We start from the raw sequence: 72,089 nt of genomic DNA, 5'->3' as shown, positions 1-72,089 counted from the left end.
TGATCGCAGCTCTATATAATCCTCACACGTCTGTTCTTCATGTGATCGCGGCTCTATATAATCCTCACGTCTGTTCTTCATGTGATCGCGGCTCTATATAATCCTCACGTCTCTTCTTCATGTGATCGCGGCTCTATATAATCCTCACGTCTGTTCTTCATGTGATCGCGGCTCTATATAATCCTCACACGTCTGTTCTTCATGTGATCGCGGCTCTATATAATCCTCACACGTCTGTTCTTCATGTGATCGCGGCTCTATATAATCCTCACGTCTGTTCTTCATGTGATCGCGGCTCTATATAATCCTCACACGTCTGTTCTTCATGTGATCGTGGCTCTATAAAATCCTCACACATCTGTTCTTCATGTGATCGCAGCTCTATATAATCCTCACGTCTGTTCTTCATGTGATCGCGGCTCTATATAATCCTCACACGTCTTTTCTTCATGTGATCGCGGCTCTATATAATCCTCACACGTCTCTTCTTCATGTGATCGCGGCTCTATATAATCCTCACACGTCTGTTATTCATGTGATCGCGGCTCTATATAATCCTCACACGTCCGTCCTTCATGTGATCGCGGCTCTATATAATCCTCACGTCTGTCCTTCATGTGATCGCGGCTCTATATAATCCTCACACGTCTGTTCTTCATGTGATCGCGGCTCTATATAATACTCACGTCTGTCCTTCATGTGATCGCGGCTCTATATAATCATCACACGTCTGTTCTTCATGTGATCGCGGCTCTATATAATCCTCACGTCTGTTCTTCATGTGATCGCGGCTCTATATAATCCTCAAGTCTGTTCTTCATGTGATCGCGGCTCTATATAATCCTCACACGTCTGTTCTTCATGTGATCGCGGCTCTATATAATCCTCACGTCTGTTCTTCATGTGATCGCGGCTCTATATAATCCTCATGCGTCTCTTCTTCATGTGATCGTGGCTCTATATAATCCTCATGCGTCTCTTCTTCATGTGATCGCGGCTCTATATAATCCTCACGTCTGTTCTTCATGTGATCGCGGCTCTATATAATCCTCACACGTCTGTTCTTCATGTGATCGTGGCTCTATATAATCCTCATGCGTCTCTTCTTCATGTGATCGCGGCTCTATATAATCCTCACACGTCTGTTCTTCATGTGATCGCAGCTCTATATAATCCTCACACGTCTGTTCTTCATGTGATCGCGGCTCTATATAATCCTCACACGTCTGTTCTTCATGTGATCGCGGCTCTATATAATCCTCACACGTCTGTTCTTCATGTGATCGTGGCTCTATATAATCCTCACGTCTGTCCTTCATGTGATCGCGGCTCTATATAATCCTCACACGTCTCTTCTTCATGTGATCGCGGCTCTATATAATCCTCACACGTCTCTTCATGTTATCGCGGCTCTATATAATCCTCACGCGTCTCTTCTTCATGTTATCGCGGCTCTATATAATCCTCACGTCTGTTCATATGATCGCGGCTCTATATAATCCTCACATGTCCCTTCTTCATGTGATCGCGGCTCTATATAATCCTCACGTCTGTTCTTCATGTGATCGCGGCTCTATATAATCCTCACACGTCTGTTCTTCATGTGATCGCGGCTCTATATAATCCTCACACGTCTGTTCTTCATGTTATCGCGGCTCTATATAATCCTCATGCGTCTCTTCTTCATGTGATCGCGGCTCTATATAATCCTCACACGTCTGTTCTTCATGTGATCGCGGCTCTATATAATCCTCACACGTCTGTTCTTCATGTGATCGTGGCTCTATATAATCCTCACACGTCTGTTCTTCATGTGATCGCGGCTCTATATAATCCTCACGTCTGTTCTTCATGTGATCGCGGCTCTATATAATCCTCACACGTCTGTCCTTCATGTGATCGCGGCTCTATATAATCCTCACACGTCTGTTCTTCATGTGATCACGGCTCTATATAATCCTCACACGTCTGTTCTTCATGTGATCGCGGCTCTATATAATCCTCACACGTCTGTTCTTCATGTGATCGCGGCTCTATATAATCCTCACGTCTGTTCTTCATGTGATCGCGGCTCTATATAATCCTCACACGTCTGTTCTTCATGTGATCGTGGCTCTATAAAATCCTCACACATCTGTTCTTCATGTGATCGCAGCTCTATATAATCCTCACGTCTGTTCTTCATGTGATCGCGGCTCTATATAATCCTCACACGTCTTTTCTTCATGTGATCGCGGCTCTATATAATCCTCACACGTCTCTTCTTCATGTGATCGCGGCTCTATATAATCCTCACACGTCTGTTATTCATGTGATCGAGGCACTATATAATCCTCACACGTCTGTCCTTCATGTGATCGCGGCTCTATATAATCCTCACGTCTGTCCTTCATGTGATCGCGGCTCTATATAATCCTCACACGTCTGTTCTTCATGTGATCGCGGCTCTATATAATACTCACGTCTGTCCTTCATGTGATCGCGGATCTATATAATCATCACACGTCTGTTCTTCATGTGATCGCGGCTCTATATAATCCTCACGTCTGTTCTTCATGTGATCGCGGCTCTATATAATCCTCAAGTCTGTTCTTCATGTGATCGCGGCTCTATATAATCCTCATAGTCTGTTCTTCATGTGATCGCGGCTCTATATAATCCTCACGTCTGTTCTTCATGTGATCGCGGCTCTATATAATCCTCATGCGTCTCTTCTTCATGTGATCGTGGCTCTATATAATCCTCATGCGTCTCTTCTTCATGTGATCGCGGCTCTATATAATCCTCACGTCTGTTCTTCATGTGATCGCGGCTCTATATAATCCTCACACGTCTGTTCTTCATGTGATCGTGGCTCTATATAATCCTCATGCGTCTCTTCTTCATGTGATCGCGGCTCTATATAATCCTCACACGTCTGTTCTTCATGTGATCGCGTCTCTATATAATCCTCACACGTCTGTTCTTCATGTGATCGCAGCTCTATCTAATCCTCACACGTCTGTTCTTCATGTGATCGCGGCTCTATATAATCCTCACACGTCTGTTCTTCATGTGATCGCGGCTCTATATAATCCTCACACGTCTGTTCTTCATGTGATCGTGGCTCTATATAATCCTCACGTCTGTCCTTCATGTGATCGCGGCTCTATATAATCCTCACACGTCTCTTCTTCATGTGATCGCGGCTCTATATAATCCTCACACGTCTCTTCATGTTATCGCGGCTCTATATAATCCTCACGCGTCTCTTCTTCATGTTATCGCGGCTCTATATAATCCTCACGTCTGTTCATATGATCGCGGCTCTATATAATCCTCACATGTCCCTTCTTCATGTGATCGCGGCTCTATATAATCCTCACGTCTGTTCTTCATGTGATCGCGGCTCTATATAATCCTCACACGTCTGTTCTTCATGTGATCGCGGCTCTATATAATCCTCACACGTCTGTTCTTCATGTTATCGCGGCTCTATATAATCCTCATGCGTCTCTTCTTCATGTGATCGCGGCTCTATATAATCCTCACACGTCTGTTCTTCATGTGATCGCGGCTCTATATAATCCTCACACGTCTGTTCTTCATGTGATCGTGGCTCTATATAATCCTCATACGTCTGTTCTTCATGTGATCGCGGCTCTATATAATCCTCACGTCTGTTCTTCATGTGATCGCGGCTCTATATAATCCTCACACGTCTGTCCTTCATGTGATCGCGGCTCTATATAATCCTCACACGTCTGTTCTTCATGTGATCGCGGCTCTATATAATCCTCACACGTCTCTTCTTCATGTGATCGTGGCTCTATATAATCCTCACGTCTGTTCTTCATGTGCTCTCGGCTCTATATAATCCTCACACGTCTGTTCTTCATGTGATCGTGGCTCTATATAATCCTCACACGTATGTTCTTCATGTGATCGCGGCTCTATATAATCCTCACGTCTGTTCTTCATGTGATCGCGGCTCTATATAATTCTCACACATCTCTCCTTCATGTGATCGCGGCTCTATATAATCCTCAAGTCTGTTCTTCATGTGATCGCGGCTCTATATAATCCTCACACGTCTGTTCTTCATGTGATCGCGGCTCTATATAATCCTCACGTCTGTTCTTCATGTGATCGCGGCTCTATATAATCCTCACGTCTGTTCTTCATGTGATCGCGGCTCTATATAATCCTCACGTCTGTTCTTCATGTGATCGCGGCTCTATATAATCCTCACACGTCTTTTCTTCATGTGATCGCGGCTCTATATAATCCTCACACGTCTCTTCTTCATGTGATCGTGGCTCTATATAATCCTCACACGTCTGTTCTTCATGTGATCGCGGCTCTATATAATCCTCACACGTCTGTTATTCATGTGATCGCGGCTCTATATAATCCTCACACGTCTGTCCTTCATGTGATCGCGGCTCTATATAATCCTCACGTCTGTCCTTCATGTGATCGCGGCTCTATATAATCCTCACACGTCTGTTCTTCATGTGATCGCGGCTCTATATAATCCTCACGTCTGTCCTTCATGTGATCGCGGCTCTATATAATCCTCACATGTCTGTTCTTCATGTGATCGCGGCTCTATATAATCCTCACGTCTGTTCTTCATGTGATCGCGGCTCTATATAATCCTCAAGTCTGTTCTTCATGTGATCGCGGCTCCATATAATCCTCACACGTCTGTTCTTCATGTGATCGCGGCTCTATATAATCCTCACGTCTGTTCTTCATGTGATCGCGGCTCTATATAATCCTCATGCGTCTCTTCTTCATGTGATCGTGGCTCTATATAATCCTCATGCGTCTCTTCTTCATGTGATCGCGGCTCTATATAATCCTCACGTCTGTTCTTCATGTGATCGCGGCTCTATATAATCCTCACACGTCTGTTCTTCATGTGATCGTGGCTCTATATAATCCTCATGCGTCTCTTCTTCATGTGATCGAGGCTCTATATAATCCTCACGTCTGTTCTTCATGTGATCGCGGCTCTATATAATCCTCACACGTCTCTTCTTCATGTGATCGCGGCTCTATATAATCCTCACACGTCTGTTTTTCATGTGATCGTGGCTCTATATAATCCTCACGTCTGTCCTTCATGTGATCGCGGCTCTATATAATCCTCACACGTCTCTTCTTCATGTGATCGCGGCTCTATATAATCCTCACACGTCTCTTCATGTTATCGCGGCTCTATATAATCCTCACGCGTCTCTTCTTCATGTTATCGCGGCTCTATATAATCCTCACGTCTGTTCATGTGATCGCGGCTCTATATAATCCTCACATGTCCCTTCTTCATGTGATCGCGGCTCTATATAATCCTCACGTCTGTTCTTCATGTGATCGCGGCTCTATATAATCCTCACACGTCTGTTCTTCATGTGATCGCGGCTCTATATAATCCTCACACGTCTGTTCTTCATGTGATCGTGGCTCTATATAATCCTCACACGTCTGTTCTTCATGTGATCGCGGCTCTATATAATCCTCACGTCTGTTCTTCATGTGATCGCGGCTCTATATAATCCTCACACGTCTGTCCTTCATGTGATCGCGGCTCTATATAATCCTCACACGTCTGTTCTTCATGTGATCGCGGCTCTATATAATCCTCACACGTCTCTTCTTCATGTGATCGTGGCTCTATATAATCCTCACGTCTGTTCTTCATGTGATCGCGGCTCTATATAATCCTCACACGTCTGTTCTTCACGTGATCGTGGCTCTATATAATCCTCACACGTCTCTTCATGTGATCGCGGCTCTATATAATCCTCACGTCTGTTCTTCATGTGATCGCGGCTCTATATAATCCACACACGTCTCTCCTTCATGTGATCGCAGCTCTATATAATCCTCAAGTCTGTTCTTCATGTGATCGCGGCTCTATATAATCCTCACACGTCTGTTCTTCATGTGATCGCGGCTCTATATAATCCTCACGTCTGTTCTTCATGTGATCGCGGCTCTTTATAATCCTCACGTCTGTTCTTCATGTGATCGCGGCTCTATATAATCCTTACATGTCTCTTCTTCATGTGATCGCGGCTCTATATAATCGTCACACGTCTCTTCTTCATGTGATCGCGGCTCTATATAATCCTCACACGTCTCTTCATGTTATCGCGGCTCTATATAATCCTCACGCGTCTCTTCTTCATGTTATCGCGGCTCTATATAATCCTCACACGTCTGTTCTTCATGTGATTGTGGCTCTATATAATCCTCACACGTCTGTTCTTCATGTGATCGCGGCTCTATATAATCCTCACACGTCTCTTCTTCATGTGATCGTGGCTCTATATAATCCTCATGCGTCTCTTCTTCATGTGATCGCGGCTTTATATAATCCTCACATGTCTCTTCTTCATGTGATCGCGGCTCTATATAATCCTCACAAGTCTCTTCGTCATGTGATCGTGGCTCTATATAATCCTCACACGTCTCTTCTTCATGTGATCGCGGCTCTATATAATCCTCACGTCTGTTCTTCATGTGATCGCGGCTCTATATAATCCTCACACGTCTGTTCTTCATGTGATCGCGGCTCTATATAATCCTCACACGTCTGTCCTTCATGTGATCGCGGCTCTATATAATCCTCACGTCTCTTCTTCATGTGATCGTGGCTCTATATAATCCTCACACGTCTCTTCTTCATGTGATCGCGGCTCTATATAATCCTCACACGTCTCATCTTCATGTGATCGCGGCTCTATATAATCCTCACATGTCTCTTCTTCATGTGATCGCGGCTCTATATAATCCTCACGTCTGTTCTTCATGTGATCGCGGCTCTATATAATCCTCACACGTCTGTTCTTCATGTTATCGCGGCTCTATATAATCCTCATGCGTCTCTTCTTCATGTGATCGCGGCTCTATATAATCCTCACACGTCTGTTCTTCATGTGATCGCGGCTCTATATAATCCTCACACGTCTGTTCTTCATGTGATCGTGGCTCTATATAATCCTCACACGTCTGTTCTTCATGTGATCGCGGCTCTATATAATCCTCACGTCTGTTCTTCATGTGATCGCGGCTCTATATAATCCTCACACGTCTGTCCTTTATGTGATCGCGGCTCTATATAATCCTCACACGTCTGTTCTTCATGTGATCGCGGCTCTATATAATCCTCACACGTCTCTTCTTCATGTGATCGTGGCTCTATATAATCCTCATGTCTGTTCTTCATGTGATCTCGTCTCTATATAATCCTCACACGTCTGTTCTTCATGTGATCGTGGCTCTATATAATCCTCACACGTATGTTCTTCATGTGATCGCGGCTCTATATAATCCTCACGTCTGTTCTTCATGTGATCGCGGCTCTATATAATTCTCACACATCTCTCCTTCATGTGATCGCGGCTCTATATAATCCTCAAATCTGTTCTTCATGTGATCGCGGCTCTATATAATCCTCACACGTCTGTTCTTCATGTGATCGCGGCTCTATATAATCCTCACGTCTGTTCTTCATGTGATCGCGGCTCTATATAATCCTCACGTCTGTTCTTCATGTGATCGCGGCTCTATATAATCCTCACGTCTGTTCTTCATGTGATCGCGGCTCTATATAATCCTCACGTCTGTCCTTCATGTGATCGCGGCTCTATATAATCCTCACACGTCTCTTCTTCATGTGATCGCGGCTCTATATAATCCTCACGTCTGTTCTTCATGTGATCGCGGCTCTATATAATCCTCACACGTCTGTTTTTCATGTGATCGTGGCTCTATATAATCCTCACGTCTGTCCTTCATGTGATCGCGGCTCTATATAATCCTCACACGTCTCTTCTTCATGTGATCGCGGCTCTATATAATCCTCACACGTCTCTTCATGTTATCGCGGCTCTATATAATCCTCACATGTCTCTTCATGTTATCGCGGCTCTATATAATCCTCACACGTCTGTTTTTCATGTGATCGTGGCTCTATATAATCCTCACGTCTGTCCTTCATGTGATCGCGGCTCTATATAATCCTCACACGTCTCTTCTTCATGTGATCGCGGCTCTATATAATCCTCACACGTCTCTTCATGTGATCGCGGCTCTATATAATCCTCACACGTCTCTTCATGTTATCGCGGCTCTATATAATCCTCACACGTCTCTTCATGTTATCGCGGCTCTATATAATCCTCACACGTCTCTTCATGTTATCGCGGCTCTATATAATCCTCACGTCTGTTCTTCATGTGATCGTGGCTCTATATAATCCTCACGCGTCTCTTCTTCATGTTATCGCGGCTCTATATAATCCTCACGTCTGTTCATGTGATCGCGGCTCTATATAATCCTCACATGTCCCTTCTTCATGTGATCGCGGCTCTATATAATCCTCACGTCTGTTCTTCATGTGATCGCGGCTCTATATAATCCTCACACGTCTGTTCTTCATGTGATCGCGGCTCTATATAATCCTCACACGTCTGTTCTTCATGTGATCGTGGCTCTATATAATCCTCACACGTCTGTTCTTCATGTGATCGCGGCTCTATATAATCCTCACGTCTGTTCTTCATGTGATCGCGGCTCTATATAATCCTCACACGTCTGTCCTTCATGTGATCGCGGCTCTATATAATCCTCACACGTCAGTTCTTCATGTGATCGCGGCTCTATATAATCCTCACACGTCTGTTCTTCACGTGATCGTGGCTCTATATAATCCTCACACGTCTCTTCATGTGATCGCGGCTCTATATAATCCTCACGTCTGTTCTTCATGTGATCGCGGCTCTATATAATCCTCACACGTCTCTCCTTCATGTGTTTATAGTTTTTAAGGTTGAAGGGAGACTCTAAGTCTATCTAGTTCAACCCGTAGCCTAACATGTTGATCCAGAGGAAGGCAAAAAAACCCCAATGTGTCAAATAAGCTCCAATGGGGAAAAAAATTCCTTCCTGACTCCACATACGGCAATCAGACTAGTTCCCTGGATCAATACCCTGTCATAAAATCTAATATACATAACTGGTAATATTAAATTTTTCAAGAAATGCGTTCAGGCTCTGCTTAAATTTTACTAGTGAATCCCTCATTACAACATCATACGGCAGAGAGCTCCATAGTCTCACTGCTCGTACAGTAAAGAATCCTCGTCTGTGATTATGATTAAACATTCTTTCCTCAAGACGTAGCGGATGCCCCCGTGTTCCAGTCGCAGGCCTAGGTGTAAAGAGATCTTTGGAAAGGTCTCTGTACTGTCCCCTCATATATTTATACATTGTGATTAGATCCCCCTAAGCCTTTGTTTTTCCTAACTAACTAACCCCAAGTTTAATAACCTGTCTTGGTGTTGCAGCCCACCCATTCCTCTAATAATCTAGGTCGCTCTTCTATCTACCTGTAAGATTATGCTATTTATAACCTTCTATACTTTTGCTAACAAGAAATGCATCCATTCCTCTCTTAAATTCATTCAGTGAGTTGGCCATCACCACTTCCTCAGGAAGAGAGTTCCAGAGCCTCACTGCTCTTACCGTGAAGAACCCTCTTCTATGCTGATGTAGGAATTTTCTTTCCTCCAATCGAAAAGAATTCCCCCTTGTTCTTGTCATAGTCCTTGGTACAAACAGATCATGGGAGAGATCTCTAAATGGCCCTCTGATATATTTGTACATATTTATTAGGTCTCCCCTAAGTCTTCTCTTTTCTAGAGTAAATAGACCTAATTTTGATAACCTTTCCGTGTATTGTAATGCACCCATTCCATTTATTATTTTAGTAGCCCGCCTCTGAACCCTTTCAAGTTCAGTAATGTCTTTCTTCAGCACCGGCGCCCAAAATTGCACACAATACTCCAAGTGTGGTCTGACTAGTGATTTGTACAGAGGGAGAATGATGTTTTCATCTCGTGCCCCCAGACCTCTTCTAATGCATCCCATCACCCTATTTGCTTTGGTGGCTGTGATCGCAGCTCTATATAACCCTCAAGTCTGTTCTTCATGTGATCGCGGCTCTATATAATCCTCACGTCTGTTCTTCATGTGATCGCGGCTCTATATAATCCTCACACGTCTGTTCTTCATGTGATCGCGGCTCTATATAATCCTCACGTCTGTTCTTCATGTGATCGCGGCTCTTTATAATCCTCACGTCTGTTCTTCATGTGATCGCGGCTCTATATAATCCTTACATGTCTCTTCTTCATGTGATCGCGGCTCTATATAATCGTCACACGTCTCTTCTTCATGTGATCGCGGCTCTATATAATCCTCACACGTCTCTTCATGTTATCGCGGCTCTATATAATCCTCACGCGTCTCTTCTTCATGTTATCGCGGCTCTATATAATCCTCACACGTCTGTTCTTCATGTGATTGTGGCTCTATATAATCCTCACACGTCTGTTCTTCATGTGATCGCGGCTATATATAATCCTCATGCGTCTCTTCTTCATGTGATCGCGGCTTTATATAATCCTCACATGTCTCTTCTTCATGTGATCGCGGCTCTATATAATCCTCACACGTCTCTTCTTCATGTGATCGTGGCTCTATATAATCCTCACACGTCTCTTCTTCATGTGATCGCGGCTCTATATAATCCTCACGTCTGTTCTTCATGTGATCGCGGCTCTATATAATCCTCACGTCTGTTCTTCATGTGATCGCGGCTCTATATAATCCTCACACGTCTGCTCTTCATGTGATCGCGGCTCTATATAATCCTCACACGTCTGTTCTTCATGTTATCGCGGCTCTATATAATCCTCATGCGTCTCTTCTTCATGTGATCGCGGCTCTATATAATCCTCACACGTCTGTTCTTCATGTGATCGCGGCTCTATATAATCCTCACACGTCTGTTCTTCATGTGATCGTGGCTCTATATAATCCTCACACGTCTGTTCTTCATGTGATCGCGGCTCTATATAATCCTCACGTCTGTTCTTCATGTGATCGCGGCTCTATATAATCCTCACACGTCTGTCCTTCATGTGATCGCGGCTCTATATAATCCTCACACGTCTGTTCTTCATGTGATCGCGGCTCTATATAATCCTCACACGTCTCTTCTTCATGTGATCGTGGCTCTATATAATCCTCACGTCTGTTCTTCATGTGATCTCGGCTCTATATAATCCTCACACGTCTGTTCTTCATGTGATCGTGGCTCTATATAATCCTCACACGTATGTTCTTCATGTGATCGCGGCTCTATATAATCCTCAAGTCTGTTCTTCATGTGATCGCGGCTCTATATAATTCTCACACATCTCTCCTTCATGTGATCGCGGCTCTATATAATCCTCAAGTCTGTTCTTCATGTGATCGCGGCTCTATATAATCCTCACACGTCTGTTCTTCATGTGATCGCGGCTCTATATAATCCTCACGTCTGTTCTTCATGTGATCGCGGCTCTATATAATCCTCACGTCTGTTCTTCATGTGATCGCGGCTGTATATAATCCTCACGTCTGTTCTTCATGTGATCGCGGCTCTATATAATCCTCACGTCTGTCCTTCATGTGATCGCGGCTCTATATAATCCTCACACGTCTCTTCTTCATGTGATCGCGGCTCTATATAATCCTCACGTCTGTTCTTCATGTGATCGCGGCTCTATATAATCCTCACACGTCTGTTTTTCATGTGATCGTGGCTCTATATAATCCTCACGTCTGTCCTTCATGTGATCGCGGCTCTATATAATCCTCACACGTCTCTTCATGTTATCGCGGCTCTATATAATCCTCACACGTCTCTTCATGTTATCGCGGCTCTATATAATCCTCACGTCTGTTCATGTGATCGTGGCTCTATATAATCCTCACATGTCCCTTCTTCATGTGATTGCGGCTCTATATAATCCTCACGTCTGTTCTTCATGTGATCGCGGCTCTATATAATCCTCACACGTCTGTCCTTCATGTGATCGTGGCTCTATATAATCCTCACACGTCTGTTCTTCATGTGATCGCGGCTCTATATAATCCTCACGTCTCTTCTTCATGTGATCGCGGCTCTATATAATCCTCACACGTCTCTTCATGTTATCGCGGCTCTATATAATCCTCACACGTCTCTTCATGTTATCGCGGCTCTATATAATCCTCACGTCTGTTCATGTGATCGTGGCTCTATATAATCCTCACATGTCCCTTCTTCATGTGATTGCGGCTCTATATAATCCTCACGTCTGTTCTTCATGTGATCGCGGCTCTATATAATCCTCACACGTCTGTCCTTCATGTGATCGTGGCTCTATATAATCCTCACACGTCTGTTCTTCATGTGATCGCGGCTCTATATAATCCTCACACGTCTCTTCTTCATGTGATCGTGGCTCTATATAATCCTCACGTCTGTTCTTCATGTGATCGCGGCTCTATATAATCCTCACACGTCTGTTCTTCACGTGATCGTGGCTCTATATAATCCTCACACGTCTCTTCATGTGATCGCGGCTCTATATAATCCTCACGTCTGTTCTTCATGTGATCGCGGCTCTATATAATCCTCACACGTCTCTCCTTCATGTGATCGCAGCTCTATATAATCCTCAAGTCTGTTCTTCATGTGATCGCGGCTCTATATAATCCTCACACGTCTGTTCTTCATGTGATCGCGGCTCTATATAATCCTCACGTCTGTTCTTCATGTGATCGCGGCTCTTTATAATCCTCACGTCTGTTCTTCATGTGATCGCGGCTCTATATAATCCTTACATGTCTCTTCTTCATGTGATCGCGGCTCTATATAATCGTCACACGTCTCTTCTTCATGTGATCGCGGCTCTATATAATCCTCACACGTCTCTTCATGTTATCGCGGCTCTATATAATCCTCACGCGTCTGTTCTTCATGTGATTGTGACTCTATATAATCCTCACACGTCTGTTCTTCATGTGATCGCGGCTATATATAATCCTCATGCGTCTCTACTTCATGTGATCGCGGCTTTATATAATCCTCACATGTCTCTTCTTCATGTGATCGCGGCTCTATATAATCCTCACACGTCTCTTCTTCATGTGATCGTGGCTCTATATAATCCTCACACGTCTCTTCTTCATGTGATCGCGGCTCTATATAATCCTCACGTCTGTTCTTCATGTGATCGCGGCTCTATATAATCCTCACGTCTGTTCTTCATGTGATCGCGGCTCTATATAATCCTCACACGTCTGCTCTTCATGTGATCGCGGCTCTATATAATCCTCACACGTCTGTTCTTCATGTGATCGTGGCTCTATATAATCCTCACACGTCTGTTCTTCATGTGATCGCGGCTCTATATAATCCTCACGTCTGTTCTTCATGTGATCGCGGCTCTATATAATCCTCACACGTCTGTCCTTCATGTGATCGTGGCTCTATATAATCCTCACACGTCTATTCTTCATGTGATCGCGGCTCTATATAATCCTCACACGTCTCTTCTTCATATGATCGTGGCTCTATATAATCCTCACGTCTGTTCTTCATGTGATCGCGGCTCTATATAATCCTAACACGTCTGTTCTTCACGTGATCGTGGCTCTATATAATCCTCACACGTCTCTTCATGTGATCGCGGCTCTATATAATCCTCACGTCTGTTCTTCATGTGATCGCGGCTCTATATAATCCTCACACGTCTCTCCTTCATGTGATCGCAGCTCTATATAATCCTCAAGTCTGTTCTTCATGTGATCGCGGCTCTATATAATCCTCACACGTCTGTTCTTCATGTGATCGCGGCTCTATATAATCCTCACGTCTGTTCTTCATGTGATCGCGGCTCTTTATAATCCTCACGTCTGTTCTTCATGTGATCGCGGCTCTATATAATCCTTACATGTCTCTTCTTCATGTGATCGCGGCTCTATATAATCGTCACACGTCTCTTCTTCATGTGATCGCGGCTCTATATAATCCTCACACGTCTCTTCATGTTATCGCGGCTCTATATAATCCTCACGCGTCTCTTCTTCATGTTATCGCGGCTCTATATAATCCTCACACGTCTGTTCTTCATGTGATTGTGGCTCTATATAATCCTCACACGTCTGTTCTTCATGTGATCGCGGCTATATATAATCCTCATGCGTCTCTACTTCATGTGATCGCGGCTTTATATAATCCTCACATGTCTCTTCTTCATGTGATCGCGGCTCTATATAATCCTCACACGTCTCTTCTTCATGTGATCGTGGCTCTATATAATCCTCACACGTCTCTTCTTCATGTGATCGCGGCTCTATATAATCCTCACGTCTGTTCTTCATGTGATCGCGGCTCTATATAATCCTCACGTCTGTTCTTCATGTGATCGCGGCTCTATATAATCCTCACACGTCTGCTCTTCATGTGATCGCGGCTCTATATAATCCTCACACGTCTGTTCTTCATGTTATCGCGGCTCTATATAATCCTCCTGCGTCTCTTCTTCATGTGATCGCGGCTCTATATAATCCTCACACGTCTCTTCTTCATGTGATCGCGGCTCTATATAATCCTCACACGTCTCTTCATGTTATCGCGGCTCTATATAATCCTCACACGTCTCTTCATGTTATCGCGGCTCTATATAATCCTCACGTCTGTTCATGTGATCGTGGCTCTATATAATCCTCACATGTCCCTTCTTCATGTGATCGCGGCTCTATATAATCCTCACGTCTGTTCTTCATGTGATCGCGGCTCTATATAATCCTCACACGTCTGTCCTTCATGTGATCGTGGCTCTATATAATCCTCACACGTCTGTTCTTCATGTGATCGCGGCTCTATATAATCCTCACACGTCTCTTCTTCATGTGATCGTGGCTCTATATAATCCTCACGTCTGTTCTTCATGTGATCGCGGCTCTATATAATCCTCACACGTCTGTTCTTCATGTGATCGCGGCTCTATATAATCCTCACGTCTGTTCTTCATGTGATCGCGGCTCTATATAATCCTCACGTCTGTTCTTCATGTGATCGCGGCTGTATATAATCCTCACGTCTGTTCTTCATGTGATCGCGGCTCTATATAATCCTCACGTCTGTCCTTCATGTGATCGCGGCTCTATATAATCCTCACACGTCTCTTCTTCATGTGATCGCGGCTCTATATAATCCTCACGTCTGTTCTTCATGTGATCGCGGCTCTATATAATCCTCACACGTCTGTTTTTCATGTGATCGTGGCTCTATATAATCCTCACGTCTGTCCTTCATGTGATCGCGGCTCTATATAATCCTCACACGTCTCTTCTTCATGTGATCGCGGCTCTATATAATCCTCACACGTCTCTTCATGTTATCGCGGCTCTATATAATCCTCACACGTCTCTTCATGTTATCGCGGCTCTATATAATCCTCACGTCTGTTCATGTGATCGTGGCTCTATATAATCCTCACATGTCCCTTCTTCATGTGATTGCGGCTCTATATAATCCTCACGTCTGTTCTTCATGTGATCGCGGCTCTATATAATCCTCACACGTCTGTCCTTCATGTGATCGTGGCTCTATATAATCCTCACACGTCTGTTCTTCATGTGATCGCGGCTCTATATAATCCTCACACGTCTCTTCTTCATGTGATCGTGGCTCTATATAATCCTCACGTCTGTTCTTCATGTGATCGCGGCTCTATATAATCCTCACACGTCTGTTCTTCACGTGATCGTGGCTCTATATAATCCTCACACGTCTCTTCATGTGATCGCGGCTCTATATAATCCTCACGTCTGTTCTTCATGTGATCGCGGCTCTATATAATCCTCACACGTCTCTCCTTCATGTGATCGCAGCTCTATATAATCCTCAAGTCTGTTCTTCATGTGATCGCGGCTCTATATAATCCTCACACGTCTGTTCTTCATGTGATCGCGGCTCTATATAATCCTCACGTCTGTTCTTCATGTGATCGCGGCTCTTTATAATCCTCACGTCTGTTCTTCATGTGATCGCGGCTCTATATAATCCTTACATGTCTCTTCTTCATGTGATCGCGGCTCTATATAATCGTCACACGTCTCTTCTTCATGTGATCGCGGCTCTATATAATCCTCACACGTCTCTTCATGTTATCGCGGCTCTATATAATCCTCACGCGTCTGTTCTTCATGTGATTGTGGCTCTATATAATCCTCACACGTCTGTTCTTCATGTGATCGCGGCTATATATAATCCTCATGCGTCTCTACTTCATGTGATCGCGGCTTTATATAATCCTCACATGTCTCTTCTTCATGTGATCGCGGCTCTATATAATCCTCACACGTCTCTTCTTCATGTGATCGTGGCTCTATATAATCCTCACACGTCTCTTCTTCATGTGATCGCGGCTCTATATAATCCTCACGTCTGTTCTTCATGTGATCGCGGCTCTATATAATCCTCACGTCTGTTCTTCATGTGATCGCGGCTCTATATAATCCTCACACGTCTGCTCTTCATGTGATCGCGGCTCTATATAATCCTCACACGTCTGTTCTTCATGTGATCGTGGCTCTATATAATCCTCACACGTCTGTTCTTCATGTGATCGCGGCTCTATATAATCCTCACGTCTGTTCTTCATGTGATCGCGGCTCTATATAATCCTCACACGTCTGTCCTTCATGTGATCGTGGCTCTATATAATCCTCACACGTCTATTCTTCATGTGATCGCGGCTCTATATAATCCTCACACGTCTCTTCTTCATGTGATCGTGGCTCTATATAATCCTCACGTCTGTTCTTCATGTGATCGCGGCTCTATATAATCCTCACACGTCTGTTCTTCACGTGATCGTGGCTCTATATAATCCTCACACGTCTCTTCATGTGATCGCGGCTCTATATAATCCTCACGTCTGTTCTTCATGTGATCGCGGCTCTATATAATCCTCACACGTCTCTCCTTCATGTGATCGCAGCTCTATATAATCCTCAAGTCTGTTCTTCATGTGATCGCGGCTCTATATAATCCTCACACGTCTGTTCTTCATGTGATCGCGGCTCTATATAATCCTCACGTCTGTTCTTCATGTGATCGCGGCTCTTTATAATCCTCACGTCTGTTCTTCATGTGATCGCGGCTCTATATAATCCTTACATGTCTCTTCTTCATGTGATCGCGGCTCTATATAATCGTCACACGTCTCTTCTTCATGTGATCGCGGCTCTATATAATCCTCACACGTCTCTTCATGTTATCGCGGCTCTATATAATCCTCACGCGTCTCTTCTTCATGTTATCGCGGCTCTATATAATCCTCACACGTCTGTTCTTCATGTGATCGCGGCTATATATAATCCTCATGCGTCTCTACTTCATGTGATCGCGGCTTTATATAATCCTCACATGTCTCTTCTTCATGTGATCGCGGCTCTATATAATCCTCACACGTCTCTTCTTCATGTGATCGTGGCTCTATATAATCCTCACACGTCTCTTCTTCATGTGATCGCGGCTCTATATAATCCTCACGTCTGTTCTTCATGTGATCGCGGCTCTATATAATCCTCACGTCTGTTCTTCATGTGATCGCGGCTCTATATAATCCTCACACGTCTGCTCTTCATGTGATCGCGGCTCTATATAATCCTCACACGTCTGTTCTTCATGTTATCGCGGCTCTATATAATCCTCCTGCGTCTCTTCTTCATGTGATCGCGGCTCTATATAATCCTCACACGTCTCTTCTTCATGTGATCGCGGCTCTATATAATCCTCACACGTCTCTTCATGTTATCGCGGCTCTATATAATCCTCACACGTCTCTTCATGTTATCGCGGCTCTATATAATCCTCACGTCTGTTCATGTGATCGTGGCTCTATATAATCCTCACATGTCCCTTCTTCATGTGATCGCGGCTCTATATAATCCTCACGTCTGTTCTTCATGTGATCGCGGCTCTATATAATCCTCACACGTCTGTCCTTCATGTGATCGTGGCTCTATATAATCCTCACACGTCTGTTCTTCATGTGATCGCGGCTCTATATAATCCTCACACGTCTCTTCTTCATGTGATCGTGGCTCTATATAATCCTCACGTCTGTTCTTCATGTGATCGCGGCTCTATATAATCCTCACACGTCTGTTCTTCACGTGATCGTGGCTCTATATAATCCTCACACGTCTCTTCATGTGATCGCGGCTCTATATAATCCTCACGTCTGTTCTTCATGTGATCGCGGCTCTATATAATCCTCACACGTCTCTCCTTCATGTGATCACAGCTCTATATAATCCTCAAGTCTGTTCTTCATGTGATCGCGGCTCTATATAATCCTCACACGTCTGTTCTTCATGTGATCGCGGCTCTATATAATCCTCACGTCTGTTCTTCATGTGATCGCGGCTCTTTATAATCCTCACGTCTGTTCTTCATGTGATCGCGGCTCTATATAATCCTTACATGTCTCTTCTTCATGTGATCGCGGCTCTATATAATCGTCACACGTCTCTTCTTCATGTGATCGCGGCTCTATATAATCCTCACACGTCTCTTCATGTTATCGCGGCTCTATATAATCCTCACGCGTCTGTTCTTCATGTGATTGTGGCTCTATATAATCCTCACACGTCTGTTCTTCATGTGATCGCGGCTATATATAATCCTCATGCGTCTCTACTTCATGTGATCGCGGCTTTATATAATCCTCACATGTCTCTTCTTCATGTGATCGCGGCTCTATATAATCCTCACACGTCTCTTCTTCATGTGATCGTGGCTCTATATAATCCTCACACGTCTCTTCTTCATGTGATCGCGGCTCTATATAATCCTCACGTCTGTTCTTCATGTGATCGCGGCTCTATATAATCCTCACGTCTGTTCTTCATGTGATCGCGGCTCTATATAATCCTCACACGTCTGCTCTTCATGTGATCGCGGCTCTATATAATCCTCACACGTCTGTTCTTCATGTGATCGTGGCTCTATATAATCCTCACACGTCTGTTCTTCATGTGATCGCGGCTCTATATAATCCTCACGTCTGTTCTTCATGTGATCGCGGCTCTATATAATCCTCACACGTCTGTCCTTCATGTGATCGTGGCTCTATATAATCCTCACACGTCTATTCTTCATGTGATCGCGGCTCTATATAATCCTCACACGTCTCTTCTTCATGTGATCGTGGCTCTATATAATCCTCACGTCTGTTCTTCATGTGATCGCGGCTCTATATAATCCTCATACGTCTGTTCTTCACGTGATCGTGGCTCTATATAATCCTCACACGTCTCTTCATGTGATCGCGGCTCTATATAATCCTCACGTCTGTTATTCATGTGATCGCGGCTCTATATAATCCTCACACGTCTCTCCTTCATGTGATCGCAGCTCTATATAATCCTCAAGTCTGTTCTTCATGTGATCGCGGCTCTATATAATCCTCACACGTCTGTTCTTCATGTGATCGCGGCTCTATATAATCCTCACGTCTGTTCTTCATGTGATCGCGGCTCTTTATAATCCTCACGTCTGTTCTTCATGTGATCGCGGCTCTATATAATCCTTACATGTCTCTTCTTCATGTGATCGCGGCTCTATATAATCGTCACACGTCTCTTCTTCATGTGATCGCGGCTCTATATAATCCTCACACGTCTCTTCATGTTATCGCGGCTCTATATAATCCTCACGCGTCTCTTCTTCATGTTATCGCGGCTCTATATAATCCTCACACGTCTGTTCTTCATGTGATTGTGGCTCTATATAATCCTCACACGTCTGTTCTTCATGTGATCGCGGCTATATATAATCCTCATGCGTCTCTACTTCATGTGATCGCGGCTTTATATAATCCTCACATGTCTCTTCTTCATGTGATCGCGGCTCTATATAATCCTCACACGTCTCTTCTTCATGTGATCGTGGCTCTATATAATCCTCACACGTCTCTTCTTCATGTGATCGCGGCTCTATATAATCCTCACGTCTGTTCTTCATGTGATCGCGGCTCTATATAATCCTCACGTCTGTTCTTCATGTGATCGCGGCTCTATATAATCCTCACACGTCTGCTCTTCATGTGATCGCGGCTCTATATAATCCTCACACGTCTGTTCTTCATGTTATCGCGGCTCTATATAATCCTCCTGCGTCTCTTCTTCATGTGATCGCGGCTCTATATAATCCTCACACGTCTGTTCTTCATGTGATCGCGGCTCTATATAATCCTCACACGTCTGTTCTTCATGTGATCGTGGCTCTATATAATCCTCACACGTCTGTTCTTCATGTGATCGCGGCTCTACATAATCCTCACGTCTGTTCTTCATGTGATCGCGGCTCTATATAATCCTCACACGTCTGTCCTTCATGTGATCGCGGCTCTATATAATCCTCACACGTCTGTTCTTCATGTGATCGCGGCTCTATATAATCCTCACACGTCTCTTCTTCATGTGATCGTGGCTCTATATAATCCTCACGTCTGTTCTTCATGTGATCTCGGCTCTATATAATCCTCACACGTCTGTTCTTCATGTGATCGTGGCTCTATATAATCCTCACACGTATGTTCTTCATGTGATCGCGGCTCTATATAATCCTCACGTCTGTTCTTCATGTGATCGCGGCTCTATATAATTCTCACACATCTCTCCTTCATGTGATCGCGGCTCTATATAATCCTCAAGTCTGTTCTTCATGTGATCGCGGCTCTATATAATCCTCACACGTCTGTTCTTCATGTGATCGCGGCTCTATATATTCCTCACGTCTGTTCTTCATGTGATCGCGGCTCTATATAATCCTCACGTCTGTTCTTCATGTGATCGCGGCTCTATATAATCCTCACACGTCTGTTCTTCATGTGATCGCGGCTCTATATAATCCTCACGTCTGTTCTTCATGTGATCGCGGCTCTATATAATCCTCACGTCTGTCCTTCATGTGATCGCGGCTCTATATAATCCTCACACGTCTCTTCTTCATGTGATCGCGGCTCTATATAATCCTCACGTCTGTTCTTCATGTGATCGCGGCTCTATATAATCCTCACACGTCTGTTTTTCATGTGATCGTGGCTCTATATAATCCTCACGTCTGTCCTTCATGTGATCGCGGCTCTATATAATCCTCACACGTCTCTTCTTCATGTGATCGCGGCTCTATATAATCCTCACACGTCTCTTCATGTTATCGCGGCTCTATATAATCCTCACGCGTCTCTTCTTCATGTTATCGCGGCTCTATATAATCCTCACGTCTGTTCATGTGATCGCGGCTCTATATAATCCTCACATGTCCCTTCTTCATGTGATCGCGGCTCTATATAATCCTCACGTCTGTTCTTCATGTGATCGCGGCTCTATATAATCCTCACACGTCTGTTCTTCATGTGATCGCGGTCTCTATAATCCTCACACGTCTGTTCTTCATGTGATCGTGGCTCTATATAATCCTCACACGTCTGTTCTTCATGTGATCGCGGCTCTATATAATCTTCACGTCTGTTCTTCATGTGATCGCGGCTCTATATAATCCTCACACGTCTCTTCTTCATGTGATCGTGGCTCTATATAATCCTCACGTCTGTTCTTCATGTGATCGCGGCTCTATATAATCCTCACACGTCTGTTCTTCACGTGATCGTGGCTCTATATAATCCTCACACGTCTCTTCATGTGATCGCGGCTCTATATAATCATCACACGTCTCTTCTTCATGTGATCGCGGCTCTATATAATCCTCACACGTCTCTCCTTCATGTGATCGCAGCTCTATATAATCCTCAAGTCTGTTCTTCATGTGATCACGGCTCTATATAATCCTCACACGTCTGTTCTTCATGTGATCGCGGCTCTATATAATCCTCACGTCTGTTCTTCATGTGATCGCGGCTCTTTATAATCCTCACGTCTGTTCTTCATGTGATCGCGGCTCTATATAATCCTTACATGTCTCTTCTTCATGTGATCGCGGCTCTATATAATCGTCACACGTCTCTTCTTCATGTGATCGCGGCTCTATATAATCCTCACACATCTGTTCTTCATGTGATTGTGGCTCTATATAATCCTCACACGTCTGTTCTTCATGTGATCGCGGCTATATATAATCCTCATGCGTCTCTTCTTCATGTGATCGCGGCTTTATATAATCCTCACATGTCTCTTCTTCATGTGATCGCGGCTCTATATAATCCTCACACGTCTCTTCTTCATGTGATCGTGGCTCTATATAATCCTCACACGTCTCTTCTTCATGTGATCGCGGCTCTATATAATCCTCACGTCTGTTCTTCATGTGATCGCGGCTCTATATAATCCTCACGTCTGTTCTTCATGTGATCGCGGCTCTATATAATCCTCACACGTCTGTTCTTCATGTGATCGCGGCTCTATATAATCCTCACACGTCTGTTCTTCATGTGATCGTGGCTCTATATAATCCTCACACGTCTGTTCTTCATGTGATCGCGGCTCTATATAATCCTCACGTCTGTTCTTCATGTGATCGCGGCTCTATATAATCCTCACACGTCTGTCCTTCATGTGATCGCGGCTCTATATAATCCTCACACGTCTGTTCTTCATGTGATCGCGGCTCTATATAATCCTCACACGTCTCTTCTTCATGTGATCGCGGCTCTATATAATCCTCACACGTCTGTTCTTCATGTGATCTCGGCTCTATATAATCCTCACACGTCTGTTCTTCATGTGATCGTGGCTCTATATAATCCTCACACGTATGTTCTTCATGTGATCGCGGCTCTATATAATCCTCACGTCTGTTCTTCATGTGATCGCGGCTCTATATAATCCTCACACGTCTGTTCTTCATGTGATCGCGGCTCTATATAATCCTCACGTCTGTTCTTCATGTGATCGCGGCTCTATATAATCCTCACGTCTGTTCTTCATGTGATCGCGGCTCTATATAATCCTCACGTCTGTTCTTCATGTGATCGCGGCTCTATATAATCCTCACACGTCTTTTCTTCATGTGATCGCGGCTCTATATAATCCTCACACGTCTCTTCTTCATGTGATCGTGGCTCTATATAATCCTCACACGTCTGTTCTTCATGTGATCGCGGCTCTATATAATCCTCACACGTCTGTTATTCATGTGATCGCGGCTCTATATAATCCTCACACGTCTGTCCTTCATGTGATCGCGGCTCTATATAATCCTCACGTCTGTCCTTCATGTGATCGCGGCTCTATATAATCCTCACACGTCTGTTCTTCATGTGATCGCGGCTCTATATAATCCTCACGTCTGTCCTTCATGTGATCGCGGCTCTATATAATCCTCACACGTCTGTTCTTCATGTGATCGTGGCTCTATATAATCCTCACGTCTGTTCTTCATGTGATCGCGGCTCTATATAATCCTCAAGTCTGTTCTTCATGTGATCGCGGCTCCATATAATCCTCACACGTATGTTCTTCATGTGATCTCGGCTCTATATAATCCTCACGTCTGTTCTTGATGTGATCGCGGCTCTATATAATCCTCACGTCTGTTCTTCATGTGATCGTGGCTCTATATAATCCTCATGCGTCTCTTCTTCATGTGATCGCGGCTCTATATAATCCTCACGTCTGTTCTTCATGTGATCGCGGCTCTATATAATCCTCACACGTCTCTTCTTCATGTGATCGCGGCTCTATATAATCCTCACACGTCTGTTTTTCATGTGATCGTGGCTCTATATAATCTTCACGTCTGTCCTTCATGTGATCGCGGCTCTATATAATCCTCACACGTCTCTTCTTCATGTGATCGCGGCTCTATATAATCCTCACGCGTCTCTTCTTCATGTTATCGCGGCTCTATATAATCCTCACGCGTCTCTTCTTCATGTTATCGCGGCTCTATATAATCCTAACGTCTGTTCATGTGATCGCGGCTCTATATAATCCTCACGTCTGTTCTTCATGTGATCGCGGCTCTATATAATCCTCACACGTCTGTTCTTCATGTGATCGCGGCTCTATATAATCCTCACACGTCTGTTCTTCATGTGATCGTGGCTCTATATAATCCTCACACGTCTGTTCTTCTTGTGATCGCGGCTCTATATAATCCTCACGCGTCTCTTCTTCATGTGATCGCGGCTCTATATAATCCTCACACGTCTCTTCTTCATGTGATCGCAGCTCTATATAATCCTCACGTGTCTCTTCATGTTATCGCGGCTCTATATAATCCTCACACGTCTGTTCTTCATGTGATCGCGGCTCTATATAATCCTCACGCGTCTCTTCTTCATGTTATCGCGGCTCTATATAATCCTCACGCGTCTCTTCTTCATGTGATCGCGGCTCTATATAATCCTCACGTCTGTTCTTCATGTGATCGCGGCTCTATATAATCCTCAAGTCTGTTCTTCATGTTATCGCGGCTCTATATAATCCTCACACGTCTCTTCTTCATGTGATCGCGGCTCTATATAATCCTCACGTCTTCTTCATGTGATCGCGGCTCTATATAATCCTCACACGTCTGTTCTTCATGTGATCGCGGCTCTAAATAATCATCACGTGTCTCTTCATGTGATCGCGGCTCTGTATAATCCTCACGTCTGTCCTTCATGTGATCACAGCTCTATAAAATCCTCACATGTCTCTTCATGTTATCGCGGCTCTATATAATCCTCACACGTCTGTTCTTCATGTGATCGCGGCTCTATATAATCCTCACACGTCTGTTCTTCATGTGATCGCGGCTCTATATAATCCTCACGCGTCTCTTCATGTGATCGCGGCTCTATATAATCTTTACGCGTCTCTTCTTCATGTTATCGCGGCTCTATATAATCCTCACGCGTCTCTTCTTCATGTGATCGCGGCTCTATATAATCCTCACACGTCTGTTCTTCATGTGATTGCGGCTCTATATAATCATCACGTGTCTCTTCATGTGATCGCGGCTCTGTATAATCCTCACGTCTGTCCTTCATGTGATCGCAGCTCTATATAATCCTCACGTCTGTTCTTCATGTGATCGCGGCTCTATATAATCCTCACACGTCTGTTCTTCATGTGATCGTGGCTCTATATAATCCTCACGTCTGTTCTTCATGTTATCGCGGCTCTATATAATCCTCACACGTCTGTTCTTCATGTGATCGCGGCTCTATATAATCCTCACACGTCTGTTCTTCATGTGATCGCGGCTCTATATAATCCTCACGCGTCTCTTCATGTGATCGCGGCTCTATATAATCTTTACGCGTCTCTTCTTCATGTTATCGCGGCTCTATATAATCCTCACGCGTCTCTTCTTCATGTGATCGCGGCTCTATATAATCCTCACACGTCTGTTCTTCATGTGATCGCGGCTCTATATAATCTTCACGCGTCTCTTCTTCATGTTATCGCGGCTCTATATAATCCTCATGCGTCTCTTCTTCATGTGATCGCGGCTCTCTATAATCCTCACACGTCTGTTCTTCATGTGATCGTGGCTCTATATAATCCTCACGCGTCTCTTCTTCATGTTATCGCGGCTCTATATAATCCTCACGCGTCTCTTCTTCATGTTATCGCGGCTCTATATAATCCTCACGTCTGTTCTTCATGTGATCGCGGCTCTATATAATCCTCACGCGTCTCTTCATGTGATCGCGGCTCTGTATAATCCTCACGTCTGTTCTTCATGTGATCGCGGCTCTATATAATCCTCACGTCTGTTCTTCATGTGATCGCGGCTCTGTATAATCCTCACACGTCTGTTCTTCATGTGATCGCGGCTCTATATAATCCTCACACGTCTGTTCTTCATGTGATCGCGGCTCTATATAATCCTCACACGTCTGTTCTTCATGTGATTGCGGCTCTATATAATCATCACGTGTCTCTTCATGTGATCGCGGCTCTGTATAATCCTCACGTCTGTCCTTCATGTGATCGCAGCTCTATATAATCCTCACGTCTGTTCTTCATGTGATCGCGGCTCTATATAATCCTCACACGTCTGTTCTTCATGTGATCGTGGCTCTATATAATCCTCACGTCTGTTCTTCATGTTATCGCGGCTCTATATAATCCTCACACGTCTGTTCTTCATGTGATCGCGGCTCTATATAATCCTCACACGTCTGTTCTTCATGTGATCGCGGCTCTATATAATCCTCACGCGTCTCTTCATGTGATCGCGGCTCTATATAATCTTTACGCGTCTCTTCTTCATGTTATCGCGGCTCTATATAATCCTCACGCGTCTCTTCTTCATGTGATCGCGGCTCTATATAATCCTCACACATCTGTTCTTCATGTGATCGCGGCTCTATATAATCTTCACGCGTCTCTTCTTCATGTTATCGCGGCTCTATATAATCCTCATGCGTCTCTTCTTCATGTGATCGCGGCTCTCTATAATCCTCACACGTCTGTTCTTCATGTGATCGTGGCTCTATATAATCCTCACGCGTCTCTTCTTCATGTTATCGCGGCTCTATATAATCCTCACGCGTCTCTTCTTCATGTTATCGCGGCTCTATATAATCCTCACGTCTGTTCTTCATGTGATCGCGGCTCTATATAATCCTCACGCGTCTCTTCATGTGATCGCGGCTCTGTATAATCCTCACGTCTGTTCTTCATGTGATCGCGGCTCTATATAATCCTCACGTCTGTTCTTCATGTGATCGCGGCTCTGTATAATCCTCACACGTCTGTTCTTCATGTGATCGCGGCTCTATATAATCCTCACACGTCTGTTCTTCATGTGATCGCGGCTCTATATAATCCTCACACGTCTGTTCTTCACGTGATCGCGGCTCTACATAATCCTCACACGTCTCTTCATGTGATCGCGGCTCTATATAATCCTCACACGTCTCTTCTTCATCTGATCGAGGCTCTATATTATCCGGTTTCTTTGCTCTGGCACTGTCTGGGTGTGTGTTACAGGGGGAGCGTGACCATCACTAAGTGCTTTTGTCCAGCTCAATATTTCCTAATTAATTCTCAGCCTTGAGAGCAGAGATTAGAGAAAAAATCCAAATTACAGCTCAGCCGTGCGTGCGATGTATTGACGGACACACGTGACCAGAGGCGGCCTGTCAGAAGCTTTTCAGCAGACTCTATCTGGCTTCTGGTGTAAAGATGGTGTGGTGTTTGGGGATCAGGATATCCCGGGGGTCGGCTCCTGCGGGGAGGATGAAGGGGTCCCTGCTCTGCGGGGTGGCTCGGCTGATGGGACTAATGTCTTTTTTTTTTCCCTTCCAGTTTGCGGCGCAATGACTACACGGTTCAGGTGAATGTTAACGACTACCTTGACATTTACTGCCCACATTATAACGATACGATGGCGGATCACCGGATGGAGCAGTATATCCTGTACATGGTGAATTATGAGGGCTACCACTCCTGCAACACCAGCCATGGCTTCAAGCGCTGGGAATGTAACCGGCCGCACTCCCCGCACAGCCCCATAAAGTTCTCGGAGAAGTTTCAGCGGTACAGCGCCTTTTCTCTGGGGTACGAGTTCCACGCGGGACACAACTACTACTACATCTGTGAGTACCGGAGGGTAGAGCCGCATTGGGGCCATCACGTACATTCAGCAAGCGCGCTGGAGATCTCAGTGTCCCAGGAACAGAACCAAGGCGTTACATTTTATCCCAGTGGTGAGCCGCCTGCAGCCTCCGACAAAGGAGCGTCTTACCTTGCGTTTGTTAGATGGAGGACGTGTCATCTGACTCTGGGTTTGTGCACCATGTATTGCATGCCTGCACTGTCCTGTAATACGGATGCCTGTATACAGCGGTGTAATAAGACTGGTGCATATCTCACCCTAGTGGTCAAAATATAGAATTGCACATGTGATCAGTGCAGTGGATGTTGCTCACTGACACAGGAGGAGCCGCTGCCTCTGAGTCTGCGAGTGATCACTGCCATCCATCTACCCCAGAGCGAAGGCTCACACCGGATTGTGGGATCTGTCCGGCTGATGTATGGGCTCCTCGCACCCCAAATTCTGCCGGATGTAAGGGGGATGGCCTCACTCCCAAGTCACATGTGAGGGGGCACTAATCACAGCAGGCAGGTGGAGGCTCCCGCTGCAGTCATCTGTCGTCCGGTGGATGGACATCCCCGGTCCCCTTACAGGATCTCTCCTGCTGATACTCAGTTGAACCCTTCAGTTGTTCCTCCTGGTATTTTAGTCTTAATTTTTACATTGCACCCATTCTTATTGTTTTTTGTTTTTTTTTCTTTTTCCAGCAACACCAACCCACAACCACCGGCACTCGTGCCTGAAGATGAAAGTGTCCGTGTGCTGCGCAACCAGTAAGTGTTTAAAACCTGGGACCTGGGGGGATGGTGATTGCTTACTGTTGTCAGGACTACGTCAGGTGCGTGGTAATGGTGTCGAACTTCCCCCGCAGCGGCTCATTCTGGAGAGAAGCACGCTCCCACCCTGCCCCAATTCACGATAGGACCAGAGGTGAAGATTGAAGACCTAGGTGATTCTGCTCACCAGGGCTGTGGAGTTGGAGTCGTGGAGTCGGAGCTAATTTTGATGGAGTCGGAGCCGGAGTCGGAGCTAATTTTGATGGAGCCGAAGTCGCAGCTCATTTTGATGGAGTCGGAGTCGGTATAAAATGAACCGGCTCCGACTCCTAGAATATATAATAAATTGGGCACAGTAGTGCAATGCAGAATGTGTTGAATATTTTTTCATAGGAATTTGGGAAAGTTATGAAATGTCCTATAAATGGCTGTTCTGTTCCTGATCTAAGGCTACATTCACACACAGCGTTTTTGCTGCGTTTTTTGAGGATACATTTGTCAGCTGCAAAAGCAGATCAGCTTTTTAAAAAACTGCATCACCTGAAAGGTTTTTGAGCTCATAAAAAAGCATTAGAAAAAGGCCACACGAGCTGACTGCTCATTCTTTGTGAGGATCCTCACAAAACGCTGTGTCTGAATGTCCTATCTTGTCACCCATTGCCTTTGCTGGGATGCCCAGAGTCACTGCATTTCACTCAATTATTTTGCCATTGTGAAGCCCCGAGAACGCTGTGTCGGTGCATTACCTTCAGGGACTCCACTCTGCTGGATCCTGTCACGGTTAGGAAATCTTCTATTTGTCGTGACGCCACTCTCAGAATTGCGGTCAGTGGTGACCGCCACTGCAGGTTGAGGGTCGCCTGGGGCTGATGGTGTGTGCAGTCAGTTGGGATAGCCTCCTGAGAGTGAGGCAAGCCCCAGGGCCCTGTATAGGTGTGTAGAACCACAAGGCGCAGAATAACTCCACACAAGCAGGATGTCTTTCAGGGGTTTTACTCACAGTTGATGGCAGGGTGAGTAACCCGGGCGTAGCTGGGATGAACCAGGCTGGAACCAGGTATCCTTCAGGCTGACTTCTGATGGTGACTACCAACTCGCCTTCCTTAGCCCTTGGTGGTTTGGGGTAACCCCGACTTTTAGTCCCTATGGGGGTCACCCAGGGAAGTTGCTGAAGCCTCTCTCCCCTTCGTTTGCCGTTTGCTTGTTGCCTGGACCAGATCACTCCAGCTGCTTGCCTCCTGTGGACTATGGGTCCTAACTGTGGCTACGTGGCTGCGGCTTTTGGGTGTTGTGGTGTGGGCTTTGAGGGCCCCACACCGGCAGGTTTAGCAAGGAAAGGTGGATCTATCCCCGCTCCGGGATCTGCCGCCCGTTTGGGCCTGGTACTCCCTAGCAGTCTCCTTACTTCCCACTCTGTGCTCTCTCTTTAGCTGGAGACGGGTTTCGGGTAGCACTCCTAGGTGACCGTTCTCCCCCGTCGGTAGCCACTGCGCGGGCGCTGTCAGACTGCAACAGCCCCAGGGGTAGGGGTCAGCTCCTCTCGGAGCTCCCTGGACTCTGCACTAAACCGGCTCACTGCTCCTCCTCTCCTGTTCTTGCCTACGCCACCTAGCAACCAGGCTCTCCACCACACCCCTTGAGTGGAGATGGAGGCGTTTTACCCCCTCCACTATTCCAGTGGAGGTGAAGGCTTTGCCCCCTCCTGGGATCCCCAGGGGTCCTCTCAAAGGTACATGTGTGAGACCTGATCACTATGCGCCTGTGTAGTCACACCTCGGTCAGCCTTCTGGATTACCTGTTTTGTACTGTCCCCAGCATGGGTGCAGTACTCAGTGGTGCCTGACCAGGTCAGGGGCGCCACATTCCCCCTTAGTTATCACCAGCACGTCCTCGGGCTGCAAGACAACATTTTAAAATGCATAAAACAGTAAAAACATGGTAAAACATTTAAAACCACCAGGTACCATACATCACCACCCTCCACCCACAAGTCTGTTAACCCACCCAAAACCCTCTCGCGTTGGCCGCGCCTTCAGCCACTTCTGGCAGGATGTAGAGGCGGCTTTCATGGTCTGGTGGTCTTCAGGGCATACCTGGCCTGGTGAAGCCGCGCCTTCAGCCACTTCTGGCAGGATCCAGAGGCGGCCTTCACAGTTGGTGCTGACCAGGTACCCTCTTTGTGGTGGAGAGCCAGGCCCCATAAACAGGCATGCTCTCTGGTTGCAGGTAAGCCAAGGCCCTATATACGGACGTGCTCCCTGGTTGCAGACGAGCCAAGCCCCTAAACAGGCTGACTCTGGTGGTGGTGGTGCCCTCTGGTGTAACTATTTACACTGCGAGAGTTTGTGGCTATAGCCAGTTCATAGCCTTAAGGTTCATTTCTCACATTAGTTTATGTGGGCACATCTCTTAAACTTATAAACGTTGCAAAACTTCAAACTTTAACTTCTGTACTTTACTTTACTTTACTCCTCCATACCAGGGCTTGGGCCTGTAGGGCTGCGGCACCTGTTGGTTTCTCGATCTCTTTCATCGTCCGTAGTGGTCTCATCAGTGGGTTCTTTGTCTGTTCTTTCTCTATCTCTGTCTTTTCTTTCTTCCTCTGTGTCTGTTTCTTTTTCTTTAGGACATGGCGTAACATCTAGGGCATACCAGCCTCTTTCTCCTTGATGCATTGTAAATTGCACTGTGTCTCCCATCCTTAGGTTCCTTCCAGGATGTCCTCTGGGCAGATGAGCTCTAACGTCTCTTCTATTGACAAAAATGCCGTCCTTCATACCAGGTGCAACTATAAAGCCGTATCCTGATTTTAGGCTGAAATCTTCTACTACTCCTCGACAAAGGGGTCCTCTGACCTGGGCTTTGGCCCTTCTCAGGAACCGTTTCTCCTCTAAGTCTCTGGCCGTTATTTCATCTTTCTGTTCTGGAGACGGTGGTGCAGGGGTGAACTTGGATCTGCTACGGCGCCGTGTCTTGCGGACTGGATTCTGCGGGGTACAGCTTACAAGCTCCCAGGTGAGGCTTTTGGGCAGATCTTCTTCAGCGGAGGGTATCGGGTCTTCTTCGTCCCAGCGGGAGTAGGGCAACATCTCTGGCTCGGGGTATGAATCCACTGCTGATGGTTCCGGAGTCAGCTTCTCAGCCTTCTGGCCTCCCCTCCCCCTTAGTTCTTCAGAGCACTCCTGTTGTGGCAGCGCCGGGGATGGGTGGTCATCAGCAGGCCCGGGCGGGGGACTCTTTGGCGTGGTTGCTGCAGGAGTCGCCTTGGGGGTATGCGGAGGGAGCAGATACCGGTCCACCATCTCCTGTGGGAACTTGGCCTCCAGGTCAGCCTTCAGTCTCCAGTATTCGGGGTCCGCACCTATCAGGGACTTCCTAGCAGGGACTTCCTTAGACTGGGGAGCGGTGTCCGCTCTGGCCTTGCAGGCCGGGGTAAACAATGGTACGTCTGTCTTGTCTTGGCGGGCCGCGCCCTGTATGGCGGCGGCCTGGTCTTGGCGGGCCGCGCCCTGCATGGCGGCGGCCTGAATTGGCGTCGCAGCTGCGATGAGATCTGTGCAGGCTGGGCTGGGCGTCGCTGCAGTGACCGGAGCTTGGCGGGCCGCACCTGGCGTGGCTGCGGCCTGGTTCAGCGTCTCACTTGCGGCGCGGACGAGCGTCGCTGCTGCGGTGGGGTCTTGGCGGGCCGGGCCTAGCAAGGCGGCGGCCTGGGTCAGCGTCACACCCGCGGCATGGATGAGGGTCGCGGTGGCAGCCGGATCTTTGCGGGCCGGACTGGGCGTTGCTGCAGGGACCGGGTCTCGGTGGGCCGAGCAGGGCATCGCTGCGGCGGCCTGGGCTTGGCGGGCTGCGCCTGGCGTGGCTGCGGCCTGCTTCAGCGTCGCCGCGCCGGACGCCTTTTCAGGGACCGCGGGCATGGCAGCAGGGATCGGGGCACTCGCGCTGGCAGGGGCAACACTGGACTCACCCATCGTTGGCAGCATCGGGGTCTGAGTCGTCACCGCCCGGTCTGGCACTCGGCGCGCGGCTCTCTCTTCGTAGGCCTGAACCGCCGCGGTCATTCCCAGGAACTCCGCACGTCCCTTTCTGATCAGCCTTCCGACCCTGGCCTCCAGTTGATCGCAGAACTCGGCGAGCTCCCGACACCACCAGGCAGCGGAGCCTGGCTCTGGGTCTCTGCATTCAGACGCCATTTTCTCTAACAACAAGCTGCTGGCTTCTTTTCCGTTCCGCCGTCTCTGGACGCTTCCGCTCTCTTCACAAGCGAGGTCAGAACTCTGCAGGGGGTCTCTGGGTAGCCACACCTCTTCGTGGGCGGTAACTTCTCCCAGCGCGGGCTGCTGTTGTTTTTCAGCGCGCTTTTCATGGTGGCAATATGGCGGCGCTTCCAATTTTTCAAGCGGACCGCCCAGGCACATGGTCACCTGTCTAGACAGGTCTAGTCCTTATCCTGTTCGTGACGCCAGATGTGAAGCCCCGAGAACGCTGTGTCGGTGCATTACCTTCAGGGACTCCACTCTGCTGGATCCTGTCACGGTTAGGAAATCTTCTATTTGTCGTGACGCCACTCTCAGAATTGCGGTCAGTGGTGACCGCCACTGCAGGTTGAGGGTCGCCTGGGGCTGATGGTGTGTGCAGTCAGTTGGGATAGCCTCCTGAGAGTGAGGCAAGCCCCAGGGCCCTGTATAGGTGTGTAGAACCACAAGGCGCAGAATAACTCCACACAAGCAGGATGTCTTTCAGGGGTTTTACTCACAGTTGATGGCAGGGTGAGTAACCCGGGCGTAGCTGGGATGAACCAGGCTGGAACCAGGTATCCTTCAGGCTGACTTCTGATGGTGACTACCAACTCGCCTTCCTTAGCCCTTGGTGGTTTGGGGTAACCCCGACTTTTAGTCCCTATGGGGGTCACCCAGGGAAGTTGCTGAAGCCTCTCTCCCCTTCGTTTGCCGTTTGCTTGTTGCCTGGACCAGATCACTCCAGCTGCTTGCCTCCTGTGGACTATGGGTCCTAACTGTGGCTACGTGGCTGCGGCTTTTGGGTGTTGTGGTGTGGGCTTTGAGGGCCCCACACCGGCAGGTTTAGCAAGGAAAGGTGGATCTATCCCCGCTCCGGGATCTGCCGCCCGTTTGGGCCTGGTACTCCCTAGCAGTCTCCTTACTTCCCACTCTGTGCTCTCTCTTTAGCTGGAGACGGGTTTCGGGTAGCACTCCTAGGTGACCGTTCTCCCCCGTCGGTAGCCACTGCGCGGGCGCTGTCAGACTGCAACAGCCCCAGGGGTAGGGGTCAGCTCCTCTCGGAGCTCCCTGGACTCTGCACTAAACCGGCTCACTGCTCCTCCTCTCCTGTTCTTGCCTACGCCACCTAGCAACCAGGCTCTCCACCACACCCCTTGAGTGGAGATGGAGGCGTTTTACCCCCTCCACTATTCCAGTGGAGGTGAAGGCTTTGCCCCCTCCTGGGATCCCCAGGGGTCCTCTCAAAGGTACATGTGTGAGACCTGATCACTATGCGCCTGTGTAGTCACACCTCGGTCAGCCTTCTGGATTACCTGTTTTGTACTGTCCCCAGCATGGGTGCAGTACTCAGTGGTGCCTGACCAGGTCAGGGGCGCCACACCATCAATATTCGATATTTGTAAAGAAGAAAGAAATTGTTAGCAAGACACTGGCAGTAACAGATAGTAAAGCTCATCACAGCAGCCAGCTTCTCCAGGCCTTAGTGGAAAAAGTTCTGCAAGATTACCAACTCAAAAAAGAACAGGTTCTTGCTATTGTAAAGGACAATGCTTCAAACTTGATAAGTACAATTAAACTGATGAATGAGAGTAATGAACAACAGCTAGAAGAAAATTTAGGATTTAGTATGTGTGAGATGGAGCCACAGCGCTGCTCATGTAACGGAGGAACAAACAGATATTACAACAGAAGAACAGCAAAATGATACTTTAGGATTAGATGATCTTGTTGAAGCTGCTTCAAAACTGCTGTCATGTGACCCGGAAGTTGTGGTGTTGCCACTGTACTGTATCGTACTATACTGGCGTGCGCCGCATCCGCCAAACTGGTGAAAAGCCGGATGTGTGAAACTGGGCGGACATGCTGGAAATCTAATTGGAAAAGTGAGGAAGTTGGTTATTGCCGCCAGAACCCCTAAAATTGATTCCATCTTGAAGAAATGTGCTGGGAAAGGCGCAATTGTTGATCAAGCCACTCGGTGAGGCAGTACTTATTTAATGACTGATCGATTGCTTGAACTAAAATCATTTCTTATAGATATGGTAAACCCTCAAGTAACCTTAAATGAAGGTCATTGGACACAGGTGGCTAAATTGAAGGAATTGCTTAATCACCCATTTACCGTGACTAAAAAATTACAAGCTGAGGATTTAACTCCTGGCATTTTCATATGGGAGTGGAAGAACTTGCTATTTTGCCTGTCCCAAAGAGGAGGTTTAATCGCAGATGGCATTTCTGCTTCAATGAAACGGAGAGATACACAGCTATTGGAAAATAAAATTCTTCTGACAGCTGTTTATGTGGACCCAAGTCTTCGTATACTGCTTGATGATCAGCAGCTTACTAAAGGAAAAGAAGCTTTGAGTGAGGTAGCAGTTAGGATGAGCGGCTACAGGACTGCCAGGCGCAAGAGGACTTGGGTCCTGACAGTGCTACTGCTGCCATATCTTCATCCTCATCAGATGAGGAGTTTAACTTTGAGAAGTATTTGGATGACATGAAGCAGCAAAGTGTTGCCGCAAGGAAAAAGATTTCCCTCTGTCACCTATAGCAGTAGATTGACCAGATTTCAGTAAAATGTTTCACTTGCTCTCAAAGAAATAGAAAAATTCAACCGTTCATCAAAACTGACTGTGCATGAGGCAATTCCTTTATACCCGGAAATTGTTAGAGATGTTGCCCATGTGGTTATTGCTTTGCCTCCAACCCAAGTTACTGTAGAGAGGATGTTCTCTAGCCTTAATATTAGGTCACATCAGGTCATCTGTGAAGGAGGATCTGATGGAGGCAATTCTATTTCTTACAACAAATTCATAGACTAAACAAATGTTATTTACTATGTTTTTGTTGAAAACTGTTTTTTGCCACCAACATAGTGTTTTATATATATATATATATATATATATATATATATATATAGGTAATGCACTATGTAAGTGGCAAAAAACATTTTTCATCAAAAACATACTAAATATTTAGCATAATGCTCATATTTAAGTGAAAAATATATTGTAGTATAATGTGAACATCAGACATTTAATCATATTTATGATACAATAATCAAGATATTTAGATAGAACATAAAATATATTTATTGTAATACAACTTTAGAACACAAACTAATAAATTGTAAATATGTAATATATATAATATATAATTATACAGTGTGTGTGTATATATATTCCACAAGATATATATGTAGTCTACTGTATATTACATATTGTATGACATATTTACAATTTATTAGTTTTTTGTGTTCTAAAGTTGTATCCAATAAATATATTTTATGTTCTATTAAAATATCTTGATTATTGTATCATAAAAATTAAATGTCTGATGATCACATACACATGTTGATGTCCTACAATAAATTTTTCACCTAACTATAAGCAATATATGTAGGAGTCGGAGTGGTGGAGTCTGAGTCGGTGCAAGGGAAATTGAAGAGTCTGAGTCGAAGGTTTAGCTTACCGACTCCACAGCCCTGCTGCTCACTCGTGGTGCGCTGTCTCCCCCTGCAGGATGGTCGACTCATAGCAGTTTCTCACACTTCCTCACATGCTGGTGTCCGGATCATATTCTACAGGAGGTGCCCATAGATGCAGATCGGTAGTTGATGACCCGCAGAGTGGTCTCGTGCCTCATCCATGACAGGCCATCACACCCATCAAATATGGTAGTCTGCAGGCACCTGCTACTTGTGCCCGGTGTCGTCCCGAAAGATTCGGAAATTGCAGCCAAGTGTTTGACTGGATTAGTGATTGAGCTCTGACTACCCGGGACTAAGACACCAGCTTCATTGCTGCTGTTGGAATGTAGATTAGATTGTTCCTGGCCGGCCAGATAATCACACGAGCTGCTTCCCTTCATCGTGTTTAGCTGTTATTGCCGCCCGCACGACGGTGTCACAGGGCGACTCTGAGCTTAATGTTTTTGGGCTCCCAAAGACACTGCTGCTCCTGTCATAAATATAAACCTCCTTGGGTGTTGTGTAAGTAAACCCTTGTCTAATGTGCATCTTGTAGGCGGCCGCTATATATATTGTGACCTACATACTGGACGGTCACCTCCATCTGCTGTCTCCTCTTGGCTTAAATGTACTTTTGTGTTCAAGGGACATGTTGTTCAGTCTCGCTAGTCCCCTCTGGTGTTTAAGTCCTCTGCAGACATCACATGGACGATCCCACTCATCTACCTTCACTCTCCACCTTCCTACATCAATCACCTTTTTCATGCTCTACATCCCCTGACTGACCTCGGCCCCTGCCCTCCGCCTACCTCTGACTATGACCTCGACCCCTACCCTCCACCCATATCTCGGACTGCAACCGGGGCCCTTGCCCTTTGCCCGCATCTTGGACTGGGACTCTGGCCCTTGCCCTTTGCCCGCATCTTGGACTGGGACTCTGGTCCGTGCCCTCTGCCCGCCTCTTGGACTGGGACTCTGGTCCGTGCCCTCTGCCCGCCTCTTGGACTGGGACTCTGGTCCGTGCCCTCTGCCCGCCTCTTGGACTGGGACTCTGGTCCGTGCCCTCTGCCCGCCTCTTGGACTGGGACTCTGGTCCGTGCCCTCTGCCCGCCTCTTGGACTGGGAACCTGGTCCGTGCCCTCCGCCCACCTCTTGGACTGGGAACCTGGTCCGTGCCCTCCGCCCGCCTCTTGGACTGGGAACCTGGTCCGTGCCCTCCGTCCGCCCATTGGACTGGGACTCTGGTCTGTGCCCTCTGCCCGCCCATTGGACTGGGACTCTGGTCCGTGCCCTCTGCCCGCCCATTGGACTGGGACTCTGGTCCGTGCCCTCTGCCTGCCCATTGGACTGGGACTCTGGTCCGTGCCCTCTGCCCCCGCTCATTGGACTGGGACTCTGGTCCGTGCCCTCTGCCCGCCTCTTGGACTGGGACTCTGGTCCATGCCCTCTGCCCGCCTCTTGGACTGGGACTCTGGTCCGTGCCCTCTGCCCGCCTCTTGGACTGCCACTTGAGCCCATTTCTGCTTTACTTTTGGACACCAGATCTTGCTTTCCTCCATTCACCTTTTTCCTCCTGTATTTCAGGTAACTTTAATCCAGAGATCCCCAAGTTGGAGAAGAGCATTAGTGGGATGAGCCCGAAGCGAGAACACTTACAATTGACGGTGGCCGTCTCTCTGCTCCTAATGACTCTCTTGGCGTCTTAGTTTTCTTGTTTCAGGCTGAAGACCTCGGAGAAATGAATGCAATCTCCACATTCAGAACTCTGTAAGGACTGTGCAGGTTGGGGAGCGGCTGATGGGAGGAGGAGCAGCGTCCTTAATCTCATTTATTTTTTATTTTTTTAACAAAAATCTTTTTTTTTTTATTAAGACTGAACCTGCGGCACTAAAATCACAACCCTGACACTAGTGGACACTATCGAGGTCTTGTGATTTCTTGAATAATATCATTGAGCAGACAGGACCAAGGAGCTGCTGTCTAGAGCTTGTGATCCACAGGGCCCTGCTCTGCCCCGGCCCACAACATACAACTGGCGGCCACACCTATGGGCTGTTATTACTTGAGTGCCTCTGCCCGTTAGGTTCCTGCGAGGATAGGATGCACGCCGAGTGCAGGACCTTGGGGTGACAACAGACCATCGTTTTAGTCAGCCTTACAATCCCCTGAGTTGTTTTTTTCCATTCCTCCTGGACATGTTGCCCTTTGGTTCTTTTCTGGATGCCCTTGTGATCTCTTGCCCAGATTACCGCCAGCCTCATGGATTTTCCTGGCCAAGTGCATTGAGCACAGTATCAGAACCCTTTACCAAATGTTTGTCTCTAACACTTTCTGGTGCCATATTGTGTACTTTTCCTTCCCAAGGTCCTCAGACACCTTATATCAATAAGCCAACCTGATTCAATGGATGATAAAACTGCAAAACACCGGAAGAGGTGGAAGTACCAGACCTGCAGTGATGGCCACTGTTCCTTCTGGATGTCCAGGCTCAGAATTAGGATTAGCTTCCAGGCTTCTGTGGGTCCAGGACTAGCAATGGACAGTCATTAAACCAATGTTCCCTATGTGAGATGTAGCAGAGCCTGGACGCAGCAGACAGAGCGCCCTCAGCTGGTCACAGCTCCACGACAACTGTCCCACAACTCTACAGAGATGAGAGGAAATTGCACTAAATTACCCCAGACCCCTCCACCGGGGACATCCACTGGTCGATAGTCAATACCCTGGGAATTCTTGATGGACAGCTGGGGAACCAGCGCATCCGTAATACAGCAGGACCCCACTGTACAGAGCCGAACGGGAAGAGCAGCATGCAGGAGACAGAATGGCGTTGTAAATACATATCTATCTATATTTTATGTATACCATCCCTGTGATGACGTATACATTGTCCCTTCTGACTGAACTGTAAATACAAATGTTGTCTTCTATGAAGGCAAGTCTCCACCTATGCAATGCACAGACACTTTGAGAATAAATATCAGACTGACCTTTTTATGAACGGCATCGGCTGTGATTTTCATATAATGCTGTAAACCTAGAAAATGAATAAAAGAATAAACCTGACTAGTCACTTGTACTTGCAGGGGAGGGTGAGGAACAAGGTGCAAGTACCAGCCCGACATCAACCCTGTCCTCACCCGTGGCTCAATGTTGGCTTATACCCAACACCTCAACGGTCTCCGCTCACCTCTCATCAGGAATACCCAATACTTCCCTGGTCCCCGCTCACCTCTCGTCGGAATACCCAACACCTCCACGGTGCCCGCTCGTCGGGAATACCCATCATGGCCACGGCTCTCGTCGGAAATACCAAACACCTTCACGGCCACGGCTCTCCTCTCGTCGGGAATACCCAACACCTCCACTGCTACGGCTCTCCTCTCGTCGGGAATACCCAACACCTCGACTGCCACCATGCCTCCACTGTATTCTTCTTGCCATATCCATGGTCCTCGTGTCCCTCTCGCCTAGAACACCCGACACATGCGAGGTCCCCCTGCTCCACTCGCCTAGAACACCCCACACATGCGAGGTCCCCCTGCTCCACTCGCCTAGAACACCCCACACATGCGAGGTCCCCCTGCTCCACTCGCCTAGAACACCCCACACATGCGAGGTCCCTCTGCTCATGTGCAATACATGACATCTATTATCCCAGCACCTTTGTTCGTCTAGGGTACACAACACTTCAATGGGAGCATGGATGGTTCTTGCACCCCTCTCACCTGCCATAACACTTAGGGTAAATCTATATATTGTGTTCCTTTTTCCTGTAATGACTTCTGGTGTAAATCTATGTATTCCTCTATCCTATAATATCACAAATTTGAGGTAAACAGATGGTCCTCATGTTGCACTGCCTTTCACACCTGTACACAACCTCTGCCTGCGCTCTCGCTCCCAGGTCAGGAATTTCAATGCTGCCTCCTTCCACCCACAGTCTGGGAAAATCTGATACCCTCACTTCTCTTAAAAAGCTGATAAACTGCGCCCTTCATTCACCTCAGTATGTTCGGGACCTGCATGATCTCTGTCTACTGCAGCAGTAGCTGAAGTGACCAGTAGAGGGCACCATGATCAGTCTACTGCAGGAGGTGTCACCAGCAGAGGGCACCATAATCTGTCTACTGCATACCGTGTTTCCCCGAAAATAAGACGTCCCCCGAAAATAAGACATAGCAGGAGTATTCAGGGATGCTTTAATATAAGACATCCCCTGAAAATAAAACATAGCTGAGGTCAATAATGAAGTGTCATGCAGCGGTGAAAGAGTTAAAGACACTGCAGGACACTTCATTATAGGCAGCGGACACCCCCAGAAGAGAGAAGACAGAAGAAAGAAGACCCCCGATCATACTCACAAGACGCCGACCGGGAGCAGGTGAGCGCATCAAGGTCCTGCAGCGGCGGAACACACACGCACACACGCACATAAGAACAGACACACACACATCAGATCACACTCACTCTCACACACACATCAGATCGCATCCACACACTCACAACATCCAGCGATATCGCTTGCTTCTCGGCGGCGATACTCTGCGTGCAGTGACCTTCCAGGACCTGCAGGAGGATCACATGGCCGGAAGCATGTGGTATCTCTGGATGTTGTGATTGTGTAAGCGTGTATGTGCGATATCGTCAATGTGTGTGTAAGTGTATGCGATCGGATGTGTGCGTGTATGCTGTCTGATGTGTGAGTGTGTGAGTGTATGCGATCGGATCGGTGAGTGTCGGCAGAGGAGCACGGCGTGCAGTACAGCTGCTGGGATCGTGGGGTGGGTGGGAAGAAGTGGGGTAGGTGTGTGTTTGTGTGTGAGTGAGTGTGACCTGATGTGTGTGTTTGTGAGATCTGATGTCAGCCAGACGCAGGGGAGCACAGCTGCAGAGAGATCACAGGGAGAAGTGTGTGCGTGTGATCTGATGTCAGCCAGACGCAGGGGAGCACAGCTGCAGGGAGATCACAGGCAGAAGTGTGTGTGTGTGTGTGTGTGTGTGTGATCTGATGTCAGCCAGACGCAGGGGAGCACAGCTGCAGAGAGATCACAGGCAGAAGTGTGTGTGTGTGTGTGTGTGTGTGTGTGTGTGTGTGTGAGATCTGATGTCAGCCAGACGCAGGGGAGCACAGCTGCAGGGAGATCACAGGCAGAAGTGTGTGTGTGTGTGTGTGAGAGAGATCTGATGTCAGCCAGACGCAGGGGAGCACAGCTGCAGAGAGATCACAGGGAGAAGTGTGTGTGTGTGTGTGTGTGTGTGTGATCTGATGTCAGCCAGACGCAGGGGAGCACAGCTGCAGAGAGATCACAGGGAGAAGTGTGTGTGTGTGTGAGAGAGATCTGATGTCAGCCAGACGCAGGGGAGCACAGCTGCAGAGAGATCACAGGGAGAAGTGTGTGTGTGTGATCTGATGTCAGCCAGACGCAGGGGAGCACAGCTGCAGGGAGATCACAGGGAGAAGTGTGTGGGTGTGATCTGATGTCAGCCAGACGCAGGGGAGCACAGCTGCAGAGAGATCACAGGGAGAAGTGTGTGTGTGTGTGAGAGAGATCTGATGTCAGCCAGACGCAGGGGAGCACAGCTGCAGGGAGATCACAGGGAGAAGTGTGTGTGTGTGATCTGATGTCAGCCAGACGCAGGGGAGCACAGCTGCAGAGAGATCACAGGGAGAAGTGTGTGTGTGTGTGTTTGTGTGTGTGAGATCTGTTGTCAGCCAGACGCAGGGGAGCACAGCTGCAGAGAGATCACAGGGAAAAAAGTGTGTGTGTGTGTGTGTGTGTGTGAGCGAGATCTGATGTCAGCCAGACGCAGGGGAGCACAGCTGCAGAGAGATCACAGGGAAAAAAGTGTGTGTGTGTGTGTGTGTGTGTGTGTGTGTGTGTGTGTGTGTGTGAGCGAGATCGGATGTCAGCCAGACGCAGGGGAGCACAGCTGCAGAGAGATCACAGGGAGAAAAGTGTGTGTGTGTGTGTGAGCGAGATCTGATGTCAGCCAGACGCAGGGGAGCACAGCTGCAGGGAGGTGTGTGTGTGTGTGTGTGTGTGTGTTCGTTCTGATGTCAGCCAGACGCAGGGGAGGCGTGCAGCATATCTGATGGGAGATCACAGAAGGATCTGGGAGCCATACAGACGCCCTGGGCTGGTAAGTATGACGATCCTGGGATGGGAGGGGTCTGCTTTTTGTGGGGGATAAACTTACCCCAACCATGTCTCCTCGAGAATAAGATACCCCCCTGAAAATAAGACATAGTGCTTTTTTGAGGGCAAAAAAAAAATATAGGACAGTGTGTCTTATTTTCGGGGAAACGGTAGTAGCTAATATCACCAGCAGAGGGCACAGTTATCTGTCTACTGTAGCAGTAGCTGATATCACCAGCAGAGGGCACAATGATCTGTCTACTGTAGCAGTAGCTGATATCACCAGCAGAGGGCACAATGATCTGTCTACTGTAGCAGTAGTTGTCACCGACAGATGGCACAATGATCGGTCTACTGTAGCAGTAGCTGATGTCACCAGCAGAAGGCACCATGAATTTGTCTACTGCAGCAGTAGCTGATGTCATCAGCAGAGGGCACCGTGATCTGTCTGCTGTAGCATGAAGTGTCACCAGCAGAGGGCACCATGATTTCAGTCTGCAGCAGTAGCTGATGTCACAAGTAGAGGGCACCGTGATCTCAGTCTGCTGTAGCACGAAGTGTCACCAGCAGAGGGCACCATGATTTGTCTACTGCAGGAATAGCAATAGCTGATGTCACCAGCAGAGGGCACCATGATTTGTCTACTGCAGCAATAGCTTATGTCACCAGCAGAAGGCACCATGATTTGTCTACTGCAGCAATAGCTTATGTCATCAGCAGAGGGCACCATGATCTCAGTCTACTGTTGTAGTTGTCACCAGCAGAGGGCACCATGCTGTAGCAGTAGGTATCACCAGTAGAGGGCACAATGATCCGAGTCTAGTGCAGCAGTAGTTTGTCACCAGCAGAGAGACCATGATTTGAGTTTACTGTAGGTGTAACCAGCAGACGGGTGGAATGATCATGGTTGCAGGGATTGTGATTTGAGCCTAGGAGTGCAGAGGTCCCGCCGACCTCAACGCCTGCTTCAGCTGGATGTGTATCTCCGGGCCCATCGGGTCCCTACGCTGTAAACTGCGGCGGTGTTGAGGCGAACATGTATGCCGACTGCTTAAGAAGATGAATATTCACTGCTCTCCACGCCCTTAATCCCGCCCACATCTTTTCACTGAAGCTGAGGTGGGCGGTATTATGGGCGTGTAGAACAGTGAATATTCATTTTATTTACTAGCCGCATATGTGATCACCAAGTCGCCGGCTTCCTGCAGCTGTGGGGCGATCGTCTGCTGCTATTGAAGAGAACGATTTCACTGCTCTGCACACCCATAATCCCAGGCGTGTGGGGAAGTGAATGTGCCAACAGCTGACGCAGGTGCAAGTGACGTCATGTGCTGCGCCACGAACACACTGAAGTCAGTTCCCAAGCATGCCATTATTAAAGGAGGAGATCTAGGGGAGGTGAATATACCGTGTTTCCCCAAAAATAAGACCTCTTTCGACAATAAGGCCTAGCAGGAGTTTTCAGGGAGGCTTAAATATAAGACATCCCCTGAAGATAAGACTTAGCCGCGGTGCAATAATGAAGTGTCCGTGCAGCAGTAAAAAAAAAAGTTAAAGAATTCTGCAAGACACTTCATTAAAGACAGCGGACACCCACTAAAGAAAGAAGAGTGAAGACACCCCCCACCCCCACCCCCCCGATCATACTCACCAGACGCCGATTGGGAGCAGGGGAGCGCATCAAGGTCCTGCGGTGGAACATACATGTGGCGCCCCTGAGGCTTCCGTCGCCACAGGTCATTGCACCCCATCCAGCGGTGTGATGCCCCATTCTGAGAGAGGAAGAGAGTGAACTCCGGTCCCCTGGTAAATCCACACTACACCCATTGTTAGGTACATACTGGGACCAGGGAAAGTGGCAGGCAACCCTCCCATGCTGCATGCTGAGAGGGGCTGTAAGACCCATCCCTGCTCCCATAGGGTGGTAGCTTAGCAACTGGGGAGGTGGGAGGAGCCAGCCGAGAGCAGACACAGAGAGGAAGGTCAAGTTTAGTCAGTCTACCTCAGGGAGTGAGAGAGTGAGCATGTAGTTGGAGAAGAAGAACGAGAGAAAGGAGGGAGGAGGAGGCCTGCTGGAGGCAGGCAAGGAGGAGGAAAGAAAGAAAGAAAGAAGGAAAAGAGCTCCAAGTCAGTCAGGAGCAGAGAAACAGAAGGAGACGCTTCCCGGTGAAGACCCTGGGACCCAGAGGTCCAGGTGACACCACGTAAGGGACAGAAGGAGTCGCAGGGCCGCGGGTAGTCCTGAAAGTATCACGAGCAGGCCTAGAGGTACCAAGGAGAGGGCCCTAGAAGTGCCACGGGTAGTTGTAGGCTGCGGTGGCCTGTTCCACAGTCACATCGGTGGAGGGACCAAGCTGCGACAGGGGACGGTCCCTAGAGACTGGAGGAGTGCAAAATCATCTCCAAACAGTAAAAACCGAGGCCCAGGGACGTTGTAAGCTCCCAGGGCCAGAACCCATAGCAGACCTCCAGAAAAGGGGTAATCAGCCGACAGGTGACCCCCCAGCCTGGAGGCTGTAGTGGAGGCCAAGCCAGGTTTATCCTAACAAAGGCAAGGCTAAGGAAGACAGCAGAAGAAAGAGACACTAAGAGAAGGGCACCGGCTTTTACTCTCTGAATCACCCAGAAACGGCGGAGGTCCCTGACAGTGGTCCCAGCAGTCTGAGGGTCCCTACAGCTGTGACAAGAACTGTGAGTAAAGAACTTGAACTGCACCCTTGAAGTGGTCTCTGTTATTTCCGCTGCATAGACATTCACAAGCACCAACTGTGCCCCGGGCATTGCTCCACCTGTGGGGAGCAGTACCACCATTGCTGCCATATCATCACCCCGGAGGCCTCACACAGCAGCGGCGGCTTAATAGCCGCATACCACAGGTGGCGTCACGAACACAACCTTTATTCAGCAAGCCACATTTTCTACTGACACCCACCAGGGCCACGGAACCGGGCCCAGCCACCACTGACTACCACCGGACTAGTCCGGCCCGGCACCGGGTGTCTCATAGCCCTGGGGTGGGCGAGTCAACTTTTGGCGTCACGAACAGGATTTCGTGCCCGGTCCCACTGGGTACTGTGCGCCTGAAGAATCGTGAAACAGACTGTGTATTACAGCGAGAAACCGCCGCCATTAGCGCTGCTGAGAGCGGGAAGAAGGGGGGCGTGTAAGAAGAAAGGGCGCGAAGAGAAGCCCCGCCCCCTTGTCCAAGAAAAGAGCGCGAAACGGTACCCGCCATAGAAGGCGGAAGAAGAAGAAATGGCGACGAGATAAGCTGGCCGGCTGGCAGAGAGAGTCTAAATGCCAGACCAGCAGATAAAGAAAATGTACCTGATAGTAAGCGGAGCGGTGCCGGCCGTGATGGGCTGGGCGCCAGTCTGGCGCCAGTTGCTAGTGCAGCCTCTGGCCCCGCCTCCGAGAAGGGAAAGGGAGCAGCCGAGTGGCGTGGTCGAGCACTCGAGCAGTGTTCCAGGCAGCATTCCCCAGGTCGGTAGCATGGCGGAGGAGCTGCAGCAAGGTGCACCAGGGACCGGAAGAGTGGATCCCGAGCTGGACCTGCTGAGAGAGGAAATGAGAGTTCTGGCCCGGAGGCTGAGCAGCATGGAGGCAGACCGGCGGGGAGAGACACCGAGGGTGCCGGAGGATCTGGAACGGTGGATGGATGCCGCGGAGCAAGTGCAGGGTGAGCAACCAGAAACCCCGTCCAATCCGGACCCAGGGTCCCACCACGCACCCCCGCTTAGCCCCTTCACCGACCCCCTGGCCTTCCCGGCCCACCCTGCGGACGCCCGGTGGGGCACCGGAGGCCTGCCCGAGACCCCCGCAGATGGAGCCTGGAGGGGGGTGGACCCCGAACAGCTTGCGGGCCCCCTGCCGAGTCCCCCTGTGAGCCTCCTGGGAATGGCATCCCCGGGAGTGAACTGGGACGCAGCGCCCATAGAAAGTAGGGGACTGCAGCGGCCGCTGCTCCCCAAGGAAACTCCCCTGGCCAACGAGTTAACATGCCGGAGGCTAGTGGTAGAGTACCAGAGGGAGCTGGAGCTCCGGGAGAAGAAATGGAGGGCCAGGGAAGCCGCTAATCTGGCCTCCAAGGAAGAGGTCAGGAAGGCCCTGAAGGGAACCGAGGGCCCAGTGAGACGGGGCCTAGTAGTGGACTTCAGACAAGCTGGTGGCTGGGGCTTCATCCGGGAGCCCGGTCTGGGCAAGGACGTGTTTGTGGCCCGGAGAGACATTGAGGAGCACCTGCCCAGAGGCCACCCAGGGCGCGATGCCAGGCCGGGTGATGTGATGGAGTATACCCGGCTGATGGGGGACCGTGGATGGTACGCGCTGCATGCGCATATTCTGCGGGAAGAAGCGGCCCCAGAAGAGCCAGAGTGGCGCCGCACAGCACAAGAGCGCAGCATCTCTCCGGGCAGCAGCACCACCTCAAGGCAGACCCAGGCCACAGAACTGAGCAGAGGTCCTGCGACAGCCACTCAGGAGATGCAGACCAGGATCTCCATGGCGTGTGTGATGCAGGGCGCCCGGCCAAAGCAGGGCCCTAGAGACCACAGCAACAGCCCCCTGCAGACAAGCAGCCCTCTGCAGCAACGCCGTACAACACCTACAAGCAGCCCCACTCCAATCCAGGCTGCAGGACAGCGCAGAAGGTCAGGGACCAGCGCCCAAGGGACCCAGACGATGATCTCGTCGGCGTACCTGCTGCCAGGAGCCATGCCGGAGTGGGACCCTGACATCTACCCTCGAGAGTAAAGAAGTAAGGAGATGCTGAACTGTGTACAGCCCCTGTCTGCCCCTCATTCTTTTTGAAGAAGTCCCTTGTGTTCTGCCCCTCATTCTTTTCGAAGATGACACCCTTTCTTGCTGTACTGCCCCTCATGCTTTTTGAAGACGTCACCCCCATGTTTATGTGTTACCGGGCCACTGAACTGGAATGTGGGCCCCGGTGAATGTGTATGTGTCTTATGTAACCAGGCCATTTGATTTAATGGCTGGTTGATTTCGCCTTATTGTTGTTGAAAAAGGAAACGAACTGCCAGGCTACTGGACTTGTTGTAGCCGAAAATGTATATAGTTGCACCCGTTGTGCCCCCTACCAGAATTATGGGGGTAGTGCCCAAGCTGTGCAATGAACTGAAAGTGCACACATAGTTTCTTTATAAGAAGTTTGCTACGTTAAAGTAATTGTGCCTCCCATAAAGGGAAGAAATGTTTTATTGTTTTATACTTTGCATAACAAAAACTTTGCAGTTTTTCCATATGTTTTTGTTGTTTTTCAGCCCGAGGACGTGCTGGGATTTGCTGTGGGGGAGTGTGGCGCCCCTGAGGCTTCCGTCGCCACAGGTCATTGCACCCCATCCAGCGGTGTGATGCCCCATTCTGAGAGAGGAAGAGAGTGAACTCCGGTCCCCTGGTAAATCAACACTACACCCATTGTTAGGTACATACTGGGACCAGGGAAAGTGGCAGGCAACCCTCCCTTGCTGCATGCTGAGAGGGGCTGTAAGACCCATCCCTGCTCCCATAGGGTGGTAGCTTAGCAACTGGGGAGGTGGGAGGAGCCAGCCGAGAGCAGACACAGAGAGGAAGGTCAAGTTTAGTCAGTCTACCTCAGGGAGTGAGAGAGTGAGCATGTAGTTGGAGAAGAAGAACGAGAGAAAGGAGGGAGGAGGAGGCCTGCTGGAGTCAGGCAAGGAGGAGGAAAGAAAGAAAGAAAGAAGGAAAAGAGCTCCAAGTCAGTCAGGAGCAGAGAAACAGAAGGAGACGCTTCCCGGTGAAGACCCTGGGACCCAGAGGTCCAGGTGACACCACGTAAGGGACAGAAGGAGTCGCAGGGCCGCGGGTAGTCCTGAAAGTATCACGAGCAGGCCTAGAGGTACCAAGGAGAGGGCCCTAGAAGTGCCACGGGTAGTTGTAGGCTGCGGTGGCCTGTTCCACAGTCACATCGGTGGAGGGACCAAGCTGCGACAGGGGACGGTCCCTAGAGACTGGAGGAGTGCAAAATCATCTCCAAACAGTAAAAACCGAGGCCCAGGGACGTTGTAAGCTCCCAGGGCCAGAACCCATAGCAGACTTCCAGAAAAGGGGTAATCAGCCGACAGGTGACCCCCCAGCCTGGAGGCTGTAGTGGAGGCCAAGCCAGGTTTATCCTAACAAAGGCAAGGCTAAGGAAGACAGCAGAAGAAAGAGACACTAAGAGAAGGGCACCGGCTTTTACTCTCTGAATCACCCAGAAACGGCGGAGGTCCCTGACAGTGGTCCCAGCAGTCTGAGGGTCCCTACAGCTGTGACAAGAACTGTGAGTAAAGAACTTGAACTGCACCCTTGAAGTGGTCTCTGTTATTTCCGCTGCATAGACATTCACAAGCACCAACTGTGCCCCGGGCATTGCTCCACCTGTGGGGAGCAGTACCACCATTGCTGCCATATCATCACCCCGGAGGCCTCACACAGCAGCGGCGGCTTAATAGCCGCATACCACAGGTGGCGTCACGAACACAACCTTTATTCAGCAAGCCACATTTTCTACTGACACCCACCAGGGCCACGGAGCCGGGCCCAGCCACCACTGACTACCACCGGACTAGTCCGGCCCGGCACCGGGTGTCCCATAGCCCTGGGGTGGGCGAGTCATACACATCAGATCACATACACTTACTACAGATCGCATCCATGTACTCGCGATATCGTTTGCTTCTCGGCGCGTAAGGACCTGCAACACTGTGCAGTGAGCTTCCAGAACCTTGCATCACATGGCCAGGAGCACGTGGTATCTCTGGATGTTGTGTGTGCGCGCAATTGTACTGGTATGTGCGATTTCGTGAGTGTGTGTATGCGATCGGATGTGTGAGTTTATGCTGTCTCGTGTGCGTGTCGGCAAGAGGCAGAGGAGGACGGCGTGCTGCACAACTGCCTGGAGCCCCACCGGAGATCACAGGGAGGAATGATGTGAAATCTGGTTTTGTGTGTGTGTGTCTCTGTCATTCAGATGCATGGGAGGACAACGTGCTGCACAGAGATCACAGGGAGGAGTGATATGGAATCTGACGTGTCTATATGAGTGTGCGATCTGATGTGTGTGTGTGTGTGTGTGTCATTCAGATGCATGGGAGGACAACGTGCTGCACAGAGATCACAGGGAGGAGTGATATGGAATCTGACGTGTCTATATGAGTGTGCGATCTGATGTGTGTGTGTGTGTGTGTCTCTGTCATTCAGATGCATGGGAGGACAACGTGCTGCACAGAGATCACAGGGAGGAGTGATATGGAATCTGACGTGTCTATATGAGTGTGCGATCTGATGTGTGTGTGTGTCTCTGTCATTCAGATGCATGGGAGGACAACGTGCTGCACAGAGATCACAGGGAGGAGTGATATGGAATCTGACGTGTCTATATGAGTGTGCGATCTGATGTGTGTGTGTGTGTGTGTGTGTGTCTCTGTCATTCAGATGCATGGGAGGACAACGTGCTGCACAGAGATCACAGGGAGGAGTGATATGGAATCTGATGTGTCTATATGAGTGTGCGATCTGATGTGTGTGTGTGTGTGTGTCTGTCATTCAGATGCATGGGAGGACAACGTGCTGCACAGAGATCACAGGGAGGAGTGATATGGAATCTGACGTGTCTATATGAGTGTGCGATCTGATGTGTGTGTGTGTGTGTGTCTCGGCCAGATGCAGGGGAGGCGTGCAGCATACCTGCTGGGAACCACACAGACAACCAGGGCTGGTAAGTATGACGATCCTGGGAAGGGGAAGTCTGATCTTTGTGGGGGATAAACTCACCCCCAACCATGTCTCCTCAAGAATAAGACACCCCCTGAAAATAAGACAGTGGGTTTTTTGGGGCTAAAAAAAAATGTAAGACAGTGTCTTATTTTCGGGAAAACGGGGTAATTGGTAATTATTATTTTTTTTTTCTGCATGCGGCGTGATGGGGATCATATGTACCAGGATGGGGGCCATGTAGTATGATAGGGACATATATAGGAGGATGGGGAACAAAGATTCAAACATGGGCAAGTTGCTGAGGAAAAAAAAACTTTCCCATGCTCTCATATCAAGGGAAAACTGGGCACTGATGAAACAGTGTATATCAGAGCATGGGAAAGCTGGGTGCTGAGGGAAAGATGTATAGCAGATCATGGGAAAGCTGGGTGCTGAGGGAAAAGATGTATAGCAGATCATGGGAAAGCTGGGTAATGAGGGAACGATTTATAGCAAGAGCATGGAAAAGCCAGGTACTGAGGGAAAAATGTATAGTAGAGCGTGGGAAGGCTGGAGGGAGCTGAAGGGCTACATTTTCCACCGGGTCCCATTGAACAGCAGAGGGCGCTATTTTGTTTACTGCAGCAGTAGAGTGCACCATGATCTGTATATTGCATCAGTAGCTAATATCACCAGTAGAGGGCACAATGATCTGTCTACTGTAGCAGAAGGTGTGACAAGCAGAGGGCACCATGATCTGTCCACTGCAGCAGTAGCTTATTTATCCAGCAGAGGGCACTATGAGCTGTCTATTGTAGCAGTAGATTATGTCCCCACCATAATCTGTATACGACCGCAGCAGATGCAGGTGTCATCAGTTGAGGGCATCATGCTTTTTGTCTACAATAGCAGTAGGTGTCACCAGCAGGGCTCACCATTCTAGCTGATATCGCCAGCAGAGGGCAACATGATCTCAGTTTACTGGAGCAGGAGCTGTTGTTTCCAGAAGAGGGATCATGATTTTGGTCTACTGCAGCAGTAGGTGTCACCAGTAGAGGGCACCATGAAATGTCTACTGCAGTCGTAGCTGAAGTCACCAGCAGAGGACACCTTGTCTCCTGAATCGGTACCTGTTGTAGCCAGCAGAGGGCATCATGCTCTAAGTCTGCTGCAGCAGTAGGTGTCACCAGCAGAGGTCACCAAAATATCAGTCTACTGCAGCAGTAGCTAAACTCACTGGAGAGGGCATCATAATCTTTCTACTGCAGCAGATCTCACTAGCAGAGGGCACTATATTATCAGTCAACTGCAGTCGTAGCTGAAGTCACTGGCAGAGGGCACCATGATGTCAGTCTACTGGAACAATAGATGTCACTAGCAGAGGGCACCATGATTGACGTCTGCTGAAGCAGTAGGTGTCACAAATAGAGGGCACCATGATATGTCTACTGTAGCAGTACCTGTTGTAGTGAAGAGGGCACCATGACCTTAGTTGTTCTTTGCTTACTGCAGCAATAGGTTTCACCAGCAGAGGGCACCATGATGTCTGTCTGTTCAAGCAGGAGGTATTACCAGCAGAGGGCATCATGATCAGTCTACTGCGGCAGTAGGTGTCACCAGCAGAGGGCACCATGATCTGTCTGCTGCAGCAGTAGGTGTCACCAGCAGAGGGCACCATGATCAGTCTACTGCGGCAGTAGGTGTCACCAGCAGAGGGCACCATGATCTGTCTGCTGCAGCAGTAGGTGTCACCAGCAGAGGGCACCATGATCAGTCTACTGTGGCAGTAGGTGTCACCAGCAGAGGGCACCATGATCTGTCTGCTGCAGCAGTAGGTGTCACCAGCAGAGGGCTTCATGATCTGCCTCCTGCAGCAATAGGTGTCACCAGCAGAGGGCACCATGATCTCAGTCTACTGTAGCAGTAGGTGTCACCATGCCAGTCAATGCAGCGTCACTAGCGTGTACGCATCCCGATTACAGACATGTCTAGTGCGCATGACCAGAAGTGTCGGGACTTTCAGGTCAGCGTTCACCATGGACACAGGTACGCATGTCACCGCTGGTGACGCTGCATCCTTTTTCTAAAGATCTCTTTATGCTACTAGATATGGGGACGATTAGACAGGGATTAGTAATATGCACAGAACTGGTCGTGGTTCTGGGTGCATATTGGACCTGACAGATTCCCTTTTTAAAACACAAATTTTATTGCAGTTTTCAGAATCATTACAATATATCTAACATTTGAACAAGAATAAATTCACCTTACCAATTTACCCACCCTTGTCTTAACCCACCCTCTTTTATTCCCACTTTATCCCCCCCCAACATTTTTAATACACAGAACACTAGGTATAAGTCGCGAAAGAACACACAGCTCCTCTATATTCTGATTCCCGTTTGAAGCCCTATATCTCTGAAACCCTCGTCTCGCCCTACTGTTGTGTCTCTACTGCGTGTGTATTTTCAGCTTTCCCAATGTGCCTTGCAAGTCTCCCAGTAGATTCCGTATTAGTGAAAGGAGATACCACTTTCCATATTTCTGCAACTCCATACTGTTGTACTATAAATCTCTTCCATTTTTTAAAAAAGTTTCCCGTTAGTTCGTCCTTATTTCTTTCGGCTTCCAACTGTTCAATATTGAGCAGCTTTTTAATCTGATTGACCACCTCCTCCTCTGATGGAACAGATTCCTCGAGCCATCTGCGTAGTAGGGCCTTTTTCCCTATCATAGCAATATTATGGAAGAGTCTTGGAATCGTGGTCCCCCGTGTATCTCCTCCTCCTTCCTTTTCTTTAGTCCTGTGGTGGAAAATCCATAACAATGGGTCTAGTTCCATTTCCACTTCCCATACTTTTTCTATAAGTGTCTTCATTTTTCCCCAAAATTTCTGACTTTCTGAGCACTGCCAAATCCCGTGGTATAAGTCCGTTTTCGGCTGCTTACATTTGGGGCAATGTTCTATTTTATTCATCGTCTGCTTGGTGGGGATGTTAAAACCATAAATTGCTCTGTGCATTAATCTAAACTGTGTGTCCCTCCAGCCCTCATTAATCACCTCCTTCCTCATCCTCATCCATCCCTGCTGTATCTTTTCCCCTGCCTCTGTATCTTTTAGTTGTCGTGCCCATGCTCCCCAGACCTGGTCCGAGTGCAGTGGTACCAGTGCTGTTCTCAGATCTTTGTACAGGAAGGAGATAGTAATCTCCTGTTTATCCTTCATTATAAATTGGTCCATTTCATTCATTACCTGTTCTTTTCTAACATCCCTCAATAGTCCCATTATTCCCTTTTCCACCTGTTTGTATTGTATGATTTGGAATGGAGAAAGCCCGTACCTGTTCACCAACTCCTCAAGGGTCAACCACCTATGTTCAGTTTCATGGAGCAGATCCCTCACCCCACCGATCCCCTTATTTCTCCATTCTAGAAATAGTTTGTTTTCCCTCCCTGCTGGGAATTCCGGAAAATTCCAGATATTTAGGTATTTGGAGATTCGCCAGGACAGGTTAAACTTTTTCCTCACTGTTTTCCACGCCATTATCGTATCCCTACATACCAGGGAGTGCTTAATTTTCCTCGGAATATTGGCCAATGACGTGTGTAATATTGCCACCAAGTCCCATGGTCTACAGTACTCACTTTCCAATTTTATGTTAGAATAGCTATTTGTCTTCCTCAGCCAGTCTATTACGTGCCTCATCAAGCATGCAAGGTTGTAGCCTCTCACATTTGGCATCTTGATTCCTCTTCCAGTGGTAGCATTAGTTTTTCCGCCCTAATTCTTGGTCTTTTTCTCTTCCATAGGAAGCTTGTAAATGCTTTATTCAGTCTATTTACATCCGCATGCTTTAATAATATAGGGATAGTCTGCATTGGGTATAGCAGCTTCGAGAAACTGATCATTTTTAAGAGGTGGTTTCTACCTAGCAGGGATAGCGGCAGCCCCTCCCACATCTTATACCTAGCAGGGATAGCGGCAGCCCCTCCCACATCTTATACCTACCAGGGATAGCGGCAGCCCCTCCCACATCTTATACCTAGCAGGGATAGCGGCAGCCCCTCCCACATCTTATACCTAGCAGGGATAGCGGCAGCCCCTCCCACATCTTATACCTAGCAGGGATAGCGGCAGCCCCTCCCACATCTTTAGCTCTCGTTCTATCTTCTGTATCACCGGTTTGAAGTTTAATTCATAAATAGAGGCAGGCTGGCGTCCCATCTGGATCCCCAGGTATTTAAGGTGGGTTTTTGCTATCGGTATCCCACATATGTTATCCCCTATTCCATAGGTTTTCAGGGATGACATGGTTCGCTCATTCAGAAACAGTATTTCACATTTTGTCTTGTTCAATTTAAAACCTGCCATAGACCCAAATCTCTCTATCTGTTGTATTGTTTTTAAAAGGTCATTCTGTGGTCTATTCATGAATAATATGATATCGTCCGCGAACAGAGCTGAATGTACTTTTTCCGTTCCGATGTTAATGCCCTCAAAGCAATCTCCTCCATTGATCAGTTTTGATAATGGCTCAATGGCTAGATTGAACAAGAGAGGAGACAGCGGGCACCCCTGTCTCGTCCCTTTGGTCAAAGAGAAGGGTCGTGACAAGAATCCGGGTGTCGCCACTCTTGCCTGAGGGTTTGCATATAGTATACCTATAAATGTTCTGAATGCTCCCCTGAAGCCCATATTATCTAGGACTGTTTCCAGCCATGGCCACTGCACATTATCAAACGCTTTTTCAGCATCCAACGTGATCACTATGGGGAGATAAGGTATGCACACCAGTGACTATGTAAGGGGAATACAAGAAATAGCAGAAACTGCTGTGTGAATACTGACTTGAAAAATCCAATAGCTATATGCAAGAGTGAAAATGTGAAAAATGGAATCTGCATTACTGCCATGAACATATGAATCAAGAGAAATTTAGCTACTGAATTGATCAATGCAATAGAGCCCCAACACTACGCCAAAGTATTTCTCTACGTTGGGGTCCCTAGCTTGTGTGTGTCCTCTCATGCAGTTAAAAAACTTACCGTGTATGGGAAGCTGAGACCCAGGCTATTTATGCGTATGATATTGATTGGCAATAGGTGTTGTTGGGGAGGGTTCACAAACGAAAAAATACTAACAAATAGGAATAACGTTTGGAACACCATTCTAAGTCTGAACTGGGTGCAAAAACCTAAAAAAACATCACTATGGGGAGATAAGGTATGCACACCAGTGACTATGTAAGGGGAATACATGAAATAGCAGAAACTGCTGTGTGAATACTGACTTGAAAAATCCAATAGCTATATGCAAGAGTGAATATGTGAAAAATGGAATCTGCATTACTGTCATGAACATATGAATCTGTGGGGCATATCAGTAATATTGAGCTGGATGCACCCTGACTGCTGAGCCCGGTCTGAAGGGGTTAATTCCTCCTTCCCATGCCCGAACCGTCCGCCCCCTTGTCCGTGTCCAATCCCAGTGTTTTCTCCTCCTCCAGTTTCCCATATAAAATCCCCCTATTTCCTGGTTTCGGTCTCTCCTCATCCGTGAGACCTGGAAGCTGCTGTGCTGCTGGTACCCCGGACACAGCAGCCTCTGGTGAGAGATGGCCGACGCGCTTGCCGCTGCGATCAGGGACAGGATCGGGAGGGAAGGGGACGCATGGCTTACCTCCATCCTAGCTGAGATGCGTCCTCTCCCTCCTGAGGCTCGGGCGGTTATCTCCGGCGGCAGGCGATCCGCTCGGCGTACACGCCCGCCGGAGCGCCTGAGTCCATCCACAGTGACGTCACGGGGCATGCGCACTCGTGTGCTCGCCTCGCGACAAGCTTCGCCTACTTCCTCCCAGCTCCTGACCGCGGCTGCTGGACGCCGACTCTGTCCCTCCGGTAACGCGGACCCGCGGTCGGCAGCTGTTAACCCCCCCCCACCCTGAACCACCACTATTCCACTTGCCACCAACTATGGGAGGACATCACAGCTGCAGCTCCTCATCCATAGAGGAGACTGCAGACGCTGTGCCCCCACCGCCTCCTCCCCCTCCCACCCAGCCTTCACAAACAGTGCAGGCAAATATTGTTTCAAGCCAACCTGCTTTATGTGCTGGGGCAGTAATAAGCCCTTCAGCACACACTAACCCCCAGATGCTGGTCTTGCCACCCATGATGCAGGGATCTGCGGGTGTGCAGCCAGCTGTGTCTGCCCACCCCCCATCTGATCTGTTCCCACTAGTCCACATGTCACAGGCCCCCATGATTGCCCTGGAACAGATGAATGCTGAAGCTCTGGCCCGCGGTCGTAGCCGCCGCGGCCGCCGCGAACGCTCAGCAACACATTCATCTGCGTCATCGCACACCCCCGAGCGATACGAGCGCCCTACTAGGTTGCATGGAACACATAGCCATTCCCGCCGTTCCAGGTCCTCTCGGAGGAGCCGCCGCTCTCGCTCATCGAGGTGGCGCTCTCCTTCCGCCTCATCAGATTCTTCTGACGCCTCCGTCGTGCCTCATGGGCATCATCGCCGACGTCACCATCACCCGCAGAGGGAGTCGGGTCCTCCCACAGCGCGTTCACAGCCCGTGGAATTCGTTGATCCACCGCTGGAGCCTTATGTCGCCCCTATTCAAGATGCTGGTGAGTACCACTACTCTGGGGCATGCGGGGATGGTGCGGGTATGTCAGCAGCCCTTTGTTAAAAATATACTCTTAAATATATTTTTCTTCAAATATGTAAAAGCGCATGAAAGAAAGGACTTCAAAAATGTAAAAAATAAATGTATTTTATCTATTTAAAAATGGTTGCCAGGGTTCAGTTACAGAAAGGAAAAATAATATACTTTGTTAGCTTACGCAAAGAGAGTTCATTTAGTCCATACTGATCAATGGGAAATCTTCACCCATCTCTCTTTGGGTTCTGAATGGCAAGTCAGCATGTGTTCATCTTGCAGCCTGGAAGCATTCTGACAGCAGGCGACGTGCAGGAGCGAGCGAGTAGCCCCCTCCATCGTGTGTTATATACCAACTGTTCAGTCCATATAGGGTGTTTTAGTTGAATATAGTTCCATATGACATAATCTTCTAGAAGCTTCTAGAAGATTTATATATATCCTTCCATGTCAGTACTCAAGTATATTCAATATGGATATTTTAATACTTATTCCTTATAAAAACTTAATTAATAACCTATGTCCTCCAACATAAACAGAACTGTGAACTTATATGTCCTACTATAAAATATTTGATAACTAGATGTATTAATTTTAATGTTTTTACAAACCCCCCTTGAAGCGGGTGAAGTAACCCCGAAAATTAATTAATACATCATTAAAATAACAAATCTTCTTTCCTTATTTGGCAATAATGGATTAATATCAATAATAATGATGAATAATAATTAATTTGCATTATTCATGTTGTAAGTTCAATAATATAATAATGTGGATTCCTGTTATGATAGGCCGTGACTGATCAATCATATAAAAATATATAACTATACTTCGCTAGACCTAAAAAGAAATGCAAAAAACAAATCCGGTCACCATATGATGTCCTCTGAGTTGATGTCTTCTTATCTCCGATGTAATCTGGCATAAACACAGTCTCTTAGAAATAAATCTTTTGATAAAAAAAAATGAATGGTTACCAATTTAATACAGTCCCGTATTGCGTTTATCATCGTTAGATCAAAGTCCATAAACTTTATTCTTTATTACAAAGTCCATAGCCAATGTTGATAAACCACAGTTCATGAGTGTAGAAGAATAACAAAAGTCTTTGATGTCTGTGCAGTGTAATTTACATTAGTCACCTTTATCCTCCATGCTGCCTGTTGTCAAATCCTGGAACAGATGTTAAGACCTTCTTGGTCAGCACGACAGGGGTTAACTTTAACACGTCATTGTTCTTCTTAGTATCTGTAGGGAGGTCTTAATGCACAGACCATGTGTCATTGTCCATCCTTGAACCATAGGACCACTGTGTTTCTGAGGTGCAAACACGGTAAGTGTATTTTGTATGTAACACAGTCTTATTTGAGACGTTACCTTTTGGACCTTTTTGCAAAATCCCTTTTAACTTTAGGAAAATTATAAAGTCTTTTTTTTTTATCTTCTGTAATCTTGATTGAAGACTTCAGTCCCTAATCTAAATACCAAATATGGCAATAACTATCACTAATAAATGTCACAGCGTATCATAACTCTAATACTATAATACCATGTCATTATTATTATCGTAAAAGTATTAATATAATTGATACTTAGAATGATGTAATAATACTGCATAATGGTATAGACAATAGTATTCTCATGTAATGACCTTTTTTATCATTGGTGTATTACCCTTCCAAACCCATAGGTGGCAATGTGTTGAATGTAACCAAAATATAATATAAAATATGAAACAATATAATGTGTACCTATAACATGTATCATATTATAAATATGAAAGGCAACAATGTGGCTTATTTAGTTAGATCATTTGTAAAATTATAAACAAAAGCAAATAACCTTTTAGAAAAGACTGGATGATTCCATCAAAACACAATAATACCTATTATAAATTATTATTGATTAAAAATATAATATAAATATTATTTGTAAATATTGGAAGGTAAACCTAGATGTACCTCGATCTTCCATCTTTATTACTCTAATTTAATTTATTTGATTTGTCTATTATTTATTAAATAACCTACTATAAGAAAATGTGTAACTATAAGTAATATTTCATCCTTATTGTGTTAACATACTAATATAAAAATAATGTATTACCAGGAAGTAGACAATTGTATATATTGATGAAGGAAGTATTCTTTTCTTCCAAAAAGTGGAACTTTTCCCTTTTAATATGATTCATATTTAATAAAGTAATATTCTTATATTAGATATTACTGAACTAAATATTGAAGCGTTTTCTCAATTGAGATATTTAAAATTTGAAGAAAAAATAAAAATTGTAGAATTAAGATTTTGATTAAAAATGTGAATATTAAATAATAATTAATATAAAAAATAGGAATAAAAAGAAAAAGGAAAATCGGAATAAAAATAAAAATTGAAATAACAATAAAGCCTTCTATGTATATAACACCTATGTCTTTAATAATACATAACCTTAATGTTACCAGTATCTTATAGGATTTCCATACCTATCATATCAGTAACCTATAAAAATAATTAAGTCATGTAACCTTGCAAATAATACTCTTCTCTTAGTATATAAATGCATTATGATATACTTCAAATATATTTTTTATTCCCAATTCTTCCTTTGTACTTGAAATATTAATTATTAAGGTATCCTGTGAACACATATATTTATCAAATATAAATGTGTGATTGAGACCAAACCTTTCCCTTTCAATATCATGAAATATGATATTATAAAAATTAATATGTCAAGATTAAATTAAATTAAAATTTATGTTGTATATCTTCAAGACCATATTATAAATATCACTTCCATATTTGAAAAGAAAAATGATTACCAATCTATGTATCAATAAAAGAAGTGACTAACACAAAAGATCCTAACATCTCTATATTAAAGAAATATGTCTAAGAATAAGATATATTCAGTATAAATTCCTCCATTTATACTTATGTACTATAACTTATTTATTCTAATAGTATACATACATATATTATAACCTCAAAGTTAAAACAAAAATTCCCTTTTTTTTTTTTTTCCCTGGATACAAGTACTTGACATCTACAGCTGCTCAGACAATCAATCATTCATAGACACATCTATGCACACAAGACTGCCATGGTTCTTTAACATATATCCACATAGAAACTGACAGACACATATCCCTTTTTTTCCAATTATTCTATGCGCATTTCAAAAATTATGTTACTAATTTGAAGTACTTCTTGAAAAATACAAATTCCAATGTATTACATACTGTACATTTGACCATAGAACAAACATTTATTATTAGCTTAGTAATTCAAAAGTCACATGCTCTGGTTACGTGCAAGGAACACCATTCCAAAACAGCAAGCAGTTTTACTACACTCCAAAGCTCAGATTACATTTCTAATAACTCTAAAGAAGATATATATTCATAAAAGAAACGTTCAAGTAATAGTTCTCTGGCAATTGGTACCTGAGAAAATAATAATTATTATTAATCATACTTTCGCGATTAACCTTACACAATAAGATATATGTTACCTGTTTGAGGACATGAACAAATGTATAAATAAAAAATTAATACTTCATCAATCTGCTTTACTGATAAATTCTGAGGGAAATAAAAGAATAAAATTATTATCATATTTATGATAAAAATGAAACACTTAGAATCTGTTACTTTCTCTTATTATTTCATTTTAAATATTATTATTCATATACAGAGATCAAATTATTAATTTATAACATTAAACTATCATTTTACTAAATGAAACTATGACCTTGATTTACTATCACTACCTTTAATATATATATATATATATATATATATATATATATATATATATATATATATATATATGCATGGATTCACTGTATATGAATAATCATATTTATCAAACAATAAAATTAATTTACCCAGAAATCCACTTTATTTAGCTGAAGACCAAACCTAAATTTTTCTTCAAAGATTCGATTTATTAGATTCATTTTAAACTTATAGGAATCTCTGAACTTATGTAATTCAAGTTTGTCCCTTAAATGAGAAAGAATGTCTCCCAGCTGTCGCTGGCTATCAAATTCTAACCCAGGGAAAGAATCTGCACAAGACACCTGTTTTTGTCTTTCAAAGCTTTTACTCATCATTTGTCTGGGATCCTCAATCCCAGTGACCAATCCCTCCACTGGAGACAAGGGTTTTTCCTGTGGAAAAAGATTTTTAGATGATAATAATTGGGATGGATTGTATGGTTTATAACACGTATGCATTTTCCTCCGAATTTCATATATCCTGTCACAGAAATATCTGGATCTGGGAGACACTGTTGGTTTTTCACAGAAACTCTCCCTTTTTCGTGTTAGTTTTTCAGAATTAATTAATTTCTGTTTTGATTGACTTTTTCTAACAAAATCGATAAATGTCGTACATTCGAATAGGGACTTTTTATTTAATGCCACCGCACAAGCTGCATTATCAAGGAAATTAAATTTCTTGATGAATAAATGTATCATTCCATCCAATCTGACATTTGGAATGACCGCCCTATACAAACGTTCAAAAACGTACATAAATGAGAACATACTCTCATTCTGTTCAATTTGTAATTCCTTTAACATCTCATAATTTGGATCAGATTCATTCCTTGCACAGAAGATGAGATTTTTCAGCCTTATGATATCGTTATCATTTGAACAATCAGATGTCTCATTGTCAGAAGACTTTTTTAATGCCAAATGTCTAAAGAAATGCTGAGGTATCCACATACGGAATAACTGATTCGTCTCACTATTGGTTAAATTTAACTTCTCGACGGAACTTTCAAATATCTCTGAATTTCTGCAAACATGTATTTTAGGATTATATGCGGGAATTCATTTGCATATGTCCAATAGACTCTTTCTAAGTTTAATTCCTAACTTCATCTGTTCCATTTTTTTAAACTGATCGTCGCCATTTTCTCTCTGCACGTGTCCTTCTCTGACAACTTTCTGAACATGTCCCACTCTGGCTCCTCCCCCTTCTGGCTTCACTACGTCATTTCCTGCTTCTTTCTCAGTATGTTGAAAGTCAACTTGATTAGGTAGCATGTGTCTGTCGCCATTATCAAGATTCTGATTTGAATTACAGTCTAAATCTGACTTATCATTTCCAACATTACAGTCAGAATTCACAATATTACTGACTGACATTCCAAGTTCTAAGCAGTCTTTGGATTTCTCTATCACTGACTCTCCTGACAATTCAGGTTGTCTATTTCCACCATTTTTACATTTTTCTACGATTAACTTGTGAAAATCATAGACTAAATGACAGACATTTCTGATTTTCTGTTTCTCTCTATTAAAAGACCTTGCACATTCTATACGTGAATTCTCAAGTTCACACTCCCCATAAAAGCGCAACCAAATCTCTTCCACATTAGAAATATCTGAATAAGTGAACTGAATTTTACTTTGCTTAACATATGAAGAGATAAAATCCATTTTCTTACCTGAAATGATCAGATGATCTCATGGATGATCCTCTAAGACTTGGTTCACCTTGTTCAACACGTCCAATACTTCTTATGGACTGACTTTATCTTTCTTGCTCAAAAATACGTCAAAAGTTAACTTCTGTGGCTTTACAAAGTCTTTAAAGTTCATTTAAAAAAACTTTCATGCAACTTGACTATTTCCTAGGTTCTGCGTGATTTTTATAAATTGTCGATTCCCTATCACTTTGCAGGAAGCATATGTCCAGTCCCCCCTTATGCAAAGTGAAGGAAGAAGCACAAAAATGAAAAAAAAAAACACGAATGACTGAGCTCGCCAAAATGTTAAAAATATACTCTTAAATATATTTTTCTTCAAATACGTAAAAGCGCATGAAAGAAAGGACTTCAAAAATGTAAAAAATAAATGTATTTTATCTATTTAAAAATGGTTGCCAGGGTTCATTTACAGAAAGGAAAAATAATATACTTTGTTAGCTTACGCAAAGAGAGTTCATTTAGTCCATACTGATCAATGGGAAATCTTCACCCATCTCTCTTTGGGTTCTGAATGGCAAGTCAGCATGTGTTCATCTTGCAGCCTGGAAGCATTCTGACAGCAGGCGACGTGCAGGAGCGAGCGAGTAGCCCCCTCCATCGTGTGTTATATACCAACTGTTCAGTCCATATAGGGTGTTTTAGTTGAATATAGTTCCATATGACATAATCTTCTAGAAGCTTCTAGAAGATTTATATATATCCTTCCATGTCAGTACTCAAGTATATTCAATATGGATATTTTAATACTTATTCCTTATAAAAACTTAATTAATAACCTATGTCCTCCAACATAAACAGAACTGTGAACTTATATGTCCTACTATAAAATATTTGATAACTAGATGTATTAATTTTAATGTTTTTACACCCTTAAAGCACTTTTAGCAAATTTACAGCCTGCGGCGGGGGGAAAAATACTAGTTAACCCTTCATTTAATACTCAAATTTCAAAACAACCTGACCCACCCCTCTCCCTCCTTCCCCCCCCTCCTCGAGCGGATATTCACAGAGACGCTTTCTTCTGCGGCGTTACCCCTTTGGGATCCCACTTGAGCGAGGAGACTGTTCAAAAAATATGGGCCAATGACTATATTGATATATGGTCCTTGGTTTCCACCGATCAACATACAGTTGATAAAGAGCGGCGATCGGCGGATCGTCCTTTTGAAAGGAGGCCAAAAGTAGCCAGGTCTATTAACAACTGGCTGCAAGCATTTTGTGTTATGGGATGCGTAATGGGTCAGAAGCACCCCGAGCGCTGTTCCGAGATGTTCATTTATCTCGACACCATATACAATTCTTACAAGTCGCACGGGGGATCTGCCTGGTGGCATTACGACGAAGATTTTCGTCGTCGTTTAGCCCTCCAACCCCAGCTAGGCTGGGGGGTCAAAGCCACGGACACATGGCTGTGACTGATGCTGGCCCAGAAGGCTTATCAGCCCTTTCATTCAGCGGCCCCTAGCACCACCGCCGGCTCCGGCTCAGTGGCCGTTCGTAGACCCGGCACGTGCTGGTCATTCAATGAAGGCCACTGTCGTTTCTTTGGCCTCTGTAAATTCAAGCACGAGTGCTCCGCCTGAGGCGGACCTCATACCGCAGCCAAGTGTACCCGTCCATCCGCAAAATTGCCTGCAAAAACATCCAGCATGCCGGATAAGGACGCCAGTGAGCGTCCTCGCGATGGGGCCGTGGCTCGACCAGTACCCCAATAAAGAGGCGGCGGCCCAGCTGCGTTTTGGTTTTACTTTCGGTTTTTTCATCCCTTTTAATTTTTGTAGGGACCCCTCGTTTGCTCAGAACCTAAAATCGGCTACTGAGTTTCATCATGTGTTACTACAGAAGTTGGAAAGCGAATTGTCAGAAGGCAGGATTCGAGGCCCATTTTCTTCACCCCCCTTTTTCAACTTGAGGGTTTCTCCTTTGGGTGTTGTTCCCAAAAAGGAACCGGGCAAATTTCGCCTGATTCAGCATTTGTCCTACCCCAAAGGATCATCAGTGAATGATGGCATATCTGATGCGGATGCCACCGTGACTTACGTGTCTTTTGATAGAGCGGTTTCGCTAGTTCGACAGGCCGGAAGGGGCGCGTTGTTGGCAAAATCTGACAATGAGTCGGCCTTTCGCCTCCTCCCCGTTCACCCCGACTGTCACCATTAACTGGGATGGTTTGTTGATGGCTCTTATTATTACGACACGTGCCTGCCCATGGGCTGTTCGATTTCCTGCTATTATTTTGAACTTTTCAGTTCATTTTTGGAGTGGGTGGTGAGATGGGAGTCTGGCTCCCATTCCATCACTCACTACTTGGATGATTTTCTTTTTGTAGGACCAGGTGATTCCTCACACTGTCAATTTTTGTTGGATAATTTCTGCCGGCTCATGGAAAAATTTGGCGTCCCCTTATCACAAGGAAAAACAGTTGGTCCGGTTTCAACGCTATCCTTTTTGGGGATTGAAATCGATTCTGAGGCCATGATTTTTCGCCTCCCATCTGACAAAGTTTCTGCATTACTTTCATTGCTCAAGGGTTTTCGTTCAGTTCGTAGCGTTACTTTACGCCAAATGCAATCTTTACTGGGCCTTCTGGTGTTTGCATGCCGTGTCATGCCTATGGGACGTATTTTTTCTCGTCGCCTGGCCCTCGCCACCAGGGGTGTCAGGCTCCCCCACCACCGGATTCGGATCTCGGCACCGCTGCGCGCTGATTTGATTGTTTGGACTGAGTTTATCTCTCAGTACAACGGTCATACATGCTTTCAGGAGGAGGGAATAACTAATGAGGAGCTATCCCTTTTCTCTGATGCCTCTGGGTCACTTGGTTTTGGAGTGATTTTTGATGACCAGTGGTGTGCTGAACGATGGCCAGATTCCTGGCATGCCTTAGGCTGGGTTTCCAACTTAACCTTGCTTGAGCTTTTTCCCATAGTGGCGGCTGTCGCTATTTGGGGAACTGTTCTACGGAATAAGCGCATTTTGTTTTGGACTGACAAAATGAAATTATTTTTTTTTACTTATATATTCTAATATATAATAAAATATAAATTTGTGTTTTAAAAAGGGAATCTGTCAGGTCCAATATGCACCCAGAACCACGACCAGTTCTGTGCATATTACTAATCCCTGTCTAATCGTCCCCATATCTAGTAGCATAAAGAGATCTTTAGAAAAAGGATGCAGCGTCACCAGCGGTGACATGCGTACCTGTGTCCGTGGTGAACGCTGACCTGAAAGTCCCGACACTTCTGGTCATGCGCACTAGACATGTCTGTAACCGGGACGCGTACACGCTAGTGACGCTGCATTGACTGGCATGGTGACACCTACTGCTACAGTAGACTGAGATCATGGTGCCCTCTGCTGGTGACACCTATTGCTGCAGGAGGCAGATCATGAAGCCCTCTGCTGGTGACACCTACTGCTGCAGCAGACAGATCATGGTGCCCTCTGCTGGTGACACCTACTGCCGCAGTAGACTGATCATGGTGCCCTCTGCTGGTGACACCTACTGCTGCAGCAGACAGATCATGGTGCCCTCTGCTGGTGACACCTACTGCCGCAGTAGACTGATCATGGTGCCCTCTGCTGGTGACACCTACTGCTGCAGCAGACAGATCATGGTGCCCTCTGCTGGTGACACCTACTGCCGCAGTAGACTGATCATGATGCCCTCTGCTGGTAATACCTCCTGCTTGAACAGACAGACATCATGGTGCCCTCTGCTGGTGAAACCTATTGCTGCAGTAAGCAAAGAACAACTAAGGTCATGGTGCCCTCTTCACTACAACAGGTACTGCTACAGTAGACATATCATGGTGCCCTCTATTTGTGACACCTACTGCTTCAGCAGACGTCAATCATGGTGCCCTCTGCTAGTGACATCTATTGTTCCAGTAGACTGACATCATGGTGCCCTCTGCCAGTGACTTCAGCTACGACTGCAGTTGACTGATAATATAGTGCCCTCTGCTAGTGAGATCTGCTACTGCTGCAGTAGAAAGATTATGATGCCCTCTCCAGTGAGTTTAGCTACTGCTGCAGTAGACTGATATTTTGGTGACCTCTGCTGGTGACACCTACTGCTGCAGCAGACTTAGAGCATGATGCCCTCTGCTGGCTACAACAGGTACTGATTCAGGAGACAAGGTGTCCTCTGCTGGTGACTTCAGCTACGACTGCAGTAGACATTTCATGGTGCCCTCTACTGGTGACACCGACTGCTGCAGGAGACCAAAATCATGATCCCTCTTCTGGAAACAACAGCTCCTGCTCCAGTAAACTGAGATCATGTTGCCCTCTGCTGGCGATATCAGCTAGAATGGTGCGCCCTGCTGGTGACACCTACTGCTATTGTAGACAAAAAGCATGATGCCCTCAACTGATGACACCTGCATCTGCTGCGGTCGTATACAGATTATGGTGGTGACATAATCTACTGCTACAATAGACAGCTCATAGTGCCCTCTGCTGGATAAATCAGCTACTGCTGCAGTGGACAGATCATGGTGCCCTCTGCTTGTCACACCTTCTGCTACAGTAGACAGATCATTGTGCCCTCTACTGGTGATATTAGCTACTGATGCAATATACAGATCATGGTGCACTCTACTGCTGCAGTAAACAGAAATAGCGCCCTCTGCTGTTCAATGGGACCCGGTGGAAAATGTAGCCCTTCAGCTCCCTCCAGCCTTCCCACGCTCTACTATACATTTTTCCCTCAGTACCCGGCTTTTCCATGCTCTTGCTATAAATCGTTCCCTCAGTACCCAGCTTTCCCATGATCTGCTATACATCTTTTCCCTCAGCACCCAGCTTTCCCATGATCTGCTATACATCTTTCCCTCAGCACCCAGCTTTCCCATGCTCTGATATACACTGTTTCATCAGTGCCCAGTTTTCCCTTGATATGAGAGCATGGGAAAGCTTTTTTTTCCTCAGCAACTTGCCCATGTTTGAATCTTTGTTCCCCATCCTCCTATATATGTCCCTATCATACTACATGGCCCCCATCCTGGTACATATGATCCCCATCACGCCACATGCAGAAAAAAAAAATAATAATTACCAATTACCCCGTTTTCCCGAAAATAAGACACTGTCTTACATTTTTTTTTAGCCCCAAAAAACCCACTGTCTTATTTTCAGGGGGTGTCTTATTCTTGAGGAGACATGGTTGGGGGTAAGTTTATCCCCCACAAAGATCAGACTTCCCCTTCCCAGGATCGTCATACTTACCAGCCCTGGTTGTCTGTGTGGTTCCCAGCAGGTATGCTGCACGCCTCCCCTGCATCTGGCCGAGACACACACACACATCAGATCGCACACTCATATAGACACGTCAGATTCCATATCCCTCCTCCCTGTGATCTCTGTGCAGCACGTTGTCCTCCCATGCATCTGAATGACAGAGACACACACACACACACATCAGATCGCACACTCATATAGACACGTCAGATTCTATATCACTCCTCCCTGTGATCTCTGTGCAGCACGTTGTCCTCCCATGCATCTGAATGACAGAGACACACACACACACACACACATCAGATCGCACACTCATATAGACACGTCAGATTCCATATCACTCCTCCCTGTGATCTCTGTGCAGCACGTTGTCCTCCCATGCATCTGAATGACAGAGACACACACACACACACACATCAGATCGCACACTCATATAGACACGTCAGATTCCATGACCACTGAGGAAGGATTCTCCGGTCGTGATGGTTAGTATACCCAACTTAACCTAATAAATAACACACCGACTGCATGTGACTTGGTTAAACAAATTGGCCACAGCAGCCTTTATTACCTATTATTAACATTCTAACACAAAGGGGCGCCGTCCAACGGGCGACCCCAAACAAATAATAGGTAACACATAAATAATAACAGTACATGTAACCCCATGTAGGCCCGGTCCAGAAACCACTTCCTCCACCAATATCCCTGGCCGCAACACTCCGACACAGAGATGAGGTATTAATCACCCCGTGGATTAATACCCCCCAAACCTTGCAGAACCCCGTGCCTGCAATTTACCGGAACCCGGAGACACCATACCAAGACAGTGCCTCTCAGTCCAGCCACCAATCCCTTACAACCGCCTCTGGACCAGACCTACCCCCGCCACAGGACAGGACACGTGACACCTTACATGGCCTGGACCCGCCACACACCCAAGGCTTGCTCCACCATCACGCAAACCCAAGGCCCATAGGTCAGAACCAATCACAGTAAGGTGAACCCCATCACCCTTTCGAAACTGCTACTTTGGCGACTCCAGATCCGCACGTCACACTACAATACCGCCGTTTCTCCGCACGAAACACGCAACCACCCTGTTCACATGAGCCCGGGCGCAATTCAGCTTCTCAACGGACCGTGCCCCCCTACACACCAATGTGGCCACAATCCGACCATACCACTATCAAACCCGGATACCTGGTCCATAAACGCAATAGATCCATCTTGATGTCCCGGATCAAATCACGTGATGCCTGCGCTCCCAAGTCATTTCCCCCCCCACGTGCAAAACCAACACGTTCGGAGGTCTATCCACCCTGCAATAGCATTCAAACTCCGTCACGACCCTGCTCCATTCCATGCCCCGCACACCGAACCACTTGACCAACGCAAGCGATCTGTCCCCACCAAACTGACCATTCAGGCGAGCGTCGGCCCGACGGGCCCCCCAGAACACGAAGGAGTACCCCAGAATCCATATCAGGCAAATTCCTACAACCACAGAAACTTTAACAAACACACCCCACCAACACCAATTTGCAGCAAGGAACCCCGACAAAGCCACAACCAACTACTCCATAAAGCCCTCACTGGGACAACAACTGTGGGCGTACATAACCCCAAAAACAATAAGACTCCCACCAACCGATTCGTCTCACCATGTCATCACCCAGGCCACAACGCGAAGCCTCCGCAGCCGCCCCGATCCTGAAGGAATGAGGCCCGTAATCTCCCGGGCATTCCCCCGCACAGCGCAAACAACTCCTCAGTACGGCCACAAACTGGTAACGAGACAACCAAGACCCATCCACGTGTCGTAACAGCGGGCCCAGAAGACCGCCTTCCTCACCATCTGCACCGGGCACAACGCATCCATCACAACCAACCTGCCTCGACCCATCTGGTCTGTTTTTGGACCGCTTAAGCCGACACTCTACTCTCCGTCCCACCACTGCCACAACCTCGGACATCAGACCACCCCCCCTGAACCTGGAAGGGCTCACCAACGCCCCAAAAAAAAAGGCTAACACAAAAGCCGTTTCAAAAGCACCCTCTCATAAACTGAGACACAAATTTCCCGCAAACCATCCACCAATCGCCATAACAAAACCAAAGAAACGGGCCGCCTAGTGTCCCGCTCCTTCGCCCCTTTACGAAAACCCTTCAAGGCCTGCCGCACCCAAAATTCCGCGGCACGCCCCACTCACCCCTGACCTTCAACCAAAAAAGGCCACAGCCGCCACCCTAAGTATCACTGCTGATGCTGACTTCCCAGCCCTGAAATCCCCGCTCACCAGTGCCAGTAGCGCCAACAAGTAATTTGCTCGCCCGTCACCAAACATAACTCCCAGCAGCTCCTGCCACTCACCGAATTCCTAATTAAACCCGCAATCAATGCCTCACCAGGCTCCACAAGTCCTCTGGACACGCTGCTCCGATCTCGTCTGCCCCCCGGCATTAACTCCCACAACCTGCGGACTGAAAATGAGATAAAGCGTCCGCCACCCCGTTATCACCCCCACCACATGTTTCGCAACTACATGAACGTTCCACAGTAAACACTTGAGCACCAAATGCCGCAGATAAGCCACTACCGGTCCGGACTTCTGCTGACAAGCTGTTTATCGCATGCACCATCGCCCGATTATCGCAGTGATAGCACACTTTACGTCCTGAAAAATTGCGACCCCCCCACAATTCCACCGTCACCACGATCGGAAATAACCAAAGCAAGGCCAGATTCCTTACCAGACCAACCTGCCGCCATTCCTCAGGCCACCTCCCAACGTACCAATGTCGCTGAAAAAGGGGGTGACGAAACCCGCCGACCCGGCCGCGTCCCTGTACAGTTCGAGCACACCATTGGGCACCACCGTCTTCAACCACAAGGCTCGGCCGTTAAAACATTGCAAGAAAAACATCCCAAACCAGAAAATCCTCCTTGATCTCCCGCGTGACCCGCACAAAGTGCGCCGGGGGGCCGTACGCCTGCCATAGCTGCCGCCAAAATCCTGGCGAACACCCGCCCCATTGGCATAAGCCTGCACGTTAAGTTCAACTTCCCGAGCAAAGACTGCACCACCTTCAGCCGCCCTTTCCGTGCTGCCAGCAGTGCTGCTACCACTCACCACAAGTCCACCATCTTCCCCTCCGGCAGCCTGCATTCCATAGCCAAAGAGGCAATCTCAATCCCCAAAAAAACCGCATAACCATCGCCGGCCCCTCCGATTTATCCTGTGCCAAAAGGAATCCCAAAGCTATCCGCCACTCTCTGTAAGGCGAACAACGAGCCAGCGCAAACCATGGATCCCGCCGGACCGACACCAAGAAAATCATCTAGATAGTGGATAATGGAGGACAAGCCAGACACGTCCCGCACCACCCACTCAGCCAAGGAACTAAACGCCACAAAATACAACAAGAAATTGAAACAGCCCATAGGCAAACAACGATCAACATAAACTCATCACCCCACCAGCAACCCAGAAGGTGCTGGCTCTCCGGATGCACCGGCAGCAAACGAAACGCCGATTCTACATCCACCTTTGCCATCAATGCACCGCGTCCCGCCGCCCGCACCAAGTCCAGCGCCTTGTCAAACGAGACGTAGTACACTGCCGACAATTCTGGAGCGATGCCATCATTCACTGACGACCCCCCCGGAAATGAAAGATGATGGATGAGCCAAAATTTATCCGGCTCCGTCTTTGGCACCACCCCCAACAGGGACACCACCAAATTACTGCACGGCGGGCTCTCAAATGGACCCCCCATCCTGCCCAACTCAACCTCTGTCCCCAACTTCCCACCCACAACCATAGGGTGGTCCCTCGCCGACCGTAAAGTACGACAAAACCGGAGGCAATGCCTCAACCGCTGACGGAATCTGAAAACCGTATAAAACCAAACCGCAAAATTGACGCCGCTGCCCCGTCCGGATACCTATGTAAATGGCGCCATTGCCCCTATGTTCACTGGCGTCCTCCCTTTTACCAAACCCGTCCCCCCGCAGCCGGAGCACTCATGCTCGAACCTGCATGCTGCCCCAAATTTGCACCGGCCGTCGTTAACTTGCCAGCACACTCCCTTTTTCTGGGTACCCGAGGGCCCGGCTCCCGTTCCCCCCGGCGCCGCCATGAAAGGGCTGGCTCGGGGCCGCCATTAAACGCATCCATAAGGAAATGTCCTCATGGTCCCACCGCATGCCGGGCCGCAACGCCTTCCGCTGCCTAAACTGCTCATCATACCGCAGCCATGGCAAGCCCCTGTCCGTGCGATACGCCTCCCCCATTGCATCCAGATAACCAAACAGAGCCGAGCAGTGCTCCGGCTCCTTTTCCCCTATTACACTTGCCAAAATTGCGAACGCCTGCAGCCAATTGGAAAAGGAACGAGGAATGAGCCTATAACGGCGTTTTTCTTCCTCTTCCCTTTCCTTCTTGGAGTCGTTCGGCTTCACCTTGTCCAGATTAAATTTTTTTTTTTTTTTTTTTAGGGTAGCAGGGAAAATATCTTCACATACTCCCCCTTCCAAATCTTGTCCCTCACCTCCCTCTTGAGGTGAGCCCCTAACGGTCCCTCAAAGCACACGTAAACTTGGCCCTATCATCCAAACGCACCACCTCATCCCCATTTACCTTTTCTACCGCTGTTTACCCCGCGGGCTCCACTACTCCACCAACCGCACCCGTCCCTATCGGCGCCGCCTCGCTGCTGACCGACGCTGCGCCATCCACCGCCGACCCGTCCATGCCGCTGCTGCCGCCGGCGCGCGCGCGCGCTAAACCCCGCAACAAGCCCAGCAACTGACTAAACAATGCTGACCCCCCCCTCTGGCGCTGCCGTGCCCGCAGCCACCTCCCCAAAACTAGCAACCCG

This window comes from Anomaloglossus baeobatrachus, chromosome 12 (genome assembly GCF_048569485.1).
Source record: "Anomaloglossus baeobatrachus isolate aAnoBae1 chromosome 12, aAnoBae1.hap1, whole genome shotgun sequence".
Classification (NCBI taxonomy): Eukaryota; Metazoa; Chordata; class Amphibia; order Anura; family Aromobatidae; genus Anomaloglossus; species Anomaloglossus baeobatrachus.
This window is presented reverse-complemented; position numbering follows the sequence as displayed.